This window comes from Phycodurus eques, chromosome 15 (genome assembly GCF_024500275.1).
Source record: "Phycodurus eques isolate BA_2022a chromosome 15, UOR_Pequ_1.1, whole genome shotgun sequence".
Taxonomy (NCBI): domain Eukaryota; kingdom Metazoa; phylum Chordata; class Actinopteri; order Syngnathiformes; family Syngnathidae; genus Phycodurus; species Phycodurus eques.
In genome coordinates this window covers 6,446,545-6,505,897 of record NC_084539.1, presented here as the reverse complement: position 1 = coordinate 6,505,897, position 59,353 = coordinate 6,446,545, and the positions used below count along the sequence as shown (strand labels likewise).

At 40.5% G+C, this 59,353-nt stretch overlaps 2 protein-coding genes across 2 annotated transcripts; both read left to right on the top strand.

Annotated features, from left to right (window-relative positions):
* Positions 1-630: 630 nt before the first annotated feature.
* Positions 631-18,373, top strand: nars1 (asparaginyl-tRNA synthetase 1). The gene is made up of 15 exons (XM_061699402.1): positions 631-794; positions 3,781-3,863; positions 8,619-8,684; positions 8,945-9,037; positions 9,142-9,231; positions 9,389-9,467; positions 11,131-11,201; positions 11,426-11,512; positions 11,714-11,935; positions 12,035-12,234; positions 13,426-13,561; positions 13,666-13,779; positions 16,287-16,418; positions 17,040-17,171; positions 17,270-18,373. Exons 1-15 carry the CDS (start codon positions 752-754, stop codon positions 17,399-17,401), a joined length of 1,680 nt encoding a protein of 559 aa, XP_061555386.1. The 5' UTR covers positions 631-751; the 3' UTR covers positions 17,402-18,373.
* Positions 18,374-22,152: 3,779 nt separating this feature from the next.
* On the top strand, positions 22,153-42,616 carry fech (ferrochelatase). The gene is made up of 11 exons (XM_061699168.1): positions 22,153-22,355; positions 24,250-24,340; positions 25,189-25,308; positions 25,700-25,848; positions 27,562-27,696; positions 28,772-28,878; positions 29,076-29,174; positions 29,420-29,527; positions 34,104-34,268; positions 35,398-35,457; positions 38,486-42,616. Exons 1-11 carry the CDS (start codon positions 22,316-22,318, stop codon positions 38,621-38,623), a joined length of 1,212 nt encoding a protein of 403 aa, XP_061555152.1. The 5' UTR covers positions 22,153-22,315; the 3' UTR covers positions 38,624-42,616.
* Positions 42,617-59,353: the final 16,737 nt, after the last annotated feature.

Below are 59,353 nucleotides of genomic sequence, written 5' to 3'. Positions count from 1 at the left end.
ATATTTTTTTCTGTCTCTACTTCTACTTAAGTACAGAGGTTGAGTATTTTTGCCTCTGCCCCAGTTCCAGAACGCTCTAGTACAAAATATGTGATTCGGCTTCCCTGGATATAACAAACAAACAAAAATCAATTCAGTAAAAGGATTACAGAAACACTGTCTCTCAAAAATTCAAATTTCCTTTGGATTGTATTGCAGCGAATGTGGCAGGACCAGTCAGTGTGGTGTTATTAGGATTCCCGCATAGTTTGTAGGCAGGGCACGCCCTACTCCAATATTACTGGATCCGAGACATGCACTGCTGCACTATGATTGGCTGTTGTATCTTATAGGATACGCCCTACTGCTTCCAGACGGGAAAAGGTGTGACTAAAGTGTGGAGGCGTTAATATGTTTCCCACTAACCCTACCCGTAACCCATCCTAAACCGCCTTAAGACCCAACCACAGCCCAAATCTAGCCATAAAAAAACGTGTTTGTTTTTATTTCATACTAATGTGATGCATGTCTGGGATGGTCATCTCGTTACGTCTGCGTAGCCTGCCCTTCCCGTGACGCAGGAGCCAATCCTATTGCAGTGGGGCGTGGCCTGCCTAGAACCCATGTGGGACTCAATCACTCGTCAGGAGTGTGTGTGCGTAGAGCTTCATGTCAAACACTACAAGACAAGCATAGCCGGCAGGTGCCTCTTGCAATTTTATTTTCTAAACGCATTTATTCGTCAGCGGACTACAACAGCGTCTGGACCGATATGGCGACGGATATAACTAAAGGTGTGGACCAAGTGTCGGTTGGTAAGTAAGAAACTAATGAATCTCTGTGGGCTAAAGTATGTTAGCCACCTAGCTTCTGGTGACATGTGTACAGTGCCGTACCAATTGCATCATTCACAGACATGCTAGCCGTTAGCATGCTAGTAATTCCTGCGCTGCCATATTCACAGACATTTTTCGGCGTGTTGATGTACTGCTGAAATGAGTGTAGTATTACATGGTAAGATTATAAACGGACATGAAAATGAAACCCTGTACCTACCCGAATGGTAACCCATTACAGCTGTCATTTTGCCGCACAGAATGCTCCGTCAGTGAGTTACGTTATCACGATTTAATTGTTCATACAAATACTGTAAAACAAACACAATCGTGTATAAATCATTGCGTTTTGTGCAGAGCCTGAGTGAATAGAATCGGTATTTATTGTGTGTGGCGTGTAATGTTTTTATAGTTAGCATTATTCCTTATATAAGAGTTTCCCCCTTTATTACGGGTCCATTTTATAGTTTTATTAGGGCTTATAACTATACAGATCGAAACTGAAAATCACAATACTATACTCTTATCTTTACACTTAATTATTCTTGAACCTTTATCATCTGTCAGTCTAGATTTATTCACTTCATTCGCTTAATCTATTTCCTTATGAACGTTATTTGTTTAGAACACAGGTCCTTAATAGGAGTCAAGATACAGATACTATGAGGACTGTAATAATTCAGTATCTAAACCAAAAATCGCAATACAATAAAAATCGCAGCACAAACCTATGTTGTCTTTGAAATGGGAGAAATGCGGCACGTCTGTTCCAACTTCCAGATTTTGTGCCTCTAATCCAGGTAAAGACGTCTGAGCTCACAGTGCTACAAAACTTCCATCCATCCATTTTCTATATCGCTTATCCTCATTAGGGTCGCAGACGTGCTGATGCCTATCCCAGCTGACAGTGCGAGGAAGGGTAAACCCTGGACCTGTCACCAGCCAATTGCAGCGCACATGCAGACAGCCATTACACTCACATTCACACCTAAAGTCAATTTAGAGCCTTCAATTAACCTAACATGCATCTTTTTGGATATGTGGGTGGAAACAGGAGTACCCGGAGAAAACCCACACAACCACGGAGAGAACATGCAACTACACACAAGTCGTGAGCCCAGATACGAACCCACAACTTTGATGTGTGAGGCAGATGTGCTTATCAGTAGGCCACCACTACAAAATCTCGTATACTTAAGTTAATTTGGAAAAAAATCGTGATCCTAGATTGAAGATCCATTTCATCACCAAGCCTCCTACAACTGCGTGTCACTGTCATGTGACTACTTTTTCTAGTGATGGTCATCAGTCCAGAGTGAGCAAAACAGTGGCAACTGCTAATTCTTGTTCTGTTCAAGTATGTGAGGAGAGCGAAACGGAGGAGAATCGGAAACATAGCTAGTAATACAAATCACCGTGAAATTGAAGAACCTCGAAGCTCATTTAGGTCAGCAGTATGGGAACATTTTGGCTATGCGGTTGAGAACAGACCTGGAACTCAAGTAGTTAACAGTTCTTGCAGTTATTGTCATGATATTAACTGATTAGTTTCAGTCATGTGCTTGTAAGTCTCTGCACATCAAAAGTGGAAAAAAAAGTGCCTTAAACAGATTTTGGCTTTGAATTTGGCGAACATATTCCCCAAGTCATGAACATAATGCATCTTGAAAGACTCACCACAAAATTGATTTAACTGGGGTAAGGACGAAAAGGTATGGAGGACCAAAGTATATAAATAACTAATTAAATAATATAGTTATTTATATACAGTGGGTACGGAAAGTATTCAGATCCCCTTATTTTTTTCACTTTGTTGCAGCCATTTGCTAAAATCATTTAAGTTCATTACCCCCCTCATTAACGTACACACAGCACCCCATATTGACAGAGAAAACAGAATTGTAGAAATTATTGTTGGGACTGTATTGGACAGGTGATGAGCAGTGCCTGGTTTTCTCCACACATACCGCTTAGAATTAAGGCCAAAAAGTTCTATCTTGGTTTCATCAGACCAGATAATCTTATTTCTCACCATCTTTCAGTCCTTCAGATGTTTGTTTTTTTTATGTTATGTTTTGTTTTTTTCACGCAAACTCCATGCAGGCTTTCATGAGTCTCTCACTGAGTAGAGGCTTCCGTCGGGCCACTCTGCCATGAAGCCCCCACTGGTGGAGGGCAGCAGTGATGGTTGACTTTCTGAAACTTTCTCCCATCTCCCAACTGCATCTCTGCAACTTTGATCACAGTGATCTTTGGGTTCTTCTTTACCTCTCTCACCAAGACTCTTCTCCACAGATTGCTCAGTTTTGCTGTCCGGGAAGGGTTCTGGTCGTTCCAAACGTCTTCCATTTAAGGATTATGGAGGCCACTGTGCTCTTAGGAACCTAAAGTGCAGCTGAATTTTTCTTGTAACCTTGGCCATATCAGTGCCTTGCCACAATTCTATCTCTGAGCTCCTTAGGCAGTTCGTTTGGCCTCATGATTCTCATTTGCTCTGACATGCACTGTGAGCTGTAAGGTCTCGTATAGACAGGTGTGTGGCTTTCCTAATCAAGTCCAATCAGTATAATCAAACACAGCTGGACTTCAAAGGAGGTGTAGAACCATCTAATTGTATGCTAATTGTATGCCTTTACATACTTGTAATATCAAATATTCTTAAGCCATTTAACAACTGAAACCAAATTAACTGCAAGGATAACCCTTGATGGATTACATCATAATGAATGAGTATAATACATTAAAAAACGGATACTGCAGTGGCTCAGGAATGGCACCTCAAAACAAGGCACCATATTGTTTTTGTTCAATGGTAAACATAATATTCAAGGTTATTTCTTGCACTGTTATTAGTAAAGATAAAAATCTCCAATTTGACTCAAAAAACATTCTGTCATTTATCATCAATCTCAAATGAAATGTTTGAAGAACTTGTGCTAAAAAATACTGCACTTGCGTACCACAGGTGAACTATATGTGTCGGACAAATGTGGCAACGACCAGGATGGAGATGGCTCTGAGCAGAAACCCTTCAAGACTTCTCTCAAGGTAAGCAGCGTACAGGCAATGTTTCCAGTACAATTTTTAATAGGGATGAGTAAGTACCGATACCAGGAATCGGTATCGGGCCAATACCGGTCTTATTTTAAAGTATCAGGTACTTGTGAAGGCTGCCGATACCAGTCACTGATACTTAAAGCAAAAGTAAAGTCAGGAGGTCAAAACTTCCTATATTATTATTATATTGTAAATCTCAATATCTTCTTTAGCAGATGCAGGTTACTTTTGCAGGTTTAAAAAAAAAAAATACTTTTAAAATCACCACATCCGTAAGCTGCCATTTTTTTATTTTATTTTATTTGTTTTTCATTACGTGTGCAAAAGTTGCGAGAGTGATGTAACACAGTCCCTCCTTCGGGTGAAAGGAAGGAAGTGTCATTGCTCTGAGAATGAAATGACCTGGATGAATGAGACTATTCACAAGCAAAAGCCTAACAAGGCATTGATGTCTGATGGTGGGGGTTTTATTTTGAAGTTGGCAATTGGCCTCTGCAGGTGTTGCTGTAGTGCTTTAAAAAATGAAATAAATATATGCCGTGTTGCTTTATATGAACAATCTTGCGGTTGGCTTGACTTCGACTTTTCAATTGGAGTTACAGAGTTTGAACTCAAACTTGCTACAATAGTGTCCAAATCAGAATCCTCTTTATTTTGCCAAGTATGTCCCAAAAAAACCACACAAGGAATTTGTCTCCGGTAGTTGGAGCCGCTCTAGTACAACAACAGACAGTCAATTGACAGAGAACACTTTTGAGACATAAAGACATTGAGAAAAACCGTCACTGAGCAATAAGGGGGGGTGCTAGTTATCTGGTAATGGTAATACAATTTTTAAAACATTTTAAAAAAATTTTTTGACAATTGTACAAAAAGATGCAGAGTCCTCTAGCACTTAGAGCAGTTTGAATGACTAATATAGCAATAGTCTGGTGCAATGACCATTGTGACATTGCGACATGAAACGATCTTAATTGTTGGTCAACTATAGCTGCAGGCGTCATGGAATGCCATGGAACGCATGGCCAAGCTTATAGCAAACTTGACGTCCCAAATGCAAAGTGTGTGAATTTAATTTACTACGCAGACTAGTTCAAAGTTCCGTTCACCGTTCCAAAAGTTAACTACCGTAATTTCTCGCGTATATTGCGCATTTGTTTCCTCAAAAAATTATCAAACATCAATAGCACATTATATATAGGTATCGGGGAAAAATGGAAAAAAAAACATTTTATAAATGTATGCCGCCATCTAGAGGTTATGAAAAAGCTGTACACTTTCATTCTAATACGCCACCGCCCCCTAGAAATTATGAAAAAGTTGTACACTTTCATTCTAGTATGCCACCTCCACCTGGTGGGTATGAAAAAGGTGGCGTATTAGAATGAAACACACAGTGTAATGAAAGTGTAATGAAATACACTTTCATTCCAATATGACAGGGGTAGGTATGACTGCATATCTGTACAGTTGTGCTCATAAGTTTACATATACAGGCAGAATTTGTGAATCCCCCCCCCCCCCCCCCCTCCCAAATACGACTGGTGACTGAACAACAACCACCATCGTTTTATTTATGGTTATGTTTTGTTTAATGATAATGGTTTTCTAAAATGCTTGACAGTTTAATTTGAATCCCATTAAAATCAAATGTGTTTCGTCTTCGTTTTCTTTAAAGAATTGGACATCTTACAAATTCTACCTGGGTAATCAAACATATGAGAACAACTTTGTGTTTTCTCATTTACTAAATAAAGTAGCACTGTGAATTTCAAAATAAGAGCAAGTAAATAAAAAGAGAGAATTTAAAAAAGCATTTTCAAATAAAGTGCTTAAATTCAGAATATCCATCCATCCATTTTTCTACCGCTTATGCGAGGTCGGGTCGCGGGGGGAGTAGCTTTAGCAGGGATGCAAAGACTTCCCCCCCCTCCGCAGCCCTCCCTTCAGAATAATACTTTGAAAAAAACTAACAAAATACAGATATTACTTCGTTTTGATCACATGGGTAGAAGCAAAATCGTGCATTGTAAAAATTTCCAGAATTTTTAGGTCAACTTTGGGGGTGCGTATTATACATGGGTTCGCATAATATACAAGAAATTATGGTAGTTCATAGTTCTCCCTATAGAGGTGAACATCACCTATAGAGGTGAACATTTGAAAATGTAAACGCTTGAGATTTATGAAAATAATGTTGCATATTGATATGTATCTTTCCTAACTTAAGTCATTGTTGATGATTATTGTGAGGAATTATTAACAGCTGGATCAGTGTCCTCATGGAGTTGAATATCATTAATTATTAGTAATGACATATAATTAAAGGTAATTTTATTATTTCAGAAGTGCGTATTAAACGGGTAGCCCTTCACATCAATCAATACCAAAGACTTAGTTATCACTTTCAAAGAGGTTGGTGATCCCTGAACTAAAGCATTCTAGGATAAATAATAAATTTCCTAGTAATAAATTTTTACAATGATGTACTACATTACAAAACAACCAAAGAACACATTCGCTGCCATTTACGCAGTGTTCCTGAATGCAACTCGCGCGCACACAGACTGCTGTGACTGCCTGCCGAATGTAAACATGAATAGCGGTTGCCAAATACGGCGTTCATTCCCAACATACAAAGCCTCGTATAGTGTGTCCATATGCGTTTTGTCCTGGAAGTCCTGAGCAAAACCTGACACTCTTGAATGAAAATTAACTGGTTCGAAAGTTCTTTAACACCAGAATGAGCGCATTGTCATTTGTTTATCAGGCAGAAATGAACTAAGTTCAGTTCACGTTCACACAAAATATGAACTAGTTCAGGTACAACACTGGCCAAATGAGTACTCAAACATGGAAACAAGTGTGCCACTTCTAAAGCACGCTTCTCCACTGGCTCCCAACAGACGAAATGTCACTACATTATTAAGTTGCGCTTAAACTATCATTAGGTACGTAACGGACATCAAAGAAATGAGCCACAGCTGTTAATCAAATCATCGAGGAGCCGAAAATAGTCACAAAAGAAGGCAGTAAACAGTGGCGTGACAAATTGAACAATACAAACATAAGTCACTAAATTGTGTACTCACTGTGGTTCAAAGACTCACTCAATCACTGCAGTGCTGTTCTGCGTAACAAGTCAATTGCAGTCACTGCTCCATTGTAGAAATGAGCAATTTGGCGTTCACCTTTGTGCTCAGTCTGAAAGGCACATTTGACATTTCGTATTTTTTTCCCCACATTTATTTTCTCTGACGTCGTCACCGTCTTTGTTGTTTAACACAATTTGCAAACTTTGTATTTTCACCATTTTTCCACTCCTTGAATCAAATATGTGCGCCTAGCATTGTTGATGTAAAGACGTGCGTTTTCTCTTCTGAGCTTCACAATTAACTCTTTCTTGCCCTTGACAGGCAGCTACTGTCTGTACACATAGTATCAAACTGATACTATGGGCTGGCAGTGAATGAGTTAAGTAAGCGGATCCGCTTATCGATCCCCGATTTTTTTTTTTTTTGTCCTCGAAATATTGGAGTACCGTAATTTCTTGTGTATAATGCGCACCCATGTATGATATGCACCGCCGAAGTTGACCTCAAAATTCTGGAAAACCCTTCTACCTATATATAATGCATTTTTACAATGCATGACTTTGCTTCTATCCATATGATCAAAACATGAAGCACGATCGGTATCTTGTTAGTTTTTTTTCCAAATAATTATTCTGAAGTTAACACTTTATTTGAGCATGTGATACTTTGTTTTTATTTACTTACTCTTATTTTGAAATGCACAGCCCTACTTTTATTTAATAAATGAGTAAATATATTCTCATATATTTGATTACCCAGGCAGAATTTGTAAGATGGGTGCAATTCCTGAAAGAAAACATGAAGGTCCAGGCGAAGCACTATTTTATTTTAATGGGATTCAAATTAAACAGTCAAGCATTTCAGAAAATCGTTGTCATTAAACAAAACATAACCATAAAGAAATTAATGATGGTTGTTGTCCAGTCATGAGTCGTAATTTAAAAAAACAAACAAACAAAAACAACACTATTTCACAAATTCTACCAGGTATGTAAACTTATGATCACAACTGTACATATATGCCTTCATATGTACCTGTCATATAGGAATGGTGGTGGCATATTGGAATGATATATTAGAATGACAATGTACACCTTTCTCATAACCTCGAGGTGGCGATGGCATATTGGAATGAATCTCTACAGCTTTTTCATAACCTCTAGTTGGCCGCATACATTTATAAAATGTGAACGTTTTTTTTTCCATTTTCCCCTTTATCCATGTATAATGCGGACTATTGATTTTTTTTTTTTTTTTTTTTTTTATATATACAATTGTGGGGGAGACAAAATGTGCATTATACACAAGAAATTATGGTATTCGTTGCAGCCCTAGATAGTACCCAACAAGGATGCCTCCTGGAATAGGTGAAAATTTAATTTATTTGTTTAATTCTTATTCCATAAACACTATATTAATCAGAATACCATGTTTAGTCACACAATATATGTTTTTAATTACGTTAAATGAATTCCAAAGTTTTGTGTGACCTTCGTTATATTTTTCTCACAAAAGTTAAAGCATGTGTTGTTGTTTTTTTTGTTTGTTTTTAAATATTTAATTTTATTTATTTTTTGTTATAATGGTGCTAAGAATATTTGCGATATTTTCACCAAGATATCTGATGGTATTTTTGGATTTACCTTCACAGGCTCTGCTCTTCACTGGCCAAGAACCATTCCCTACAATCTATGTAGACACACAGAAAGAGGAAGAGGTACCGGGAAATTATTTGTACACACTTGTTTTTTTTTGGTTTGTTTTTTTGTTATTTCATATATGTTTCGTACAGGCATTTATTCTTGTCAATTGAGTAAATAATTATGTATTAAATTTAAGTGGAATACTCTTTTGATAGTTTTCCGTAATGTACATTACCTAACGAGATTGCCTGCACATTTTGAAGAATTGTACCTATTGTATGTAACTGACGGTGGTAAATTTCAGTATTTTTGATACCTTATTTGTTTCTGTCAGCGTTGGGTAGTGATCTCCAAGACGCAGATGAAGAATGCAAAGAAAGCTTTTAACCGTGAACAGGCCAAGAATGAGTCCAAAGAAAAGAAGGAGGTGTGTGCCTCACTTACCCTTTAACGTCAGCTGCTGCAATACACGTATATATTTTGTTCATTAGTCTGACGGTTGGGTTTTTTTGGTCCTTGTTTATTTTACAGGCGGAAGACAGTGAGAGGAGAGAGAAGAACCTGGAGGAAGCCAAGACAATCATTATTGAAAAGGACCCCACTTTGTCCGAAGCGGAAACGGTTGCTCTTTGGTTTTATTTTTGCTCATCATAACAAGAAATCCAAATTCATAATTGCTTTTTGATAATTGGAATGTTGATATATAAGCAACAATCTTATTGCTGAAGTGGGACGCATTTGGTAGTTATTCTTCAACTTCCCTTTTGTGTTTTTTCAGGTAAAAATCAGTCATCTGGGACCAAAGAGAGGTCAAAAAGTAAAAGTGTTTGGATGGGTTCATCGGCTTAGGAGACAAGGTTAAGAGACTTCAAGTCGCATATGGATAGCTACAGTGTTGTGAAAAAGTGTTTGCCCCCATCCTGATTTTTTTTTTTTTTTTTTTTTTGTCTTTTTTTTTTTGCATGTTTGTCACACTTTTAAATGTTTCCCATCATCAAACAAATATAAATATTAGTCAAAGACAACACAAACATAAAATGCAATTTTTAAATGATTTTTATTAAGGAGCAAAAAATACAAACTTACATGGCCCTGTGTTTAAAAAAAAAAGTGATTTTTGCTCTACCTGCAAACTCAGGAGGTCATGTTAAAACTTAACTGTGGTTTATCATACCAGAGTTAAGTTTCTCTAGCCACTCTCAGGCTTGATACTGCCACAACTGTTCTCAATCAAGAAATCACTTAAATAGGACCTGCCTGACAAAGTGAAGTAGACCAAACACTAGATATCATGCTGATATCTAAAGAAATTCAGGAAGAGATGAGAGAGAAAGTAATTGAGGTCTATCTGTCTAGAAAAGGTTATAAAGCCATTTCAAAAGCTTTGTGACTCCAGCGAACCACAGTGAGAGCCATTATCCACAAAAGGCAAAAACAGCACACAAGCAACAGTGGAAGCTTCCCAGGAGTGGCCAGCCGACCAAAATTACCCCAAGACTGTAGCGACGACTCATCCAAACATAAAAAAAAAAAAACGGCAGGCCTCACTTGCCTCAGTTAATATCCATGTTCATGACTCTACCATGAGAAAGAGATTGGATATAAATGGCCTGTATGGCATAGTTCCAAGACAAAAACCACTGCTGAGCAGAAATAACATTAAGGCTATTTTCAATTTTGCCAGAAGAGGTCTTGATGATCCCCAAGACACTTGGGAAAATACTCTGTGGTCTAAGGAGTCAAAAGTAGAATTTTTTAGAACGTGTTTGTCGTGTTACATCTGGCGTAAAAGTAATAACGCATTTTAGAAAAAGAACATCATACCAAAAGTAAAATATGGTGGTGGTTGTGTGATGGTCAGGGGCTGTTTTGCTCCTTCAGGACCTGGAAGTTTTGCTGTGATAAATGGTACCATGAATTCTGCTGTCACCTCAGCTGAAACGAACTTGGGTTCTGCAGCAAGACAATGATCCAAAACACACCAGCAAATCCACCTCTGTATGGCTGAAGAAAAACAAAATGAAGACTTTGGACTGGCCTATTCAGAGTACTAACCTGCATTTATTGAGATGCTGTGGCATGACCTTAAAAAGACAGTTAATGCACGAAAACCCTCCAATGTGGCTAGACTTATAACAATTCTGCAAAGATGAGGGGGGGGCAGAATTCCTCCACAGCGCTGTAAGAGGGCTGATTGCAAATGCTTGATTGCAGTTACTACTGCTCAGAGTGGCCCAACCAGTTATTCGGTTTAGCGGGGAATCACTTTTTCACACAGGCCATGTAGGTTCAGATTTTTTTTTCTCCCTTAATAAAAACCATTTCAAAACTGCATTTTGTGTTAACTTGTGTTGTCTTTGATTAATATTTAAATTTATTTGATGATGAGAAACATTTAAGTGTGACAAACATGCCAAAAATGTTTAAATCAGAAAGGGGGCCAACAGAATTTCACACCACTGTATATTAACTGTTCTCTAAAAAGTGAACCCATTTTAATTGAATTGTGTTTGCCTACAGGGAAAAATTTGATGTTTATCGTGCTGAGAGATGGCACTGGTTTCCTGCAGTGTGTCCTGTCTGATAAACTGGTAAAACTTTAACACATAATTACCCTTTTTTGACAGTATGAATTTATATTGTCCAGTGAGTGACAGCCCTCATTATAATATATTGTTCTTCTGTGTGGTTATGTTGTTTTACTTGGTAAACGTTTTGTTCAATTTTATATAGAATGTCTGTGGAAATGTTTTTTTATTCATCTGTAAAAATGTATGAACATCTACCAACTCATTGGTCTTGTTCTTGTCTACAGTGTCAGTGCTATAATGGCTTAGTGTTGTCTACCGAGAGCAGTGTAGCACTTTATGGGACGGTGACTCCAGTTCCCAAAGGAAAACAGGTAAACATGCCTGCTTATCATGCAAACAAGCAGCAAAACATGCTGAAATGTTTTGCAGTAACATTCCGTGTCATTTATTGGAGATTATATGTTCTGTGTATTTCTAAAGGAGGTATATTAGGCATTTCTTTTAACAATTGAAAACAATTTCCAGTGTCTTATTAACATGTTTGTGACACGTTTTTGTCAAAATACCACTAGGCACCTGGAGGCCACGAGCTCCACTGCGACTTCTGGGAGCTGATTGGCCTGGCACCAGCAGGCGGGGCCGACAACCTCCTGAACGAAGAGTCTGACGTGGACGTCCAACTTAACAACCGACACATGATGATCAGAGGAGAGAACGTATCCAAGGTCCTCAGAGTCCGATCCATGGTCACACAGTGCTTCAGGGACCACTTCTTCAGCCGTGGTTACTACGAGGTGAAGCACACGAAGTCATATTAGTTTAGCAAGACTACCTGGAGATGCAGGACCAGTTCACCAAACATAATCATAATCTACTTCCTGTTTCCTGTGCAGGTCTTTCCTCCGACTTTAGTGCAGACTCAGGTGGAGGGCGGATCCACACTGTTTAATCTCAACTACTTTGGTGAGCAGGCTTACCTGACACAGTCCTCCCAGCTTTACCTGGAGACATGCATACCTGCACTGGGCGACAGCTTCTGCATTGCTCTGTCATACCGAGCTGAGCAGTCCCGCACCCGTAGACACCTCTCAGAGTGAGCATGCCATTCTACTCTCTAGCCAAGCAAAACAAACGCAATTGATTTAAGTCCACATGAACGGCGAGTAACCTTAAAGTGAACCCAGGATCGCAGTCAGGAAACAATGCACAAGTTAATCACTACACTGTAAAAATTCACAATCTCACCAAAAATATTTATTTTTAGTCCAAACTAATCTGATTACACTTAAAATAAAATTCATCATGTAAAAAGTAACTTGTTTTAGTATTTAAATAGTTTTTCTTTTACTTTTTTCAAGATAATGTGTATTTGAAATAAGTAGGTAAAAAATGCCAGTGGAGTAAGAGAAAAACTTACTGGCTCTCCAGTGTTTTTTTTTTCAATTTTTTATTGTTATTATTATTTTCCTCCCCCTTATTTATTCACTGCTATTTTGTCTTACTCCACTGGCAATTTCTTTCTGCTAATTTGTAGTACAATGACCAGGAATTAGACACACTGCAGGTCAATTCAAATGTCTTTTTTCATATCCGACCCAGGCCTCTTTCATATGTGGATATAAATCGGATATGTATCTGACGTGAGTGCAATATGGATACTCACGGCATGCTCTCCAACCTCTACATCATTGGAAGGCGACAAACATCACAATTGTTCGACAAAACAGACGCGACAAAAGCAAACGGCAGAGAAAGGAGGAAAAAACAGTCAAGTAGCGAAAAGATGATGCTTTACAACTGATGCATATAAGAAAATATTGGCTCCGGTTGCACACAATCCTTGAAGTTGCCACAAATGTGTCACAAAGAGACATACACAAGGCGCCACATTTACTTGGGTAAACGGGGCGCCTCGCGGTTGCGCACATACGTTTGACGTTACGGACGTATTCCGTCCACAGTACAAGTCACGTTTGTTTTTGTAATGTGAATGACTACGTAAAAAGGTGGGATTGAACAAACAATCTGAATTGGGCATCATGCCCAATTCAGATTATGTATGAATGGTATGAATGGAGCCAAATATTCACGGTAAAATAGTGAGATTTTGCAGTCTAGTAGTTCCTGTCTGCTTAAGAGTGAAGGTGCTTCCATAGCCTATCTAAGGTACTTGGCTGGTTTTGTACTATCATACCAAGCAAAAAAGCATTTGTGAGCGGTGGAAGCACAATACATTGGTAATTCCACATCATAAAAGTGGCATTTTGTATTTTTGTGTGTGCAGGTACACTCACGTTGAAGCGGAGTGTCCCTTCATAACCTTTGACAACCTGCTGGAGAGACTGGAGGACTTGGTGTGTGATGTTGTGGACCGAGTTCTAAAATCCCCAGCTGCACAACTACTCTATGACATCAACCCGGTACCAAGCTGGATCACCTGCACTTTTTCTGTTGTTGTTTTTTGGGGGGGAAATTGTATTCTAATGTTCCTGTTTTATTTTCTGATAATGTACATACATTTCAGGAGTTCAAACCCCCTAAAAGGCCATTCAAGAGAATGAACTACTCTGATGCCATCAAATGGCTCAAAGAACACGACGTGAAGAAGGATGATGGCACCTACTATGAGTTTGGAGAGGTAAGCATAACGCAAACGACGCCATTAGAATATCTTGGCTCTCTCGGCCATCAAAATCCTTAGTGAAGTCTGTAATTCACATCGGGCTACTCGTGTACAGCCCTTTCCAAAAATGTTGAATATCATGGAAACGTTTATTTATTTCCATAATTCCATTCAAAAAGTTAAACTTTCAAAGATTATAGATTCAGGGCCCACAATTGAAACTATTTCAAGTATTTGTTTATTTTTACATAACTTGGCCTTCCAACTCATAAAACCCACGAAATCAGGAATTCAAAAAATTTGAATGCTGTGAAGAAATCCCCATTTACTTCTCAGTTTTTGCAGGGGGAAAAAAAGAGAAATTAGGGTCACATTATATCAATCAAAATTATGGTATTTTAATCTTCAATACTTGGTTGATGCGCTGTGGCTTTGAGGCAATCAGCCTGTGGCATTGCCTGAGAGATAGGGAAACCCTGATTTACTTTATGCTTGCTGTCGGTTCGTCTTTGTTTTTGGGTCTGGTGCCCCTCATTTTCCTCTTGATAATACCCCACAGATTCTTAATGGGGTTTAGATCCGGCAAGTTGGCTGGCCAGTCAAGCACTGTGATGGCATGGGCATCAAACCAGGTTTTGGTGCTTCTGGCAGTACGGGCAAGGACCAGTTGCTGCTGGAAGATGAAGTCTGCATCTCTATATAGCTCCACAGCAGAAGGAATCATCAGGTCCTCTAAAACATTCTGGTAGACTGTTGCGGTGACCTTGCATTTAAGAAAGCAGAGTTTACCAACACCTGCACTGGAGATTGCACCCCAAATCATGATATTTCACACTGGACCTCAAGCAGCTTGGGTTCTGTTCTTCACCCGTCTTCCTCTAAACCCTTGGATCTTGATTCCCAAATGAGAGGCACGCTTCACTTTCATCGGAAGGACTGGACCTTGGACCACTGGCCAACAGTCCAGCCCGTCTTCTCCTTGGCCCAGTTGAGACGCTTCCTGCGTTGGCTCAGGCTCAGAAGTGGCTTGACCCGAGGAACCCGACAGTTGTCGCCCATCTCCCAGATGTGTCGGAATGTGGTGGTTTTTGAAGCTGGACTCCCGCCTCATTCCACTCTTTCTGGATCTCTGCTAGATTCTTGAATCGTTTGATAACCCACTAAAGCCCACAGTCATCTCTTTTGCTGGTGCATCTTCTCTTGCCACATTTTGTCATTCCTTTGACTTTCCATTGATATGCTTTGCACTCTGTGAGCAACCAGCCTCCTTCGCTATGAACTTTTGTGGCTTACCCATCCTATGGAGGGTATCAATGATGGTCGTCTGGCCAGTTGTCAAGTCTGCAGTCTTCCCCATATCGAGCCCAACTGAGACAATTGAACCAAACGAAAGCAATTTAATGACACCTGGGTAAACCTGTGCAGGTGATTTGATTTTAGTAGCTGATTAATGTGTGACCCTCAGTTTAAAACATTTACGGCCTGCAAAACTTTTATTATTATTTTTTTTTTTTTTTTTTTCCCCCCCCACAGTATTCTAAGTTTTTGAATTCCTGATTTTGTGGGTTTTATGAGCTGGAAGCCTAAATTATGTAAAAATAAACAAATAAATACTTGAAATTGTTTAAATTGTGGCGGCACGGTGGACGACTGGTTAGCACATCTGCCTCACAGTTCTGGGGACTGGAGTTCAAATCACGGCCCCGCCTATGTGGAGTTTGTCTGTTCTCCCCGTGCCTGTGTGGGTTTTCTCCGGGCACTCCACTTTCCTCCCACATCCCAAAAACATACGTGGTAGGTTGATTGAAGACTCTAAATTGCCCGTAGGTGTGTGTGTGTGTGTGTGAGTGTGAATGATTTTGTTTATATGTGCCCTGCGATTTGGTGACAACCGGTTCAGGGTGTACCCCGCCTCTCACCCGAAGATAGTTGGGATAGGCTCCAGCACGTCCGCGACCCTAATAAGGATAAGCAGTACATAAAATGGATGTTTAAATTGTGGGCCCTGAATCTATAATCTATGAAAGTTTAACTTTTTGAATTGAATTATGGAAATAAATTAACTTTTATGATATAAATTTTTTTGGGGAAAGTGTCTGTATATGGTGATTGTTTAGTACTACTCCATTTGTTGGAATTGTAAAGTGGCATAGAATGTGTGTGTGTGTGTGTGTGCGTGTGTGTGTGTGTGTGTGTGTGTGTGTGTGTGTGTGTGTGTGTGTGTGTTCTTTCTTGGCAACAAGACGCCACATGATGATGCCAAAGCAGTACTCAGAAAACTTTTGTCAGAGCTCAAAAACAGCAAATGTTTTTGCAAAAGAAATCTGCAAATATGCGATTTTCCACAACTGTAAATATACAGGGCTTCACTGAATGTTGGAACAGTACTGTGCATACTGAAATTTGACTTCATTGTGAAAATAATAATTTTCTGGGCTCGACCATCCATTCCTTTTTATATTGAAAGTGTAATCCCGGTAACCTTCCTCTCATTTGTCTTTTTTTGTCTGTGTGTCCGTCAGGACATCCCCGAAGCCCCCGAGAGGCTGATGACAGACGCCATCAATGAAACCATTCTGCTTTGTCGTTTCCCAGTCGAGATAAAGTCCTTCTACATGCAGCGCTGCGCTGAGGACAGACGGCTCACTGAGTCGGTAGGCACCATTGTTTGTTGCACTGGCTTCAGTTAAAAACTAAGTCCTGAACTCGGCCAGGGCCAAACAAAATCCCAATTTGGTTTAACACCTAAATAGTGCACCTTGTGCTGTAATATGGGTTTAGTAGGGGACCTTCTGTGCCTCTTCTTTGTCTTAATTACACTGCCGTCTGCATCTAGTGAGCTCAGTGCTGCCCTAAACTGAAGGCACACAACTCTTTGGACCTACCTGTATACTGTAAAAACCCATTTAACAAAATAAATAAATATATATATATATGACTCTAAATTGTCCGTAGGTTTGAATGGTTGTTTGTCTATATGTGCCCTGCGATTGGCTGGAGACCAGTTCAGGGTGTACCCCGGCTCTCGCTCAGAGTCAGCTGGAATAGGCTTCACCACACCAGCCACCCTGGTGAGTGGCACGTAAAAGGGAAATGGGTTATTTACAGTAGGGTTTCGTTGTATTGTATAACATTTAATTGAAAACCTTCCACATCTAATATTATGAACAATCAGGAAAAAGCTTACAGGATAACTGAATCCCCTTGAAGACATTTGGATGAAAATGAAAACATTCTCGACTTGTGAAAAACGACATCTCCCCCCCCCCTTACAGGTTGACGTTTTAATGCCAAACGTGGGTGAGATTGTAGGAGGTTCAATGCGTATCTGGGATTCTGAGGAGCTGTTGGCGGGCTACAAGAGGGAGGGCATCGACCCAACCCCGTACTACTGGTACACTGATCAGGTAACTGACCGCTTTCTAAGTACCCTTTTTTGCTCCTCTACCTAAATTAGCATTTTTACAACTTGAGCTCAATATAATTTCTTTATTGTGTTGTTCAGAGGAAATACGGCACGTGTCCTCATGGTGGTTATGGCCTCGGTCTTGAGCGTTTCCTCACTTGGCTGCTGAACAGGCACCACATCAGAGACGTGTGCCTTTACCCAAGATTCATCCAACGCTGCCGGCCCTAAATACAAAACATACACACACAAAACACCTGTGGAACCATCACTTACTTAAACTGCAATATTGAATCATTTACAGTGGAAATTTACATTTGTTCAATGTTTTTTTTTCTGTTTTCAGCTTCATTTCTCAGGTCCAAATCACACCAAGTTTTTCACCGCATGGTGCTCAGCCACCATTCTGATTATGTCCCCTCATTAGTGCAGTCACTTCAGCTTTTTCACGTCCACTTGTGTTCTCGAAAACGAACACTTTTTCTGTAATTGTGAAGTACTGCATACGCTTGATTGTTTCCTGCCTTAAATGTAGTCTTTCTAGCTCTGTCTACGCTATGACTGAAGCTTAGCAAATTCTCTATCATAGGGTTAGTAATAAGTGGCAACATTGCTGTTTTTATTTTATTTTTTTGTGCAATTGATACTCCCATTTTACTCTCCTGTCCAAATTCCCTAGGAGGAAAAGATGTCTGATTTTCTTTTGCCTGTGGGTTGTTAACTGAACAAATGTCTGGTTTTGATTTAAGAACATTGTCGGAGGAGGTGTAGCCTTCCATGAGGAGAGGACAAGGCAAGAAAATACACATGCACATGGGTATTGATGATGCCAATGTGTTTTTACAGTTGGGTAAAACTTCAAATCAACAGTCACATTGGCAGTGTGCTGCAGAACATCTGACTACGGTCTTGCAAGGAAATGAACTAAAGCCTTTGCTCCTATTTGTGCATCAGTTGATTGCGGTTATGTACGTGTCATCAAATGTTTGTTGTTTTTTAATTTTGTTATCTGAGAAAATTGGAAAACACAACACCAATAAAACAAAACAAACAAATGATTAATCTTAAGATTTGGTATGTTTTTTTAAAATCAGGTTCTCTTTGTCTGCTTGCACAGAGAAATGACTGAAGCAGCTTTGGTTATTTAAAACATTCTATTGTAAATTTGTCTTTAAACAATTCAAATAAAACATGTTAATGTCATGACTGATCTTATTACCTATTGATGTATCTTTTGCCTAAAAACATCATGGGAAAGGGGTTTATTGTGAGTGTTGCAGGAGACACTGGAGGAGGAGAAGACACATGGGTAAATATGAGCACTGGAAGTTAAATGACTTTCTTCAATAAGCAATACTCAAGCGAAGAGTCGGCCGGTGTACCACGAAGGTGCGGGAATACTCTGGCGCTGGAACACTGGGACTGCCAGGCTTAAATGCAGGCTGTGATCTGTGCTGATGGAAACCAGGTGCGCAGGCAAGGAGGTGACCAGTGCTGGAGAGAGGAACAGAGCGCTGCCCATGCTCTGCAGAGGGGGGTCAGTGTGCTGATCACCACATGCTCCCTCCTTTTTTTGGCATGGGTGACCCTGCCAGGGTCATAACGCCTCAGACAACTTAGCTCTATGGACCATTGGGGGACACGGACCCTTCCACCACGATAAGGCTCGAGGGTTCTTCGTCCTATTTCAAAAGGTTGACTATTTCAAATTTGAGGCATTAATAGTAAAGCCAATCCTTATTGACAAAGCAAATGGTGGTGGCCCACTGAAATACACTTCTTTTTACAACAGTAAAGAAATAAACTGCTTCTTTAAAATGATGTGAGTTGCACAACTGACATGTGCTGCCCTTCAAACTGACAATTACAAGTGCATAAATTACCCCATCTACTCTCATTCATACAATTGTCATAACTGTAAAGACGTGCAATAGTTCCCACACTTTCACAAATTCATTCATATCTCAGAGGTAACAGCGTTTACTTTGCTGTCTGCTATTGTGTGAATGTAAAATGGCTGCCCTCGGGTGTATTGCAACAACATCATGAAGATCTCTCCGGTGGCAATAATGTTAAAGATGGCTTGAGTGAAAAGTATAAAAGAAGCAAAAAAAAAAAAAAACGAACTCTTTGGACACTAAGATGAATTTGTTTTAGTTTGCATGGAAAAGCAGAAAAATCCGATCTGTCGAAAAATGACATTAGCATCTCCAGAAAATGTTGCAAATCATCAAACTATTATCTAATGGCAAAGACATTAATTAACAACTGACAATAATTAAAATATCAATCAAATTAATTGATTTTCAAAAGGAAATTGAGTGGGTCATGTCTCCTCTGAACATGTCCAAACCATCAAAGTCTGTTCTAGGGACGTGGATTGTGACCTCTCTGGCAGGGAAGGAGCCCGAGTTGGTGTGCGAGGTGTGGGTATACTTATTGCCCCCCGGCTCGGCGCCTGTACGTTGGGGTTCACCCCGGTGGATGAGAGGGTAGCCTCTCTCCGCCTTCGGGTGGTGGGACGGGTTCTGACTGTTGTTTGTGCCTATGCACCAAACAGAAGTTCAGAGAACCCACCCTTTTTGTAGTCCTTAGAGGGGGTGCTGGAGAGCGCTCCCGCTGGGGACTCCATCGTTCTGCTGGGGGACTTCAATGCTCACGTGGGCAATGACAGTGAGACCTGCAAGGCGTGATTGTGAGGAACGCCCCCCGATCAGAACCCGAGTGGTGTGCTGTTATTGGACTTCTGTGCTCATCACGGATTGTCCATAACGAGCACCATGTTCATGCATACGGGTGTCCACACGTGCACTTGGCACCAGGCCACCCTAGGTCGCAGTTTGATGATCGACTTTGTGGTCGGAACATCAGACTTGCGGCCGCATGTCTTGGACACTGAAGAGAAGGGAGGAGCTGTCAACTGATCACCACTTGGTGGTGAGTTGGCTCCGATGGTGGGGGAAGATGCCGGTCCAACGTGGAAGGCCCAAAACGTATTGTGAGGGTCTGCTTGGAAGTCTGGCAGAATCCCCTGTCAGAAGGAGTTTCAACTCCCACCTCCAACAGAACTTTGCTCATGTTCTGGTGGAGGCGGGGGACATCGAGTCCGAGTGGACCATGCTCCGCGCCTCCATTGCTGAGGCGACCGACCGGAGCTGTGGGCGTAACGTGGTCGGTGCCTGTCGTGGCGGCAATCCCCGAACCCTTTGGTGGACACCAACGGTGAGGAATGCCGTCAAGCTGAAAAAGGAGTCCTATCGGGTTTTTTGGGCCTATGGGACTCCTGAGGCAGCTGATGGGTACCAGCTGGCTAAGTGGATTGCAGCTTTGGTGGTCGCTGAAGCAAAAACTCAGGCATGGGAGGAGTTCGGCGAGGCCATGGAGAAAGAATTATTTTTGCAGATGATGTGGTTCTCTTAGCTTCATCAAGCCGTGATCTCCAACTCTCACTGGGGCGTTTCGCAGCCGAGTGTGAAGCGGCTGGGATCAGAATCAGCGCCTCCAAATCTGAGACCATGGTCCTCAGTTGGAAAAGGGTGGCGTGCCCTCTCCAGGTCGGGGCTGAGATCCTGCCCCAAGTGGAGGGGTTCAAGTATCTTGGGGTCTTGTTCACGAGTGAGGGAAGAATGGAACGGGAGATCGACAGGCGGATCGGTGCAGCGTCTGCAGTGATGCGGACTTTTTATTGGTCTGTTGTGGTAAAGAAGGAGCTAAGCCGAAATATACCGTACTGTATATTGCCAAGTAATTAATTTAACCTCTTCTTTGGAATGCACATGACATGTCCAACAGTTCAATGTTTCAGTACTTTTTGCACAACTTGCAGTTCTCTCACTAGGGACCGAATGGCAAAATTCACAACAGGTGTTTCATCATGAATGGATCAATACATTTCCTAGTAAGAACGAGTAAGACGAAACCTCGCCATTGCGAGACTTCAAACAGGACGTTCTCAGAGAGAAGTGGCCACTTAGTCTCATCAGCAGGTTGCGACAGATTTACAGAAAAGACTGGAAAAGTCATAGAATGGCATAGAAATGGACATAAAGCTCAGCTGTAAAGGTTATGGTGCATTTTGGGTTCATCCTTAAATCTCGAAAGCTAAACGCAGGAGAGAATCCCTAACCTTTTGGAACAGTGTACATGTTTCATTCTGTAAATCTTGGCTTAGATTTGAAGTGCTGAAACGCGGCTGTTTGAAATTCATGTTATGGACAAGAGAAACCAGTAGATGGCAGCAGACAGTGACGATGAAGGGGAGAACCGTGTCAAACATTGTACGCGTTTATCATCACCATGAGCCGTTCTCAATAGTTTGGACACATTAAACTGACATTTCACTCCTACACGAGCGTAACAAGAGGGAGGGAAGAAGAAGGAAGTGCTTCAAGAGGAGCAAGAAAAACCGGTACAATCTTCAAACGTGTAAAATCTCGATTCTGCTCCACTTGACCGTCTAAAGTAAATATATATAGGTTACGCAAGTTTAAAATGCTAAATACACGCACACACACACACACACACACACACACATATATATATATATATATACTATAATCATTCTAGACAATTGCGTTGACGATTAACTGTTGGGCGTGTCCACTTATTATATAGCAGCGTGACGTAACGCAAAATATTTGCATCAAGTCGTCAAGCATCAGGAAGTGATTCAACGGAAGTGACAACATTGACCCCAGACAATAAAGTTTCCGCCAAGCCATGAACAAAACAAAACAAAAAAAACATTTGTATGTCTTTTAAAACCATTAAAACACAATGCAAGAGTGAAGCTGTACGCGTGCAAAGGCTTATTTTTTATTTTAAAGCGAGTTGGCTGTCATTGAAGACAACATTAATTTCGCTTCCTTTCACTTTGAACTCTTACTGAATGCATTAGATATTCGGTAGAATAGGTCAATTTCTGGAGCCGTTTTGACGTTTGAATAGCATCCGGAAGTAATAAGCATGCTGCCTAACTTGACATAGTTGGGACCCAGCCAGCTGGTGGCGGTGGCTGAAGGAATCTCGCTGACATATCGGACAACGAAATACAGAAAGACACGTGCGAGCACAGTTGAAGAGACCAGAAGTGTACGACTTGTTAATAAGCGTGTTTTGGGGGCTAGACAAAAATTGGAAAGTATCATGATGGCAATCCTGGGCAACGCCGGTCGCTTGATTCAATGTGAGTATTGCACAGTAATATCGAATTAGCTCGGACGAAGCTATGTTTAGACATGCGAGTTGGGAATTATTCACACATATTTCAACGTAGTAAATTATACTTTGCGTCTTTGGCGTAGCCTAGTTACAGTTATAAGGGGAACACACTATGTAGTCTTTCATGAAGTAAATTACACACGAATACACAGTTGACATTGGCGTCAGTTTCGTAAATAAACGACAATGGAAATAGTTGAGGACACGCGCGATCCGGTCAGGATTGTTCAAAATAAAAACACATGTTCGTAACATTCATTTGCCTTTCTTAAGAGCCGTCTTTTCTAACAACTCTAATTAATTAAAACAAGTTTTGTGGTTGCAATTTGCTCTGCATTTACGATGTTCCATCGCCAGTACAGGTCATAAAGCATCACCTTTTAATTAGTAGTTGTTTTACTTTGTAAACAAAATTCATATTTCCGGTACTGGCTAACCCGAAATTCGGCGGGTCTTTACAACAGTTCAACATGAGTAGGTTTTAAGGTTCAGTGTTACCTTTGCGTATTTAAATATATTTATTGATTGCAACGTGTTCATATTAGTAATATCGGTCTTAACCAGAAACATTACAATTTACTCTGTGGCGCATTTGATCTGAGTTACACAATTTAAGCATTGTAAACTTGCGTAACCTCAGTTGGCACCCTGGCGGCGCTTCGGGGTATTGTAGCATGAGTAATGAATGGGTCTTGGAAGAATTGGGAACAGAACAGCTCCTATCCGATACTTTTTTAATTATTGTTATTTTTTTTCATCTGAATTAAGGTCTTTCTACGTGTAGTCTTCTACTTGTAACTGTACATTGACTGTAACTCGGTGTGTTTGATGTGGTGCTAAAACTAAAACTTTTCTCTGGGTACTAAACATGTATTAGGCTAATTGAGGACTCTAAATTGTCCATAGGTGTGTATGTGTACCCCGCAATTGATTGCAGGCGACCAGTCCAGGGTGTACACTGTCGCACCTCTTGTCAGTCAGTCATAGGCTCTATCACATCCACAACCCTTATGAGGATAAACAGTACGAAAATGGATGGATGGATGGGTACATAGAGAAATGGTTCAAACAGCCAATTGGGATTTAATTTCAGTATGCACCGTCTCCTCGCTATATCGTGAGTCACCTATTGTGGAATCAGTGCATTACGGATTTTTTTTTTTTCTCACATTCATATTTTTTTGGGTGGTAAAATAAACCCTTCCTAGCCCAAAAAAAAAAAATCTAAACTAATAAATAAATTAATGTGAGTGCGAACGGTTGTTTGTTTGTATGTGCCCTGTGATTGGCTGGCGACCAGTTCAGGGTGTACCCGAAGCTAGCTGGGATAGGCTTTCGCACGCCCGCGACCCTAGTCGGAATACGCGGAACAGACAGATGGATAAATAAATACTGCATGGAATAAAATGTGCATAGTGTACAGTACTACTGTACATTACTGTATGTTTAAGAGTTTAAAAGGTGTTTAAGAGGAAATAAAGTTTATAAGCGTATGGTAGAGGTTAATATGGGTGCGGGGAAGATTAATATGAGTGTGGAGAGGTTCATACATCTTTAAAATATGTATAGGTAATCCCAAAAATATGTGTTTGCAACTACGTGGAGTTCACCAATTGTGGGGATGGTCCGTAAACTAACCCCCGCAATAAATGAAGGATTACTGTATATAAGAAAAAAATATTTTACTGTCGCTTGTCGGTAGGAAAAAAAGACCGGTTTGTTTTTTTCCATGGATAGTTGGAAGCAGGTGGTGACAATTTGTAAAGTGCTCTATGTAAGTCAACAGGTATATCTGGTTTGTTCATATGGCTCATGAACTAAGCAATATGTCAGATTGATTTTATTTTAATCTGCTGCAGTTGTCAGGAGCAGTGTCAGTCTAAGCGTGAGGGGACGTGCTACTGCTGCAGCTTTGGCCGATACTGCGACCCCAGAAACACAGGACAATAGGTGAAAAACGCACGCATGCATGAACACACACATCAATGCTTGAATTTAGATTTCAGTGGTTTTTGCGTCAGCAAAGATGATGAAAAACCACCCTTATTTTATTTTTAAACCAAGTTGAATTTAAAAGCTTGATCTGGTCATTATGGACCCAATTATGCCATTTTGGTGCTAAAATTACCTTGTGAGCTGTGCCATCTCACGTGTCTGTTGGAGACTGATGTACCAAGCAAGTAAGAAAGCTCTATTGTATCCTAACAGAGGATCTTCTTAGGTCAGGGTAGGAAGACCTCATTTAGCAGCTCAAGAGAGCCAAAATATTAGAAACAACTCTCAGTATTACGTAGTGCAGTGAGTTCTACTCCACTGCAAACAACAACCACTATAATGAACATATTGTTAAATTACACCTCTTTGAGATGTCAGTCAAAACCACTTTGCTGTCACAATTTTTGACACAGCCCATGTCTGGGCTGTCATTAGATTGTGCAGCTGTAATGTGGTAATTGTGTGTATACTGTATTTAAGAAGAAAGCAAATCAATGGTTGAATCAATACAACCAATGAGGGGGGAAAATGATGACTTTACTAGATCCGGCTTATTTGGTTGAAAGATGTTTATTATATGCATGTATACATAATATACAGTATTCTAAACCATTGCCCAGTACGGTTCCCTGGCCTGTGGTCTCGTACAACTCCAGTAGGTATAGATTTTTAGAATGTGCAGTTGTAGCTAATGTTGTGAGTGTATACCAAATATTTATTATTAATCGGTTTCACTCATTTCTTTGCAGGGAGGAGAGGTAATGGCGTTGACATTAATTACTGCTTTTGAACCTGTTGTGCAGGAAACCCAAGACGGGCATCCTGATGCTGAACATGGGAGGACCTGAAAAACTAGAAGATGTACACGACTTCCTGCTGAGGCTCTTCATGGACACAGACCTGATGAAACTTCCAGTACAGAAGTACGGATTACTGTAATACACGTTTGTGTAGCCATTTTAAGGGCAATACATTACAAGAAGTTGTTGGTTCATATTTTCCCAGAGTGATCTACAAGGTGAAGGTTGCACTGGATTCTGTGTGTCTCATTCTAACTCAAGGTTGAGCAGGAGAACCGTGTTTCGTGTTGCTCAGGTTAAGGAACCGGTGCAGCTGCACATTGTTGATTTCAGGGCAGTTGCGTGCAACCTTGAATACTAAGAAAGCAGCCTCATGTTCATGTGACTCTCAGGGTGATTTTAATGTTTATAATATCTGGTTTGGACCAATTGTGTCAAGTCAAAACATTGAAGAATGTCTTCACTGTTTGTAATGTACAGTACATTCGCGTAATCGTTCTCCCGTGCTCCACAGTAAGCTCGGCCCATTCATTGCCAAGCGCCGCACGGCAAAGATCCAGGAGCAGTACAGTAAGATTGGAGGAGGCTCGCCCATCAAACGTTGGACGGCCATGCAGGGAGAGGGCATGGTGAAGCTGTTGGATGAGATGAGCCCCGAGACAGGTGAGAGCGAGCATCCACACAGCAGCACACTGTACTCATCTAAAGACTGTCAAAGACCAAAGTGGTCACAAAATAGTCCCACTTGCATCTGGCACCTCAGGTCCTTCTAAATTTGGCAATGTCATGTAGTTGGAAGAAGGTATGGGCAACAACGGTCCTGTGATCAGTTATTGATTGGGGTATCACAGTGGACCCATTGTGCTGCCTCACAACAAGGTTCTTGTTTGGAATTGCAGCTGTGGCAGGTCTGTGTGGCTTTAGCATTTCTTTCTTTGCTTGTGTGGATCTGTTCATCCCACAATCCAAAAGCATGTATTTTAGGTTAACTGAAGACTTTAAACTGTAAAGCGTGAATATGAGCCTCAATAGTTGTCTGACAGTATCTTGGATAGACCCCAGGTTCCCTGTGACCCTTAACAGGAGAAGTAGTATAAAAATGGAACAATCATTTATCGATACATTTTCATCCATCCATCCATTTTCTGATCCGCTTCTCCTCGCGAGGGTCGCGGGCAAGCTGGAGCCTATCCCAGCTATCATCGGGCAGGAGGCGGGGTACACCCTGAACTGGTTGCCAGGCAATCGCAGGGCACATACATACATACAAACAAACAACAACCATTTACACTTACATTCACATGTACGGCCAATTTAGAGTTTTCAATTAACCTAGCATGCATGTTTTGGGGATGTGGGAGGAAACCGGAGAAAACCCAGGCAGGCACGGGGAAAGATGTTCTCCCCACAGGCGGGGCCGGGGATTGAACCACCGTGCCAGATAAATTTTCAATGCCCCAAAAATTCTAAATACATGTAAATCAATTTGACCTCAATGAAATAGCCATCTATTCATTTTGTGTGCCGCTTATCCTGTTCTGGTGACAAGTGAGCTGGATACTATTTCAACTGACTGTGGCACATATAGACAACCATTCACACTCACATTCACCTCATATGGGCACTTTAAAGTCTTGCATGTTTTGGGAATGTGGGACTTGGGTTTTAGAACCCACGAGTCACACGAGTCCTGCTGAGGGACAAAAGACACTGGCAACGAGTTATTGGAGAGTTTCTAGTCTGCTTCCTGACCACTGTGGAGGTGCCCTTGAGCAACGCACTGACCCTGTTTGCGTGCCACTGATTGTGCGCCCCTTTACACAGAAATTTTTCCTGCATGCAAAATATACAGTAGAGTTCAAGTTGAATTTCCCTTTCAGGGATTGTAATCAGTATTAGTGATTTAAAAAAAAAAAAAACACACACACACACAAGCTCTAGCGGAATATACAAACTCCACAAAGAAAGTTCCATTATAAAGTCTCCAACCCAGAACCTTTGACTGTGATTCAGACATGCTGACCAAATGTTCCAATAATAATAGTTAATCAATGTTATCCGTAGTTGGTTGGAGTACTGGGAAATTATGTCCACTTGAATATTGAATTATTGGTTGCATCAGCTGCGGTTTGTGGGTGCAAAAGGAAGATAGCCACACACTGAAGGAGTGGCTGCTCACACGCCTGCGTCACACCTCACTGATAACAACACAAACTGCGAGCAGCAGTTAGAAAGAAACTGACGACCGACAACCAAATCCAAAACTGACATCGTTGACAACTTGTCCTCTGCATTCTCCTGTCCTCCATCCCCCTAAAACAATTATAGTGTGACTTTACATAGCACTTTGCAATCTCTCGTTTTCTTTCCCATCAGCCCCTCATAAGTTCTACATCGGTTTCCGGTATGTCCACCCACTGACTGAGGAGGCCATCGAGGAGATGGAGAAAGACGAAGTGGACCGAGCTGTGGCCTTCACACAATATCCTCAGTACAGCTGCTCCACCACAGGTCACAGACACACATCATATATTGTAGATATATACGTTAATCGTAATAAATAGTATTTAGTAGAATGACATACAACTGAGAGATTTTACCAAAATGCACCATGAAAATGAGGTGTTGCATGATTTACTGGTGTAAAAAAAAACTGTCTTTGCCTCTTTGTTTCTTTTACCTAATTAAGTTTTTTTTTTTCTTTTCTGATTTGGGTCACTATCACTATGAAGTTCAATTGCCTTTTGTGTCCACATCAAAATCACTCTGTAATCGTGACAATATAGGTGAGTCATGACGCTATGAGGTCTCATTACAAGTGCCCAAACATTTGTACACATACAGTACCAGTACAATGACAAGTCTCTTAAAATGTGTTTCCACCCTGTCATTGTGGGGTGACTTCCTCTTTAAGAAACCCGCTGACGTTGTCATTGACATTACTTTCAGCATTTTGTATCTCTTCAATTGAAACAGTGGCTTGTTGCAGAGTCAATATTTACACGTAAGTTTCATAATTTTCAGCATACCATGTGCAGTTGGATGTTGTCAAGGTCAAAACGGTCCACCCTGTCATTGTCCATTTACCCTGTCAGCAAACTCGCATATTTTGCTGTTTGCTTGTGTTTGTAAAAAAAATAAATAAATGTGGGAGCTTGACCAATATCCATTTCTAGCAGCATAAAATGTACTTAATACAATGAATATGAAGTTTAATGGAAAATCTCATATTGTTTCGGGTGAAATGGGGAAGTCCCAAAGGCACCTTATGGTGATTTTGCCAACTGCCTGAGGAATCATCAAGTGACAGCACTTATTGATTATAAGCGCAACCTCCCAAAATATCAATTTTAATTTGTAAACATTTGTTTTTAGAGATTCTCCATATGGCTTTCTCAGGAGGGCATGCTTAACTGTATTGTTTTATTACCACCAGAGAGCAGCAAACACCCAATTGTTGTAATGCCAACCAATGACTTCAACAATAGTTTGGTTTATAGGATGATAACATTTGTAACCAGTAAAATATTAACAATAGAGAATATATTTTTGTTTTTAATATGATTCTTTGTTGTTGTCTAAACAGGTAGCAGTTTAAACGCCATCTACCGTTACTATAGAAACAGAGGCGACAGGCCGAAAATGTGCTGGAGTGTCATTGACCGTTGGCCCACACACCCTCTGCTGGTGGAGGTTAGACACACACACGCACACACACTAATGGGGCAGAAAGAACATCTAGGCACAAAGTTGTCATAGCAACTAATGAGTCAAAAATACTTGTAAGCCTCATATACGTAGTTAGATGTCTTTGTGTTATTATGGCAGAGAAGAATGCCGCTTTTTATTTTATAAAAATAATGTGTGTGTGTGCACGCGCGTGCGTGCAGTGTTTTGCAGAACACGTCGGTAATGAGCTGCTGAAGTTTCCAGAAGAGAAGAGAGATGATGTAGTGATTCTATTCTCAGCCCATTCACTTCCTATGGCTGTAAGTGCAACATGATATCGCATGCCCTGCCGTACTGTTTTACTTCACCACTGAAACTATTTTAATATCAAATCCACTGCTATAGCTGACACATTCCGAAAGCATTAGTCGTACAGTTACAAATAATGAAAAGATATATTTACTAGTTGAAACACCCACATTTATGTACAACTAAACAATATGTTTACTATTCAACTGTGCCACTCCTCCTGCCCTACAGTCCTATTGTTGTGTAATGTGTGCAGGTTGTTAACAGAGGTGACCCATATCCCCAGGAAGTGGGCGCCACAGTTCAGAGAGTTATGGAGCGACTCGGACACTGTAACCCTTACAGACTGGTGTGGCAGTCCAGGGTAAACTCACACTCTCTTCAGAATTTAAACTGCTGATGCATTGGACCTATCTGCTGGTAATCTGGTTAACTTGAATGTATGAAACAGCGTAGCATAGATCCTATGGACATGCATTAGGACAGTGATTCTCCAAGTGTGGTATCACAAGTGGTACGTTGGCTCTCTCTAGTGGAACTCAGTGCATGGTATAAGGTTGACGTTCATCTCACAGGGTTCCGACGCAAGTGTGGAATTTCCATCCATCCATTTTCCATACTGCTTATCCTCACTAGGGTCGCGGGTGAGCTGGAGCTTATCCCAGATGACTCCGGGTGAGAGGTGGGGTACACTTGATGCCAGGGCACAACCATTTGCACTCACATGCACACGTATGGGCAATTTAGAGTTTTCAATTAGCATAATTTTTTGTGTATAATGCACACCCCCAAAGTTGACCTCAAAATTCTGGAAAACCCTTCTACTTGTATAATGCATTTTTACAATGCATGATTTTGCTTCTACCCATATGATCAAAACAAAGTATTTTTTCAAAGAATTATTCTGAAGTTAAGCACTTTATTTGAACATCATTTTGAAATTCACTGTTACATCACCTTTAATAACATTCAATCAATGTTTGGGAGACTAATTGTTGGAGCTCTGTAGGTGGAATTCTTTCCCATTCTTGCTGGATGTACAGCTTCAGCTGTTCAACAGTCCGGGGTCTCTCGTATTTTACGCTTCATAATGCCCCAATGGGAGACAGGTCTGGACAGCAGGCAGCCCAGTCTAGTACCCGCACTCTTTTACTACGAACCCACGCTGTTGTCACACATGCAGAATATGGTTTGGCATTGTCTTGCTAAAATAAGCAGGGGCGTCCATGAAAAAGACGTTGCTTGGATGGCAGCATATGTTTCTCCAAAACCTGTATGTACCTTTCAGCATTAATGGTGCCTTCACAGATGTGTAAGTTACCCATGCCATTGGCACTAACACAGTTCCATACCATCACAGATGTTCGCTTTTGAACTTTGCGTCCATAACAGTCCGGATTGTTCTTTTCCTCTTTGGCCCGGAGGACACAACGTCCACAATTTCCAAAAACAATTTGAAATGTGGACTCGTCGGACCACAGAACACTTTTCCACTTTTCATCAGCCCATCTTAGATGAGCTCGGGCCCAGAGAAGCTGGGGGTGTTTCTGGGTGTTGTTGATAAATGGCTTTTACTTTGCATAGTAGAGTTTCAAGTTGCACTTACGGATGTAGCGCCGAACTGTTTTTACTGACATTGGTTTTCTGAAGTGTTCCTGAGCCCATGTGGTTATATCCTTTACACATTGATGTCTGTTTTTGATGCAGTGCCGCCTGAGGGATCGAAGTTTATGGGCATTCAGTGTTGGTTTTCGGCCTTGCCGCTTACATGCAGTAATTTCTCCAGATTCTCTGAACCCTTTGATGATATAATAGCTGAATAGTGTTTACCAGTACCTTCCCTTAGAAAGTTTTGGGATTGGAATGACTCTTCATAGTCAAGCCCTCAGGTGTTGCAAGAGAAAATGAGTTTTTTTCATAAAACGTTCTATTTAGACGACAAAATATTTATTTACTGAAATGTATCAGATTCTTTGAATTTCTTACTGAGAAGTCCGGAAATTAGGGTCTGGAAAGAGTATGGAATTTTGCTTAATTTAATGAAGCGTTTATGCAGGTACAGTTCTTATTGAATTTACAGTGGGTATGGAAAGTTTTCAGACCCCCTTCAATTTTTCACTCTTTGTTATATTGCAGCCATTTGTTAAAATAATTTAATTTCATTTTTTTCCTCATTAATGTACACACAGGACCCCATATTGAAATGTAAGTGTTGAAATCTTTGCTGATTTATTAAAAGCGAAAAACTTAAATATCACACAGCCATCAGTATTCAGACCCTTTGCTGTGACACTCTTATATTTAACTTGGGTGCTGTCCATTTCTTCTGCTCATCCTTGAGATGGTCCTACACCTTCATTGGAGTCCAGCTGTGTTTGATTATACTGATAGGACTTGATTAGGAAAGTCACACACCTTTCTATATAAGACCTTACAGCTCACAGTTGCATGTCAGAGCAAATGAGAATCATGAGGTCAAAGGAACTGCCTGAAGAGCTCAGAAACAGAATTGTGGCAAGGCACAGATCTGGCCGAGGTTACAAAAAAACTGCTGCACTTTACGTTCCCAAGAGCACAGTGGCCTCCATAATCCTGAAATGGAAGACGTTTGGGACGACCAGAACCTTTCCTAGAGCTGGCCGCCTGGCCAAACTAAGCAATTGGGGGAGAAGAAGAAGATTATTGTGGCTGAGCTCCAGAGATGGAAGAAAGTTCTAGAAAGTCAACCATCGCTGCACCCTTCCATAGTCAGGGCTTTATGGCAGAATAGCTCGACGGAAGCCACTTCTCAGTGCAACACACATGAAAGCCCGCATGGAGTTTGCTAATAAACACCTGACGGACTCCAAGATGGTGAGTAATAAGATTCTCTGGTCGGGTGAGACCAAGATAGAAATTGTTGGCCTTAATTCTAAGCGGTATGTGTGAAGAAAACCTGGCACTGCTCATCACCTGTCCCATACAATCCCAACATGATGGTGGCAGCATCATGCTGTTGGGGGGGTGGGGCGGTTCAGCTGCAGGGTGGGGGTATTCAGCTGCAGGGATGACTGGTTGCAAACGAAGGAAAGATGAATGCGGCCAAGTACAGGGATATCCTGGACGAAAACCTTCTCCAGAGTGCTCAGAACCTCAGACTGGGCCGAAGGTTCACCTTCCAACAAGACCATGACCCTAAGCACACAGCTAAAATAACGAAGGAGTGGCTTCAGAACTACTCCGTGACTGTTTTTGAATGGCCAAGCCAGAGCCCTGACTTAAACCCAATTGAGCATCTCTGGAAAGACCTGAAAATGGATGCCCACCAACGTTCACCATCCAACCTGACAGAACTGGAGAGGATCTGCAAGGAGGAATGGCAGAGGATCACCAAATACAAGGTGTGAAAAATGTGTTGCATCATTCCCAAAAAGAGTCATGGCTGTATTAGCTCAAAAGGGTGCGTCTACTAAATACTGAGCAAAGGGTCTGAATACCTATGGCTGTGTGATATTTCAGTTTTTCTTTTGTAATAATTTTTTTTCTGTCAGTATGGAGTGCTATGTGGACAATGTGGGAAAAAAGGAACTTAAATGATTTTAGCAAATGGCTGCAATATAAAAAAAAAAAGAGTGAACATTTATGTGGGTCTGAATATTTTCCGTACCCACTGTATGTGCAATACATTTTACTTAAATCATTATTTAAGTCCATTTCCCTGCCCCAATATTTAAGTGCAGTGTTAATGTTTAAACCTTACATGATGTAACAACGTTACAATGTTTAAATCAAGTATAGCGCAGGTTTTACTTTTCATCTCCATTTTTTTACTTTTTAAGTAGTAAAGTACATTTTTTTAAATACAGTTCAGTTAAATTCAACTTTTAATGACAATATGTTTGTGTTTTATCTTAAAGAACATTTTTTAAACATTTAGGTAAAATATATATTTAATTGAATCATTGTTTAAGTACACAATTTATGTTCCTATGTTTAAGCGCAGTGTTAATGTTCAAATTATGCAGAATGTTCCAGTGGCTTACAATAATAGATATTCTTTTTAGGATTCAAATGTCTCTTTCATTTTTGATGAATACTTAGGTCTACTATGATACTGCATTTTAACGTTGCCATCATGGTGGTACTGAAGCATTTAAAAAAAAAAAAGTATCTATATATATATATATATATATATATATATTATTATTATTATTTTTTTTTTTTTTTTTTTTTTGAGGTGGTACTTGGCGTACAAAGTGAGGAGCACTTGCAATAGGAGGTGTCAGCGTAAACAGCTAAACATGAAGGTGCCGGAGAAGATGACAGGCCTAATTTCCTTGCTTTATAGTGGCCATTCAACTGAGCCAAGTCCTTCCAGACTGAGCTAGTGTTGGCCCAAGGAATTTATATTTGCAACAAGGGCCTTCCTTATATTTATTTTCACACATCATACGGTGCACAGAGAAGCTTCAGCTGAAATGAAGTATCTGTAGCATGTATCAACTTTTATGAAAACCCCGCATTCAGTACTACCGTACATTCACTGTTATCTGTTTAACTGGCCAATATTTTTTTAAATTTTATTTAAATTAAAAAAAAAATTATTGTCAAGGTGGCATGTTCAACTTATGAAGTCTTTTCAGTCCAACTATTGTAACTTTAGAAGTTGGCGATTTTTATTTTGTCACCAGAAGATGGAGCCACATGTCTATCTAATCATGAAGTCTTCAAAAGCAATACGCTGAACACTCAGGTGGAGACAATTTTGTTTCTCATATGAGAGCGTGTGTTAGAGCACAAGATGAAGCAAATGTTCTCTGGGTGGTTGAGAACTGTCAATATGTATGACAATGTTGCTGCGACATTTATTAAAAACAGATAATGGAAGAGAACATGAGTGTGTTGTGTTGTTTGTGTCAAGCGGAACTCAAGTGCATCATGTCCTGTGTTTCATCCCTCAGGTGGGGCCCATGGCATGGCTCGGCCCCCAGACGGATGAGGTCATTAAAGGTCTTTGTGAAAGGGGGAAAAAGAACATCCTGCTAGTGCCAATCGCCTTCACCTCCGATCACATCGAGACTCTACATGAGCTGGACATCGAGTATGGTCAAGTGCTGGGTGAAGAGGTGAGACGTTGCCCACGTTTCCTCTACTTTGGAAAAATCGTATAGAGGATTACACTGTCTGCAGACTGCCAGAATAATACCAATAATTAAACTATTCATTTGGATCTTTTTTTCTTTGTTAAATAAACTTTGACACTATAATATTTATTTAGGAACAGTTCACTCTTATTAAACTGACCAACTGGGGGTTTTCAACTCAATAGCCAAGTTGGAAATGTGGCTCCTCCCTAGGGTCCAAAGTTTAAGAAAAAAAAGTAAAAACTCTATAATCTATTGTCATAACATCAACATATACATGAGCCATTGATAAACTACATTATAACCAAGTTTTGGACTGAATTGAATAATGCACCATTATGTACACTGTAAACAACATTAACATTTAAATCTTACAATGTCTTCCACAGAGGAGAATAGTGTCTCATTGCCGTGGCAACCCCAGAGCACCTAATTTATCGGTCTATATTTTTTGGTGGACCAGCCAGGACCCCTTGGAAGTCTACAGGATCAAATAACATTATTGGAACTCTGCTCCACAGAGAATGTTCAGGATGTGTGTTAGGCTCTGTCTATGTCCTGCAGCCGAGTGTCATGTCTTTCGGAAGGCACCAGCAAGGTGACCACAGATCAATGTGACTGGTGCCACGAAAAAACAAGCGCACGTGCACACAGACAATTTGCACATTTGCTGCCCTATTACTTTATTCACAAACTATAGGCTTTAAACTAATATGATATACCTGTATGTAAATGTCCAATTCCAAATGTCAGTGTCCTAGTTCCTAAGTAACAATGGTCCCCACAGTGATGGACATTTCTACTAGCAAAGAATAATACATTTTATTGATAAGGGCACTCAACGACATCGTACATAGACTGCTCCATTTCATGGATCTCAACAGCCAATAATTGGAGCTCAGAACAAAACGCTTGTTTCTTAAAAAAAAATTTACCGCAGAAATTAAAACACTTATGTTAAGCGCACGCACTTAAAGGTCTCTGATGCTTTTGTCGATGAACTGTCCATGGCTCATTTTTTAAAGCATAATATATGCTAAACTGCGGGGACATTGGTAAATTTGGGATCTTTGATTTGATTTTGTCTTAATTTGATTTCCTCCCTTGTCAGTGTGGTGTGGAGAACCTCAGGAGAGCAGAGTCATTGAATGGGAATCCTCTGTTTATGAAGGTATAAACGCCCACACACGAGTAATATTTTATGTGCTGCACCAACATATAGAAGCACAAAATGGTGAAATGGAATGACAAATGACATACACTTTTATGCGACAATAAATGGTGAAAAGTTAAGTTTGGTGTTCGTTAATGTAATAATGTCAAAAGAGGCAAAAATATGCAGGTATATTTTATTGTCTTTTAAAGATAGCAGTTATAAAGACATGGCTGCTGTCTACTTGCTGGGGTGCAACAGATCTGAACTATATGTACAGTACTTTGTTATGGAAAACAGCAAACATGTCACAGAACTTGAAGCATCCCTTAAAGGAACTGTTACTCCTGGATTCTTCTAAAACACAACAATGTTTAAGGAGCTTTTTCACGGAGGAGAGCTCCAGCCGTGCTAGAAAATCGGTCGTAAATAATGAACATATGGTTCATTATTTAAGATTGGCGGCCCCGACTTGTTTCGGACACTAAAATTGGGACAAATTGACTCCAACAAACCACACAGTGGGCGTGATGCTTGAACACAACCCACCCACCAAACGTGTGGTGCACAAAACAAACACACCTCTACTGCTTACCACAACTACCATGAATCATTCAAGTGTATAACTAAAATGTAAGTAACAAATATGGGAAAGATTCTTGGCAATTTTAATGGATGAAGCAGCTTGTTGGTAATAAGTGAGTGGAGTACAGTTAGGGGGTGATAACAATTCATCAAAAGGATTAAGGGTCCATGACTGACTGGGGGTATGCAAAATAGTATTTTCAATTTTGTGGCATTGAAGTGTTTTATTTTAATTTAATTTAATTAAATTTTTTTCCAACAGGGCCCCAAGTACCCGGCAGTTGAGTGTTAGTGTACTCTAGTAGACTGCTCGTCTATGGGAACTTAACATAGATGAATACAATTGCTTAAAGGCTTTCTACTCTTGCAGTTGAGCATTATGAGATGCGCACAAGATACCACTTGTACCACTTCTTCTTTCCATTATCTCAAATTGCTAATGGCCATGTCACATTCATGTATGACTGGCAGCAACTGTGTACATACATACTGTAGTACGTAGAGTGGAGAGCCTGGAGTTGTGTGATTTAATGAAGGAAGGGAGGTGGGAGCGATGCAGGACAGACACATAGGAGACGACGGTTGCGTGGAATAAGTCAACTCCAAGCAGGATGCTGTCAATAAATGGATTCCCTCCCTCCCCTCTACTCGCGTTCCTATCTTCTGCCTTTCCTTTTCTCTTCTTTCTCATTTCTGCCTTTCCTCCTTCTATCGCTCACTCCTCCCGACTCCACCGCCTCCCTTTACTCTCTGCCCTACAACGGCTAACTGCTCCAACTCTTAACAGTTCTTTGAGTGTTGTGTTTCGTGTGTATGTGTGTGAGGGAGGGGTTTATTAAAGCGAGGGGCAGATCAATGGGAATCTTAAGAGCTGACTACAGGAGAACTGAACTGCCCAGCTGTCTGGCTGGTCAAGCCCGCCTTTGCTCAGAGACCCCTTGCCAGGCCTGTGTGTGCGTGTTTAAATCCATAGCAGAGATGATCATGTCTGCAACAGACAGTATGTCTTCTCTACTGTGTTAACTTTTGAATAGCTTCTCCTCCTTTCAGTAATTTGGGTACACAATGACAATTCACTACAATATACTGTAAGACAGTCGCTATATTTGCAACCAGCAGGAACGTTTAATAACCATTATACAGACTGTTCAGGCTTATAGTGGTTATTTCTAGTTCATATACGGCTGTCGTCTCCTATGTGCTTAAGTGGGAAAATACCCCCACCGTTGTGCACTTAATTATCTGGCTGCACAGATTCTCCCATCCTCTTACGTGTGTCATTTACGCACCTTCATACCAGATCCACACACTGGGTGGATCAAACCTAAAATGTGGCCTTTCCCTGTCAAATCTGGCCCTGCCATACATTCTCCTGTTGACTTAAGCACATTTCCTCTTACACAAGTCACGAGTTGTAGTAAGTCAAGCGCCCCAGGAAGGTGGAACAAAATATCGCACTTGAAGTTTGGGTGCAGTTACAATATACACCACCAATAATATTGCAAAGGAGACTTCCAGAATGCTAGCAAATTGTCACTGTCACAGTTTTTCTTTCTTTTTACTTTCTTTCTTTCACCGCAGTCTCATGCAGTTCTATGCCAACATTGGCATTCACCTATGTTGACATCAAGGCTCAGCTCTTCAGCTAGACCAATCACCCCATAACTGGTGCTTATGATGTAAATAATATTGAGCAGGGGTCACCAAGCTCTGTGCGTGGCTGTACAGAGAGATTGAACAAAAAACTATTAACTGACTTGATAAAAGAGCCGGTTTGAGTTGGCTATTGCAGCGTTTTAGGTGTGATATTTACGGAGGAGAATATCGGCACGAGCTGACTTTTTTTTTTCACTGTTTGTTTACGGTATTCACATACAACTGTGAGGAGCGATTACATTTCAAGCATTTTCCCAGCCGGCATTAAAACAAAAGCGTTTGGAGTTATTATTTATTTATTTATTTATTTTTATAGATATGACCGGCTCGTTGAAGAGAACAAGCGTAGGCCACCCACTAATTACAACCGCATTCATCATTATAGAATAATGCTGACTTGTATTTGTCATCATTTTATTTGTTGCATGCCGTTCCGTAAAAATCTGTCTTTGACGCAAAGAAGGTTGGGTGGGGGGACCGCCGGTCAAGCTGTGTAGCCAGAGCAGTTCGTACGTCCCGACCGGCCGGCTACACGGCTATTTAAGGTCTTTGAAAATTTTAAGTGTGCTTTATCTTTTTCGTGGATCTAAATGAAATTCACAAGTCTGAGGAAAAGAACATATTCCAGGATTTCCACGTAGCCTATGACGGTGCGAAAGATGAACTGCGATATAGCAGGGGTTCATTGTATACTTTTCACAATGTTGCCATTTGAGCTTGACTAATTGCCTCTCGTATTTATTTAGTGTACTATCGTAGCATGGCAGAAGTAGCCAAATAACAAAATTTCTTTGGTCTTGTCCAGGCTCTGGCAGAACTGGTCCAATCCCACCTGAAGTCCAATGAGCCATGTTCTCGCCAGCTGACCTTGCGCTGCCCGCTGTGCACCAATCCCACCTGTGGGGAGACCAAGGCCTTTTTTGCCAACCAGAAACTGTCATAGAACATGTGCACACACAAGCAGGCCCGTGCTACCTCTGGAGACATTACGAAGATATGTACTGCCCAATGTGGAAATTCAGTTCATACCGACTTACACCTTTTTAAAAAAAGGAGAACTAAAGCCAAAATTCATTTTGTAAGAATACGTCGTATCCACCTCCACTGGTCTAAACGCAGTATTCTTATTCATATTGCGTTTGTGCAATAAGAATTGAAACATTAATTCGTCAGGTTTCACCCATCTCAGGTAGCCGCCATGTTGGGCAATGTAACCCTCTGCTGTCGACTGAAGTTAACGTCACAAGTTAACGCAAAATATTGGATGACAAAATTTTAGCCCGTTTGGGTTCAATCGAGCATGTCATCAACCCTTATTTATGCTTGTTATCGCAACATAAACGGGGAGTCCGTTTAGCTGTTTTCCTGGTCACATGATGTTACGCATATAGCTGTTACACGCGAGGGTAGTTGTGAAATTAATTTCGGTCGACAGCAGAAAGGGGCTACCTGAGGTGGATGAAAATTGATGAATTAATCTGTCTTAATTATTGTTCCACAAATGCAATATTAATCAGAATACTGTCAGTCTACTGGAGGAACATACAAACTATTCTTGCAAAAATGCATTTTGGCTTTTAGTTCCCCTTTAAGGAAAAACGTCAAAGGAAAAGGTTGGAATAAGCTATGTGTTAGCATCTTGTACTTTTTTCAGTTTCTTTTGTTTACACAGAAACAGTTTATTAATCTTTTTGCTTCATTTTTGGAGTCAGAGGGGCATGGTGGATGACTGGTGAGCACATCCACCTCCCAGTTCTGAGGACTCAGGTACAAATCCAGCCTCTCCTGTACAGAGTTTGCATGTTCTCCCCGTGCCTGCGTGGGCTTTCTCCGGGCACTCTGGTTTCCTCCCATATCCCAAAAACATGCGTGGTAGGTTAATTGAAAACTCTAAATTGCCCATAGGTGTGAATGTGAGTGTCATTGGTTGTTTGTTTATACAGTGGGTATGGAAAGTTTTCAGACCCCCTTACATTTTTCACTCTTTGTTATATTGCAGCCATTTGTTAAAATCATTTAAGTTCATTTGTTTCCTCATTAATGTACACACAGGACCCCGTATTGAAATATAAGTGTTGAAATCTTTGCTGATTTATTAAAAACGAAAAACTGAAATATCACACAGCCATCACTATTCAGACCCTTTGGTGTGACACTCTTATATTTAACTTGGGCGCTGTCCATTTCCTCTGATCAACCTTGAGATGGTTCTACACCTTCATTGGAGTCCAGCTGTGTTTGATTATACTGATTGGACTTGATTAGGAAAGCCACACACCTGTCTATATCAGACCTTACAGCTCACAGTGCATGTCAGGGCAAATGAGACTCATGAGGTCAAAGGAACTGCCTGAAGAGCGCAGAGACAGAATTGTGGAAAGGCACAAATCTGTCCAAAGCTACAAAAAAATATATATGCTGCACTTAGGGTTCCTAAGAGCACAGTGGCCTCCATAATCCTTAAATGGAAGCCATTTGGGACGACCAGCACCTTTCCTAGAGCTGGCCGTGCGTCCAAACTGAGTAATTGGGGTAGAAGGGCCTTGGTGAGAGAGGTAAAGAAGAACCCAAAGATCACTGTGGCTGAGCTCCAGAGAAGCAGTCGGGAGATGGGAGAAAGTTCTAGAAAGTCAACCATCACCGCAGCCCTCTACAAGTCGGGGCTTTATGGCAGTAAAAGACACATGAAAGCCCGCATGGAGTTTGCTTAAAAAAAAAAAAAAACATCTGAAGGACTCAAAGTTGGTGAGAAATATGATTCTCTGGTCTGATGATACCAAGATAGAAACTGTTGGCCTTTGTTCTAAGTGGCATGTGTGGAGAAAACCAGGCACTACTCATCACCTGTCCAATACAGTCCCAACAGTGAAGCATGGTGGTAGCAGCATCATGCCGTGGGGGTGCTTTTCAGATGCAGGGGCAGGACGGACTGGTTGCAATCGAACAAAAGATGAATGTGGCCAAGTACCGAGATATTCTGGACGAAAACCTTCTCCAGAGTGCTCAGAACCTCAGACTGGGCCAAAGGTTCACCTTCCAACAAGTCAATGACCCTAAGCACAGCTAAAATACTGAAGGAGTGGATTCAAAACAACTCTGTGACTGTTCTTGAATGGCCCAGCCAGAGGCCTGACTTAAACCCAATTGAGCATCTCTGGAAAGACCTGAAAATGTCTGTCCACCAACTTTCACCATCCAACCTGACAGAACTGGAGAGGATCTGCAAGGAGGAATGGCAGATGATCCCCAAATGCAGGTGTGAAAAACTGCATCATTCCCAAAAAGACTCATGGCTGGATTAGCTCAAAAGAGTGCTTCTATTCAATACTGAGCAAAAGGTCTGAATACTTAAGGCTGTGATATTTCAGTTTTTCTTTTTTTTAATAAATCTGCAAAAATTTCAACAATTCTGTTTTCTTTCTCCTGTCAATATGGAGTGTCGTGTGAACATTGATGTGGGGAAAAAAATGAAGTTAAACTGCTCAAGGTCTGTGTCTAAATAGAAGCGATAACTGCAGAAACATCTTTATCCCATCAAAATAACAATCAAAAATCATTGCACTGTTTTTAAGTCCCTTTTTGTTTGTTTTTTTGTTTGTTTTTTTTTGGTTTTTTGCTAGTTTGTTCCTACATTCCATCATCTTGGTCCCTGATAACTACTTTCTTGTTTGTCTGCTGACTGACTGCAGTCGAAAGGTTGTGATGTTTTCCTCTTTGTGGTGTCAAGACAGGGTGGTGTAAACATTCAACCATAAGTGTTAATCACATTGCTGGGCTTACAAACAACCTTGCCTCAATTCTAGAGAGAGTTTCTTAACTTTCTTTATAACTGCTGTTAACCATATTCTCTAGATTTTTGTAAACTTCCATGTCTCGTAGCAGGATGTTTCAAGGTCAACTGTCTGCTTAGCCATCCATCCTTGAGATTCTTCATGAATTATTATGTTTAAAAATGACAACTCTTTGCTGAAAAACAAAAATCCTCCCGTCTGGAGATGTATAAATGTCCCCTAAAGATATTCAGTTGTTTTTGTCCTATGTTGCCATCATAATGTGCCTTTTACATATATGTATTTTTTACAGCTAATTGAGAAGAATGAATTTACCGAATGAAATGCTTGATCATTGGCCCGATTGACGCCAAATAAGTTAGGCCATGCGTTCTCTTTAAAAAGAGAATTTAATCTTCGATAAGGCATAAGTACCATATTGAAGGGGAAATGAGAGCATCACATGGTCCATGTTAGACTGTCTTACTCTTGTCAACATTGGTACATTGTAACCACTGCTATTCTCCTGAACTACTAGCATAATTTTGCAGATGTAGTTTTGCTTCAGCATCAACCATCCTCCTCTAAAATGCATCCAGAATTGCAATTTACAGCAAAGTCTCTCTTCACATACGCAAACTCATGATGCTTGTGCTTCCAAAATGTTGATAAGGTTGCTCAAAATATATATATAAATGAGGTTGTGTGAAGTGTCAACATTGTTTGTACGAGGTTTCCAGACTACATTAAGGAAGTGTTTGTACAGAGCTAATCCCAGACACATTTAGGATAGGCTGTGAGCTAAAATAAGCTAAGATCATTGCAAAACAATACAGTTAAATCATGGCCACGGGACAACACATATCGCTTAACTGTAGTGCACAATTTGGGGGAGAAAAAGTCATTCAAGCAGTTGAATGGGGTTATCTGTTGTTCAGCCTAAAGCAATGTCTGCTGTCAAAAGGTGGCATAGAATTACTTTATAATTAAGATTACCAGGTTTTTTTTCCCCCCCAGCTCCAGCATATTTTTGTTTGCATGTATTTATTTGCGTTTGATTTGTTGTGTTATAGAACAATTTTTTTTCCCGCAGTTTAAAACAACAATTGATTCTTGGTGTGTCACAGCATGTCTTCCTGTATGGTCAAATAAATGGCAAAATGTGATGCACGACAACTGTGATTTCTGACGATTGTGAGAGACTGACTGCTTTTTCAAAAACAAAATGACAGCGAAAACTAAACTCCTGACAGGAGTCCACAAACCCATAATTGCCTAAGCCAATTGCATTTTCCGAAAACAAGAAAAAGAAAACCAAATACAACGAAGAAGAAGAGTCCATTCGTCTCAATTCAACCTTTGTGGATTAGCGTGACCTGGATGACTGAGAATCTACTCATTTTTTTGGTTCCCAGTCTATCCGTTTTGAAATGACTAGCGGTACTACTGTACATCACTAGCCAGTCTTGTGCTCTTCTCTGTATAACTGTGTGTGTGTGTGTGTGTGTGATGGCGTCTTCTACTAAGTCATCTATTTAGACAGTCTTATGGCTGGTACAAGAGGGTACAAACAAATCAGTTATTTTTATAGTCTCGTGATTCTCTACTTTATTAGGATTCACTTCCTCTGTCCTTTGCCATTCTGCCGCCATCTTTCTTTCTTGTATCTCGTTTTTCTGTATTTATCATTATTCATTCTCCTCTTCAACCGTCTACCTCCCGACTATATTATCTTCTCCTTTTACTTTCTTTGTCCTTATTCTTCCCTCCTCATTTTCTTTTCTTTTCAATTTTCTACCGTTTCTTGTCAGCTTTGTCATTTTGTCTTCCCACCGCTCCTCTTTCCCCCCTTTTTGTCTGACCAATCTTTTCCTTATCTCCCAGGTCCATCGCCACAGCCTTCCACACCTTCCCATTCATTTCTATCAGCATTTCTATCAGCTTGTCTCCCCCTCACCTCCCTCCAAGTTTTTCCCCCCCAGCACCCCCCTGCGGCGTTGCAATCACCTCTGCTGTTGTTGATTAAGCCGAGAGAGATTGGCTGTCCACGACCCAATAACCCCTGAGGGTGCAGGGCTTGGCGCTCTCTCCCCTTTTTTCCCCCCATCCGCCCATTTTGCACAGCCCCTCCTCACCATCTGAGCCATGAGTTATAGTCTTTTCCTTTATTTTTTTTTCTGTCACTGTCACCTTACCTTTCCCTTTCCTCCTCTTGGAGCACCCCATCTTTCCTTGTCCACTTCTACTCTCTTCTTTTCTGGCCTCTCCTCGTTAGAGCTCACATTTCCTCTTATTAAATCCCTCATCTTTTCTTACTTATAGTCCTTGATTAAATCATTGTCTCTCTTTACCTCATGTATTTCCTCAATTCACACAGTCCTTCAAAACCTTTCTGTCTCCTTTTATTTACTCCTGATTAGCTTCTATTTTTCTTTCTTTCAATCCTTGTTTGCCCTCCTGTCACATCTCCACTCACCTTCTTCCTCTTTTTGTTGTCCTACTCCTATTTTTCGAGTGTTCCCTGACCTCACTCTCCTTTCCCTTGTGTTTTTACAAGACTTGCTGGTTAGCGCGCAGGCTAGTGAACATAATAAGCAGTTAACTTTCCCTCAAGTATCTCTGTTGTGTGGAGCCACATACACACGGCGCCCGGCGGTCAGGCTGTCTGATTCGTCATCTCTCGCTCCGCGCGCCGCATGTATACTATATTTAAGTATTTTGCTCACCTACCTTGACTCACATATGATTTTAAGTGATATCCCATTCAAAATCCATATGGTCTAATATGAATTGATCTACACTTTGCAGCCATAAGAGCTTCAACTCTTGTATGAAGGCTTTCAACAAGGTTTAGGAGTGAGTTTATGGGTCTTTTTGCCCAATCTTCCAGGAGCATATTTGTGAGGTCACACACTGATGTTGGACATGAAGGCCTGGCTCACTGTCCACTCTAAATCTACCGAAAGGTGTTCTATCAGGTTGAGGGCAGGACTCAGTGCAGGCCAGTCAAGTTCCTCCATACCCAATTATCTAATCCGTGTCTTCATGATCCTTGATTTGTGCACTGATGCACAGACATGTTAGAACAGGAAGGGGTAATCCCCAAACTGTTTGGCTGTCTTTGGAATGCTAATATTTTGGACATTTCCAACTTTGTAGGAACAGTTTGGAGATGGCCCCTTTCTGTTCCAACATGACTGTGCAACAGTGCACAAATCAAGGATCATGAAAACACGGATGAGAAGGTTTGATTTGGATGAGCTTGACGGGCCTGTATGGTGGTGACCTCAACTCAATAGAATACTTTTGGATTATTTAGAACAGAGACTGAGAGCCAACCCTTCTTGTCCAACATCAGTGTGTAACCTCACAAATGCGCTTCTGGAAAAATGGTCATAAATTCCCCTAAACCTTGTGGAAAGCCTTTCCAGGAGAGTTTAAGATTTTCTAACTGGAGAGGGTGGACTGATGTCATATTAAACTCAATGGTTTTAAGAATGGGATTTCACTGAAAATCATATGAGTCAAGGCAGGTGAACAAATACTTTAGGAAATATAGTGTATGCAGCTCCACACAACAGAGCTGTAGCCCAAGTAACACAAAACTCATTACACTTCAGAAGATATTTTTTTCGGGTTGTACTGTAGTTATAGCTTGAAGGCTAACTGCACATTGTAGTGGTAGAAATGGGCCAAGTTATCATTACTAAGGAACTGGCAATTACTAGCAGTTATTACGCCGAATAACCGCTGATGGAATTGCGGCACTAGGTACTTATATAGTGAGGGTGGGCCGACTCATGCCAGAAAGCCCAAAGGGGTACTTTGGCTTGTTTTTAACCCTTCCCAAAAAACCTGGACAACTGAAATGGTGAAAGAGTTTTTAACGCTATATCAAAACAATTCAGTGCTATGTTATGTCTTTGCACGTTGTCAGCACTTATCTTCAAACGTAATGTATTTAGAAACAAATCACAGCACTTTACAGGGGGGACACGGTGACCGACTGGTTAGCACATCGGTGACCGACTGGTTAGCGCATCGGCCTCACGGTTCTGAGGACCCGGGTTCAAATCTGGCCTTGCCTGTGTGGAGTTTGCATATTTTCCCCGTGCCTGCATGGCTTTTCTGTGGGTACTCCGGTTTCCTCCGACCTCCCAAAAACATGAATGGTAGGTTGATTGGCAACTCTAAATTGCCTGTAGGTGTGAATGTGAGTGTGAATGGTCGTTTGTTTATATGTGCCCTGTGTAGGGCCAGAGCTACATGGTTGCCAGGGATAGCCGCAGCGACCCCTGCCAGTGGGCCACCCCATCAACGAAAGATTTTGCCCACCCCACGGAAAAAGATTTCTGGCTGCGCCCCTGGCCCTGTGATTGACTACTGACCAATCCAAGGTGTCGGAGCCCTTTAGCCTGAGGTCGGCTCGGCTCCAGCTCCTCTGAAAAGGGCAGCCCGTCTGGAAAATGCATGGATGGATGGAAGTTTAAAAAATGTCTACACACCAATGAAAGCTTAAAGCAAGGCTAATAAAGATGTCTGAAACTTGTGCTTGTGTTCACCGAGGAATCGATAAAAACTTCCTTTTCAAAAGGGGTGAACAGTACTCATTGACTGTATGTTGAACAATGTAATGTACTGTAGTTACACCTGTATGCATTACTGCTGCTTTGTCCATGATTCGTATTATATTTCTTGGTTTTACATTCTCTGGAATATGACTGCACAGCCACCAGTCCAACACATTGGTCAAATATTTACACACTTCCATTAAACTGCACTGACAAAGGAGGAACATATCGTGATTACATTTGGACGCTAAATGTTTAATACTTTGCCCTTGTCTCATTTCTCTTTCTTTTCAACACCCAAATCGCTCTTCTCTTTACTCCATTTACTCTGTCTGCAGCCCATGCAGCTCAGGCGTGTGTGTTCACATGCATGTGTGTGTGTGTCTGTGTGTGTATTGTGTGGCTCCTAGTAATTGAAAAGCTGCAAGGCCAACCCCGTGACCTCCTGTTGCGAGAACGACCATTGATTTCTCCGAAGAACGGGAGAGAGGTATGAAGTTGAAAAAGAATAAGAAAAAATATTGAAGAATGGAGAGGACTGATGAAGAAATGGAGGGATGAGAGGACGGGGCAGATTAAAAACACAAAAATCAAAGAAGGGGAGTCTTGTGTTGGATTGTTTTGCCCGTCAACGTGAGCTGCCTTCTGTCCCACCGTGTGGTGTTTCCACCAGCAGGTAACAGTATCGATGTGATATTATTTCATCCAAACCAAATTGTCATGGATTTATTTCGGCCCGTGACCACGCCTCAACATGTCTGGGAGGGGGAATGGGAGTCAAACTAGCAATTTTCTAATTCTAAGAAAGGCATCCTACCCCCTCAGAATTGTCGCTCAAGTAGAAATTATCCAGACAGTGGTGACTCTCTAGTGAATAGCAACCCAGTGTTTGATTTCATATTGTGGTACCACTGAATGACAGATGTTGCCAAAGTGTGTAGTTCTCCACCACTTCAAAACTGTCAGCAAATGTTTAATTAATACCTCTTCGACAGTGATGTATAACTAGGCATTTATAACTTAATTAAATATTGCATTGAATCTCATTGTGTCGCTGTACCCAAACAATCACATTTTTAGGTGAACAAAAATATTCAACATTCATCTATCCATTTTTTCTGAATGCTTGTCCTCACTTTTGGGTGAGCTGCAGCCAGGTGGCTTTGGGCGATAGGCGGGGTACACCCTCGACTGGTCGACAGTCAATTGCAGGGAGACGATAGATGTCTTGCCTACCACACTCTGAGAATCACTGTTTTTCAGTCGTCAATGAAACTAACATGCGTGTTTTTGGACTCCACAAAGGAAGATTCAAACTCTCCACTTTAAAACTGTGAGACAAATGTGCTTATCCACTCGAGCACCATGCTAACATACTATAAAATGTTAGCATGTCCGGCTGACAGTCGAGATGTTCTGGGTTTGAATTGACTTGGCCTTCTTGTTTTCTCCCTGCGCTTGTGTGAGCTTTCTCCGGTTACTCAAAGCGTCCTCCAACATTCTAAATATGTTAGGTTGGTTGAAGACTCTAAATTGTCCTTTGGTGTGAATGTGAGCAACTGAGCATAAATGGTTGTTTGTCTATAAGTGCCCTCAAATTGGCAAGTCCAGGGTGTACTCTGTCTCTCGTACACAGCTGGGATAGGGTCCAGGACAAGCAGTATCGAAAATCGATTGATATTTTAAAGTGTTATTCAAAAATAATATTCTTTAAAGGTCCCAAGCCATCAACATCATTGTTTTTCCCCTAGAGTTGAATGCATACTGCAACATACAGTAGGTCAAAATGGGTCTGTGACTTGGTTTAGGTTTGACCTCTACAGTATGTGGTTCGTCAGTTGAATGCAAAAAGCAATTAGCAGCATAAGGCTTGCAAAACGGCTGGATTTGAAATCTCCGGCGTTGTGACGCAGTCTTGTCAATTCATATTCAAGTACCTACCCACTTCGTGGGTGGTACCCACCCATTCAACACAGCTGAATGGCAACACGGCATTTCAGGGTTATAAGCGAGTGACTCTCAGCCATACAAATACAATCTATTCGTATACATATCTTGTCTTTTACAATAATAATTAACTATATTTCATTTTTTTTCATGTAACTGTGGTGGATTAAATAGCGAAGCTTGCATTCACAGTCACCAGCGATGACTGTCGTAGTAGGTTTAGTTCCAATGAATGGGATCAGATGACAAGTATAATCTCTCTCTCTCTCTCTCTCTCTCTCACTCTCACTCTCTCTCTCTCTCTCTCTCTCTCTCTCTCTCTCTCTCTCTCTCTCTCTCTCTCTCTCTCTCACTCTCTCTCTCTCTCTCTCTCTCTCTCTCTCTCTCTCACTCTCTCTCTCTCTCTCTCTCTCTCTCTCTCTCTCTCTCTCTCTCTCTCGCTCTCTTAATTTTACCCACATGCTCTTTCAGATCACGTTCCCTAATAGTGGGCCAACAATCCAATGCTTGGTGAATTGTGCTTCAAGACATCGAGGGACACACCGTTGCTATACACTAGGAGATGTCAAGATATGGCCCAATTAGAGCCAAGCTGTTTTCCATATTTAAATTCGATCCAATCAGAGCAAATCTTATTTACATGTCGTTTCAACTGCCAGGCGTAAAAGACCAACTAGAATAGCTTGAAAAAGGACATTCTGGGCATTTCCAACCCAACAATCCAATCCAATCTAACAATTAGCTTGTAAACCCAATATAAAAAAAAATAAAAATGATGGCATGGGACCTTTCAGGTTAAAATAAATAAAACGTTTGTAAAGATGGTATTAATTGAACAATGTGAAAATATAATATAAAATACCTTTGTAGTATGCACACTGCAAATTACAACCACAATAATACTGTAAATGCATTATTAGGAAGCAATACTTGTCATTAGCTTGTGCAGGTTTACAGAATGAAGTGTGCAGTGATTGTATGTTTTCGTATCATTGTCATCATTATTTCCCCCTTGCAATCATTTCTGACTCCATCTCAGTCACTTTCGGGGGGATTCGACACAATCTGATGATATCTCAGGCTCAGCCACAGGGCTTAATCAACTTCTCTCTGATGGAATCAACAAAAGAAGAGCTTCACAATGATGGGCTTTATAGCACATCTGTGCAGGAGGCTGTTTAGATCCCTGCAGATTTCTTATCAGTGTACTTACAGCAGCGAGAGTCATATTTATTTGCCACAGTAAACATTTTCCCTTCTGGCTTTTTTGTCACTGCAGGTTGTACGAATTAAGACGGCAGCATTTTACAAACGTTTAAACTGCAGTCACTCTTCGCTTTCCCACGCTTTGTCCTCTTTATCAGGCATCCGACCCGCAGGTAATAGAAAGACAATGTCACCAGATTTAACAGCAACCCAATGGCCTGCTGTTTCCCTGGCAACAGTGGGAGGGGAGCAGGAGGAGGAAGGAATGGAGTGGTTAAAAGGAGAGCAAAGGAGGAGGGGAAGTTTAAAGGTGAAAAGTGATGAGGTGGATTGATGATGGGAGGTAGATGCTTGGATGATTACAGAGATGGAAGAAAGGAGTAGTGGGACAAAAGAGAAATAATAAATAAATGGAGTGATGGTGAAAGGGGAAAGACTGACTTTTAAAGATGTCACTGTCCCTGTAAATTACAGGAATAGGAGAGACACTAAGTCATAATTCATAGTATTACGTTCAAGTATTAGTAATAATGTCTAATATATTGCATGTAGCGGCACGGTGGACGACTGGTTAGAGCGTCAGCCTCACAGTTCTGAGGACCTGGGTTCAATCCCCGGCCCCGCCTGTGTGGAGTTTGCATGTTCTCCCCGTGCCTGCGTGGGTTTTCTCCGGGCACTCCGGTTTCCTCCCACATCCCAAAAACATGCATGAATTGGAGACTCTAAATTGCCCGTAGGCATGACTGTGAGTGCGAATGGTTGTTTGTTCCTATGTGCCCTGCGATTGGCTGGCAACCAGTTCAGGGTGTACCCCGCCTCCTGCCCGATGACAGCTGGGATAGGCTCCAGCACGCCCGTGACCCTAGTGAGGAGAAGCGGCTCAGAAAATGGGTGGATGGATATTGCATGTGAATACTGAGCTCAATCCCCAGATAGCATGCAAATACGATACACCTCTTGACAATACTGGCCACTCATGCCAGAGTAGCATCTGCTCCACTTGCACACTGATTGAGGAGTATCTGTAACATTTGCACAACCAACATTGTCCCAGATGATCGCACTCCTCGTCACTAAACCGCATACACTCCTTGAAGTCTCGGAGCCCTTTGCACAATGGTCATTGCGCCGGACTATTGCAAGATTAGTCATTCGAACTGCTCTAAGTGCTAGAGGACTCTGCGTCTTTTTGCACAATTGTCAAAAAAAAAAAAAAATTGTACCGGCATTACCAGATAACTAGCAACCCTTTATTGCTCAGTGACTGTTTTTCTCAATGTCTTTATGTCTCAAAAGTGTTCTCTGTCAATTGACTGTCTGTTGTCGTACTAGAGCGGCTCCAACTACCGGAGACAAATTCCTTGTGTGTTTTTTGGACATACTTGGCAAATAAAGATAATTCTGATTCTGATTCTGACAATGTAAACGCAGAATATGATTGGACACTGTTGTAGGGATTTAGCTTTGCCACATCATTGCTGCATTGTCGCTTTTCTGTCATTAGATCTTCTTTCAGACAAATTAAAATATTCCACAATCGCTATGTGTTCGGACAGAATATATTCATATCTCCCTTGCAGCATTTTTTTTTTGTTTTTAAATATAAATTTAATGCAAGGTTACGAATGGTGCAATTAATGATTCTGCGTCACAACAGAGTTTTTAAAACAAATATTTTTATATATACGTACAGTATATGTACTCAAAGTGTTTCATGCAAATGGTTACTGTAATTACAGTATATCTTTACTATTAAATTGGCGTAGGTTAATGGCAGACACATTTGGGATACATTGCCACCTTAGGAACAGAACATTCATCGTAAAAAGGAATTAGTGTGCTTGTTCCTCAGCATTCACACAACCATTCCAAAGAAGTACCAGCTGGTAAATACAATGCATTCAAGACTGCTGGAAAGTAGCTAACAAGGTCTCATGGTTGGCATTCCACCCATCCATCCGTTTTCTGTACAACTTGTCCTCATTACATTTGCGGGTGAGCTCGAGACTGTTCCAGCTGAATTTGATAGAATATCACATTAACGCACATATGATACAGTATAGTGAAATAGCAGCACCAAATTTGATGAAACTCCTACACTACCTCATAAGGATATTTTTTTTTTTTTTGCTGTAGGCTGAAAACATTTGGGTTTGATATCAAAAGGTAAATGGTGTATGAGACAAGAGATCAACAGTCTAGTTTATTTTTTTCCCCAATGTATTTACATATGTATCTGATACACAACTTTGAATACAGAATACGAAACAACTTAACACAACTTAGAATACAGAATACGAATTTTTCGGTGAGCCAAAGTGTTTCAACATATACTTGATTAGACTAAAGTGAAGACAATTTTTTTGTTGTAAATCCTTCGCTTGCAGAAACTGCATCAATGGTAACCCACTGAAATTACCAATCATCTGCATTCTTCTTTTATGCTTTTCCAGGCTTTGTTTTGTCTCTTTTGCCTCTTACGCAGGCAAAATGAATGCTCTATAGGATTTAAGTCTGGAGATTGATTTGGCCTTTGTTGTTATGGCAGTGTGTTCTGGGTGCATATGAAAGATCTCTAAATCGTTTTGTTTGACTCTTTCTTTAAATTGGCTGACAAAATTAGTTTCAGTAGACTTCTTGGTTGAATTTCATTGGTCAGTATGAATATTGAAAAATTCCAAGGCATCCAAAGCAAATTTACATTCTGTAGCTGTATATTTTTGACAAATACAGTAATGAGACCAGAATCACTTGTTCATGGATAAGACCATTGTGATGTCTTTATTGATCCCCAACGTCTATTATACATAGAGTGGAACAATAATATTTCTCCAATGGTCTCCGTCATGTTTGATCATCATTTTATTCCACAACCACAATTTTCAGTCATGTCTGTTTTTCTTTTCCAACCAAATGTAGAAAATGTAAAAAATGCTTATTTCGATTTTGCTTTACATTGTGGATAATATGGAAGGAATGAAAAAAAATAAAAATAAATTAAAAAAAAACCTGAATGCAATGATTTGTTTTTGATGACATTGTAGAAGAGTGAGAGAGCCGGATCGGACACGTCTGTCAAATTTGATGGATGAAACTGCTTGAATCAGTAAAACACATCAGAAGCAGATGATTTCGACCCTTTACTAACGGTGACTATGATTTCAGTTGATTCCAGTTAAAGCCTGAACTGGCAATTGGCCGTCGAAATAAAGAAGCGTAATTCTGTAACTTCTACATTAGCAGTTCAAAGGTCCTACTAGATGCAACCTAGGCTACACTGATGAAATGATCGATGATGACGATGGGGATGATAATGAGGTCAATAACAGAGCCACATTGCATTACATGGATAGCTAACTGTAAATACACTCATGCATGAACTCTGGCCTATAGCACTGCTACCGTACGTACGATGAAACGGCGATGCACATGTAAAGACAGACACTGACGTAAGAATTTAAGGAAGGTATAAAAATAAATTTCACATGGTTGAATGTTCAAATCAAAAAAGCGCATCAAAGAAGCCTGTATTATTTCGGGGCGGAAACACATAGATTTTTGGCATCTTTTCAGTCCCAAATGTTCCCAATTCCAACCATACAGTATGCACGCAAGGGGACAATCACCCCTTTAAATGAACCAAACAATGCATTTAAATATTCAATTCTACCCTCTCCCTCTGTCCTGGTTAAATGGGACAGAGCCAAAAGTTATACATCATACAAAATTACCAGCAAGAAAACAAAAGTAGAAAGAAGAGTGCGTGAATAAATGACGACAATTTTATCATCATCATCATCACCAGTGGCGATGAGGTATATCTGCAACAGTTTGGAAAAGAAAGCACGGTTAGGTTTTTTTTCTCCACGTTTAAAGCTTTGCAACCATCAGGAAAAATAAACAAGTACCTTGATTTGGCATTTACAGAAAATACTGATTCGTAATTTATGAGAGGATGTTTGGATCTTGTTCACATAAGGGGAAAAGCAGCTGAGATTAAATTAAAAAAATAAATAAAAATCACTGAGAATTTCTTTGCTGTGATTATATTGCAAAGAGCAGAGTGGAAGGAAAATACAAATGACAGCACTGACGTTTTTTTTTTTGTTTTTGTTTTTTTTTTACAGGAAAAATATATTTAAAGGTCAATGGAAAGGATATTTGTTCGACCCTTCCAATTTGTTCCACTTCGGCTCGAACAAGTTGTCAAATACTGTAGAGGGGGGCAGGGGGGTAGGTTACGCAAAAGGCTTAATTTGACCTTTGTCGGCTTAACACAAATCACAATGTAGTCGCTATGCGGCACATAGCTGAAGAGAAGCCATTCAAAGACTCCAATAGTCGTGTGAAAAATAAGTTGTAAAAGATTGCTTGAACAAACTCCAGACATAAAATGCAATTGATTTAGGTGTCAAGACAAAACATTAAAGCTTGTTATTATTTCTTTTCTGCAAAGTTTAATAGAGCCAAATGTACAATATATATTTTTTAAATATCATTCCCATTTTTGCCCGTTCCCTACACTTTTGAACGAGAAAGAGAAAATGTGCCTCTCGTTGGACATCAGGAAAACGTCCATATTATCAATCACAATTGTTTTTTTTTTTTCAAACCAGACAATAAATGGCTGACTCATTCACATAATTTCTTTGCATTGGGTCTCTTTTGAGGAACATAGACCATGCAAAGACCAAAAATGGTGGAGACCCCAGCATCTTTACATAAGAAAGAGTGGAGCTGTATGCGAGACAGCACTGAAGAAGAAGAAGAAAAAAATGGCTTCTTTGGTTTCATCAAGACGATCGAAAGGACAAATGGAAATTCAGTGAGGTAGCCTCTCTGGTTCTCGCTGCTGGGGTCGACTTTTCTTTCATTTTACATACACACGCACGCATGCGCACAAACTCATTCTTGGAAGCAGCTGTAGCTTCAAGGGACTCCTTCCTTTCTATCGAGACAACAAAACGAGTCGGTGTGTCACACTCACACAAACGCTCACATACTAACGTCCTTAAGAAACTGGATCAACGCCGCAGGTATTTCAATGCGGAACTGGTGTGTGGTAGCATTACATCCCCTTAACAATAACCTGGATAAGATCTTTGGCAAATAAAGATTTTGCGCAGAAACTCAAAGAAGACGGGAATAAAATTCCATTTTGTGTTTCTTCCAATATTTAGAAACTACAAATCAACAATTTGGATTCCTGTAGAATTTTAATCCCACATTTACATTTCAATTTCTATTTTTTAAACATTTGATATACAGTAATGTTTGCAACTTGGTTTAAAAACATAAATTAAAAAGAAAAAGAAACACTGACGATAGACTTAATATTTTCATGCGTGTCTTGTAATTTGTTACTTAAGCACAAAATACACGATGCTCATGAAACATTCACTTAAATTTTGCGTTGAACTAACAAAAACAATTCTTGTAGACATTAAGGCAACATTTTATTTGCTTATTTTGGTTGTTGTTTAAGTCTATGGAATCAGGTAAATACAAAATACTTTGAAGGAGTATTAGAGCCACACTGAGAAGAAAAGCAAAGGAAAATGCAGATCAAAAAAGTTGTCAAATTGCACAAATAGCATTTCAATGATATGTGAAATATCGTAATTCCAGAACTGAACAAAAGTACTGAATTTGATCGTGTACATCAGTTGCTCATGACTAAAATGCGGTAAACTGATTTCCCCCTCGTCTCCTCAAAAGTAATACTATAATAGATACTAGTTGAACACGTTTTAATCATGTGCAGCATGTATATCATGTTCGAATTGAGTAAATTCAAAGTGTACATGATCGCCAATCAATCACATATCAACCAACAACAATTCACACCGATGGGCAATTTCGTCTTCAATCATGTAAACCTTGAGGCAAAAGTGCTAACCACATGCTCCACCATGAGATCCACCAGGGTTGTCGGGAGCTGTTATACCACTGCAAGTTCAAAAAACAAAACAAAAAACACTCGTAGTTGATTAGGACGAGACAAAAGAGGCAGTTTCAGACGAGTTCTTTCTCAGGATCAGACAATCTCAAACTGCACAACATATGCAGGAGATGATGGTGCCAAAACTTCGACGATTTCATTTTTTTGTGTGTGAAACGTACTCTATAAAATATGCGTTGACAAAGATCTTCAACAGTCCTCATCTTAATTCATGTGTCGCATTATGATCGGAATATTACTTTATCTAACCATCCATCCATTTTCTATAGCGCTTGTCCTAATTAGAGTCAGTGGTGAGTTGGAGCCTGTCACAGCTGAATTTGGGTGAGACACCCAAGACTGGTCGTCTGCCAGTCACAGGGCATACAGGTATACAGACAAACGAGCAAAAATAGAATAATATTTCAAATTAAAAGTTTGTTCTCATAATATGATGACTGATCTTGTGACTTTATGCTCACATTATACATTTTCTTTTCAGTATGGCTTCTTTGTCAAATACATAGTTCAGCTAAACAATATTGTTGCAGAAAATAGGGGTTGTAATTGATACAACGATATCTATTTAATACGATCACCAGTGTAAGAATAAGAATAAGTCCTTAACCAGGGTATGAGCTGCATGGATGTAAACACACACAGTTTATTTGCTTCTCTCAAGGATTCCAGTTGTCTTTGGTAGTTCAGTTTACATCAATGCGTGTCCTGCTCTTCACCTGATCTTTTTTCAAATCCTGAACATCAGCCTGAAAGCCGTTGCTTATTCAACAATCGTCAGCAGAATGCGAACAAATGAAAAGAAAGGGACCAAAAAAATTGAACAATAAATTTGCAGAAACAAAGACAGATGCAGTGCTCATCATTTGTTGGCATATTCCGAGCCTTGTTTTTATGCTCAAAAATGAAATATCATCCCCATGAAAAAAAAAAAAAAAAAACAAGAAAAAAAACAGTGAGAGCACGAGTGGACATTCAGATGTAAGTCTAGTTTAACATTCCTACATTGTTCTCTCATTAAGTCTAAGCATTCCGAAAAGAACTTTGCCTTTGTTTATTATTATTTTTTTTTTACATTTTAGTTTTTAAAGTAAAGCTAACTAAGAATAAATTAAGAGGCCAGCGTAAGCACTGCATCTTTGATGCAACTAACATTCTTAAATACATAAATATTCATTGAAAACAATTACATCTAATTAAATATCATTAAATTATCGTCAAGTACAAATCTAGAGTGTTCTAAACACCTTATAAATAAATACAGCATCAAACAGAAAGAAAAGGGAACGTACAATGTAAACTTTGGCAAAGCTAATCTTCATCAAAAGGGTAAAGGTTACAGTGGGAGATTTGGCAACACAATTTGTTCATTTAAATTAAAAACATAAATTACATTAAATGAAAAAAAACACACATTTTGCAAAAAATCCCAAGTAGGAATGTAATACTAGACATAATCATTGGCAAATAATTTTTAAGTACTTTGCGCAAACAAGCAATGAAAACCTCTTTGGACATTTTTGGTTTCATACCCATATTTTTTTAAAAATATTTTTTATTTTTTTTTTATTTTTGTGTGTGTGTGTGTGTGTGGGGGGGGGGGTGTTGCCTGTATTACAACCAGACATAATTGCAAGTGAGAATGGAAAATGGCCACCACCCCTGGCTCCATAAACAACACCCCTCCATTGGGTATTGGAGGCCTCAGCTCAGCGGGTGGGGGCATCTCTTTGGACTAGAAGCTTTACATACAGAAAGAGAGAAAATTAAGGATAAAGCTATTTGACCGATATTTGAGCAGTTTCTCTCAGCGAGTGTTCATGTTGTATAATTTTGGTTGGTTTCATTTATTGTTGTTGCACATTGTGGAGCAGCAGCAGAGTTCCCCTCCTCTTAAAGGAACAAGCAAATGTGCATCTTCCAAGCGACATGGTCCCGCTCCAAAACGGGGAGCTGGTTTGTGCGAGCTAGTTATGCCAATCAACAGTGAAATCTGATTTGCAATGTTTGGCCAAGGTTTTCTATACTAGTGGAATTCAGGCAAATTAGAGTGTGTCAACGTCCTCGTACAGCAAAGAGTCTTTGGTATGAACTGTACACCTCACATAGCAATATTATCAGTCTTCTTGCTTTAGGAAGCACGGAGGATCAGTCAGCAGAAACATGAATGTTTCATATTGGATTGGATGGAAGCAAAATATATACGACGGAAGCATTGCAGTTAGTTAACAACTGATGTGTACTATTGTTTTTTTTGTTTTGTTTTTTTTCTTTAATGGTGACTGAATAGACTGCTTCCTGCTCAAATGTATTATGAACAAAAAGGCAGGGATCAATAAATCATCCCTGTACTGAAGCCTGGGAGCTTGGAGGTAGACTTGCCTTGTGGAGGAGCTAACGGCTAAGGCTAATGGCTACGTGCTTTCTTACCGTGTACTTATTCAAATTAGTTGAATGACTGCCACGGAGATTGATAGCCTGCTGGATTTGTGGATGCATCCTCAAATGAATCCAAATAATTGCTCGCGACCTAGTTGTCGAGGATTAACAGACGAGTGGATATAATGTAAACCCACAACATTTTGTAAGAAACAAAAGTAGGGCTTGTTGGAAAGTATTACAGTACATGGAAGAGAACCCAAAGCACATCATGTGACTGGTGCACACACCGCTTTGCCAAATTTAGGCGGTGACAAGAGGAGGAGAACTGCTACTGGAGTTAACAGTGACTCTTTGGTTTATTAGCTGATGAGGTTTCTGTTGTTCGTTTAACCATTTTTACTTTGAAAAACTGCATAGGCACACGTTAAAGACGCTCTTCAACCGTGAGAGACACATTAATGTTCGGACATTTCCGGGCTGGAGGGAAGAACGTTGACGACGGCGTCCTCCGCTTCCTCCTTCCCTCCTTCCCGTGCGGTTTTACCCTTTCCAGTCCCCAACTTGGCCGGCCCGACTTGACCGCAGCCAGAACAAAGCTATTTCTCCGCTCTTGTGATGACATCCGTTCCTCTATCGCAGCGTTATCCTCTATCCTTGACATTGCTGCATCCGCTCTTTTTTATTTTAATATTTTTTTGTGGTTTTGGTAGTAATACTTTTCCATCTTCAGTCCGTTTTTTTGTTGTTGTTTTTTTTTGGAACAGTTCGGTGCAGAAAAAGGGTTTTCTTTGGTTTCGATTTGTCAATAAATAGAAAAAGTCTCATGTCCATTTTTTTTTTCAATCTCAAGCCTTTGGCTTGCTTCTAACCAGGCTTGGAGTCAGCCTGGAGTTTCTAAAGGAGCAGGGGCTGCTGACTGGCGTCTTTGCTTTGGTTTGGTTGCTATTTCTTTTTTGGTTTGATAGCTCATGTAAGAGATGATTGATGAGGTGATCATGGATCGTAAAGGCTGCTAAAACACAGTTGGAGGTGATGGCGGTTGAGGTGTTTTTGTGGAATCTTAGGTATCTACGTCATATTGGAAAGGCTATACAGAGTGTTCGTATAGGCAGGGTATACAGTAATTTGGTAGTAATGTGCGCTGGGTGACATTCGTACGGACGTGAAGTCAAGCCGAGGCCGCAAACAAATGTTGATATACGACAATTGATTCTTTATCAACCTGTTTTGTTCAAAGCGCTGCGACCTGTCCTCTTGGTTCCTAGCCTAACGATCCTCTGCAGGAGACTGACTTTCCAGACATCGTCTTTAGATTGTCCTCTTTAACTATAACAAAGGCCCTGATTCGCCTGGGCACTCCATTCCCCACAGGACCAAATGGTCCACTGTTGGTCTTTGGGGTGTTCTGATGGCAGTCTTAAAAGGTCTAATAACAGATTTAAGCCAAACTAGTATTGACATCTTTGAAATCCCTCAAATGTACTGATCGTTCAGGACTATCAAGGGTACACTCTTTTTTTCCCTGTTTTTTTTTTCCAAAAAAGAGACCTTTGACAATCGTGGCCAAGTTGGTAGAAACTGTTTTTTTTAGGCTTCACACGCCGAATAATTGAGGTCTTCACCAAGTATCTGAATACACAAATACATTCACATTATGACTGTCTTTAAATGGGAGATGGCCTTTAATGCCATTGTAAATGTTTCAAAGATATTTATTTTAAGTTTCCATTTTCCAGCGGTGTAAATAGTTTTTCTCAGTTTAAGATTGCGCTAATGCTCAGATACAAAAGCACTGGCCAGATGTGATGAATTATCATGGTAACAAAACAACAAAATGG

Coding starts and splice junctions, on each gene's coding strand:
- nars1 (XM_061699402.1), top strand. CDS start 752: ATGGCGACGGATATAACTAAAGGTGTGGACCAAGTGTCGGTTG. Junction 9,232..9,388: donor CTTTGTCCGAAGCGGAAACG/GTTGCTCTTTGG, acceptor GTGTTTTTTCAG/GTAAAAATCAGTCATCTGGG. Junction 11,513..11,713: donor CAGTTCCCAAAGGAAAACAG/GTAAACATGCCT, acceptor AAATACCACTAG/GCACCTGGAGGCCACGAGCT.
- fech (XM_061699168.1), top strand. CDS start 22,316: ATGATGGCAATCCTGGGCAACGCCGGTCGCTTGATTCAAT. Junction 24,341..25,188: donor CCAGAAACACAGGACAATAG/GTGAAAAACGCA, acceptor CCTGTTGTGCAG/GAAACCCAAGACGGGCATCC. Junction 28,879..29,075: donor CACACCCTCTGCTGGTGGAG/GTTAGACACACA, acceptor GCGTGCGTGCAG/TGTTTTGCAGAACACGTCGG.